Below are 72,089 nucleotides of genomic sequence, written 5' to 3' on the forward strand. Positions count from 1 at the left end.
AAAGGGAGAAGAGAATGAAAAAGATGAATAACACACTTTTGTTTTCTGTGAAAGAAACAAAGTTTGGAAACTAGAAAACTTAGAAAGCTTTTGGCAAAGGAAGAAGAAGAAGATATCAAAAGGTTATCAAAAAGTTGTGCGTAAAAGTTGTAATAATTGTTGTTGAAATGCAAGCCAAGGTCTTGCTTTGATAGATTCTTCATGTCTGGTCAAGAAAACCATTAGAAGAGTTATAACCTTTAGAAAAACCTAAAAACCATTGGAAGAGTTATATCTCTTGATTTTTATTCAAAACTTGTCATTGGTAATCGATTACCAAAACCATGTAATCGATTACACAAAACTTTTTATGAAAGGATATGACTCTTCACAATTGATTTTGAATTTCAACGTTCAGATATACTGGTAATCAATTACCAATATCTTGTAATCGATTACACCATTTTGAAATCAATTGGAACGTTGCAAATTCAGTTGAAAGCTTTTGAAATCAAACTTTGCCACTGGTAATCGATTACAGGAAAATGGTAATCGATTACCAGAGAGTAAAAACTCTGGTAACTTAGAAAATTTTGAGAATAAATCTTTTGAAAAACAAAATTGTGCTATGTTTTTTTTTTTGAAAAATCTTTTCAATACTTCCCTTGTGAAGTCTTCTTGATTTCTTCTCTTGAATCTTGAATTCATCTTCTCTTGAATCTTGAAATCAAACTTCTCTTGATTCTTGAAACTTGTTCACTCAATTTTGAAATCATTCTCTTGGGCTTTTTGTCATCATCTTTGTTATCATCAAAACTACTTGAATCAACTTGATTCATCATCATGAAGCTTGCTTCTACAGGGCTTAGTATCCAAATTCAGTTTGGACACTAACCTGGAACTTGCAACATTGGTACAGCTTCCTCCATCAACAATTAAAGAGCAAAGCTTACCATTAATAGTGCATCTAGTGTGGAAAATATTTTATCTTTGGGTGTTGTCTAATGGCTGCATCTGACTTCCTAAGAGCCTCTTCACCATTAGCATATCACCCTACATAGCTTCCTCCTCAACCTCTTCTTCCACTTCTTCTTCTTCACTAATTTCATATTCACTGGTGATTTCTTCATCTGCCTTCATGATCATGGTCCTCCTGGTTGCACACTCAGAAGCAATATGTCCTCTACCTAAGCATTTGAAGCATTTTATGTTTCTGGTACCAGTGTTGGATGATGAGGTAGAATTATGCTTGGTTCCAGCACTGGACACTGCTGACTTTCCATGCGGACTGGATGAGTTGCCTCCCTTCTTCTTGGATCTATTGATCCAGTTCTGGTTGAAATTATTGGATGAGTTCCTTTTTATTGCACTTTTCCTCTTGAGCTGTTGTTCAACTCGTACTGCTTTGTGCAGTAATTAATCCAATTCCACATACTTTTGTAATTCAACAACATCTATAATGTCAAGATTTAGACCACTTAGAAAACGAGCCATTGTGTCCTCAGTTTCCTCTTCAATATTGGCCCTCACTAGTGCCATCTCCATCTCTTTATAGTACTCCTCCATAGTCAAACTTCCCTGGGACAGCCTCTAGAGTTTTTGTCGCATGGTTCTGTTGTAGCTAGTTGGAACATACCTCTTCCGCATAACCCTTCTCATCTTAGTCCATGTATCTATCTCCTGCCCTTCCACTCTCATCATCTCTCTTTGATTTTTATTCCACCAAACAAGGGCATAGTCTGAGAATTCAGCTGCTGCTAACTTCACCCTCTGCTCTTCAGTATAATCATTACAGGAGAATACATGCTCAATCTTCATCTCCCAGTCAAGGTAGGCGTCTGGGTCACTCCTGCCTTTGAAAGGAGGTACATTGAGTTTTACTCCCTCAATTTTGTTCTGCCCCTCCATTTTGTTTTGCCTCGGTCCATCATTGCCCCTTCTGCTCCCACCATAAGGTCTTCCAGCATTCTGATTCATTTAATGCTCTAGTCCTTCTATTCATCTGTAGAGCACTTCATTGTTACGGTTCAACAAATGTTGCATTTGTATAGTCATCACATCCAGTAACAAGTGCTAAGATCTGTCCAGTTGATGATATTCACCACCACCGTCACCAGCTCCTGCCATAATTAAGGAACAAAAAAATTCTGCAACAATTTAAACAAAGGTTACCGGACCTCACCACATTATACTCACGTGTTTCTCTCTTTGATGGTAGTTCACTCGTGTTTGATGCTCTCAATATAGGCTTTTATGTGATGATTATTTTTCCACTCTTTCCTTTTACCACTCACTCCCTCTTAGGTTCCTGGATGAATCAAATTGGACGCACAAAGGTAATAGACAAGAAAGACAACTTAATTATGGAATAGCATATTGGATAACAAACTAACGGATTGGATAACAAACTTGGATAACAAACTAACAGATTGGATAACGAACTTAGATAACAAACTAACAGACTCAATAACAGATAGAAGAAACAAAGAGTCAATGAAACTAGTCAGTTACAAAGAACACGAAAAACAAAAATAGCACAAATGACCTGTAAACTTCAAATGGTCATAACTTTTGCTATGGTTGTCCGTTTGAGGACCACTATATGTCAAAACGCTCATAATTCAGAGAAGAATCCTTGGGAAAATTTCCAAAGGGGATTTGATCCATGATTTTTGCAAAAAAATTCCTAGAACTTCCTCAAATTCGCATTCAAAGATCAAACACCCACCTTTGTTTTTTTTCAAACTTTCTGCAACTTTTTTTTGTTTATATATAATGCTTTCTTTTTCAAAATTCGTCTAGGATAGCAGACTGTTCTTCAATCAATCAATCCCCCTAGTCCAAATTCAATAGGCAATCAGACAATTCGTTCAATAGGTAAATGAATTCAAGAGCCTACTAAACCCTAAACCCCTAAATTATTCCAGTAAGCCAAATAATCCCCAAACAAAATTTGGAACAGAATTTTTGACACAGAATCTGAAAGAAATAGGAACAAGAATGTAACAAGAACGCAAACAAGAACGCAAATAACGGAACAAAACAAAAACCTAAGACAAATTACTAAGAGAAAAAAAATTGGATAGGATAAAACCTGTAACAAGAGCCGAAGCTCTGATACCAGATGATGTGATCCTTACTAAGAGCGGATCGCTTGATACAGGTCACAAAGTTTGGATGACGCCACTTCCAGAGAGGGAAGATAAGTTAAGGTAGACGCCACAAGGATTACCTTGATAAGTCTAAGGTTGGTTCAGCGAGGAACCCAGAGAGAAGTTCTCACAAAATTTTATCAAATGCCAAAAACTCCTTCTATTGAAAACAAAATCGATACATATAGTGTATCTGAACAAAAAAAAAATAGAAATAGACATGGGCCTTCAAATCAGCTTGGGCCAAAATGACAACGAAACAAACAAAAATGTAAAAAGAACATATTTGGCATAGGCCTTCAAATTAGTTTGGGCCTTCATCAACAATCAAGATTCTTGGTAGTGCCTCTGGGCCTTCATCATTCTCCACTTGGGCTTTGTTAAGTATGGCTGATACCATTTGTTGGAGGGTATCCACTGACTGTTTGGTCCTACTCTTGGTCATAAGTCCATGTATTTGGGCAGTTTTAGGATTCTCATCACCTTGTCTAGGATGCATGCATGCATGATTTACCACACACATTCAAGCATTTTAAGTATAAACAAACATCTTAATAATGACTAAGGTTCCTTATTACAAATACATCAACAAAATAAACTTAAGAGTCTTCATCTTCATCTACTCTTTATGTTTACATTCTCCCCCATTTGGATGATGATCAAGCTCTATTGATGTTGTTGCTTTTATTCTTCAAATGCTTGTATAGTCCTTTATAAGTCCAGATCAAAGACATATTCTTGTTACAAAATAACATACACTTTCTCCCCCTTTTGGCATCTCAAAAATAAACCAAGCATAGTAAAATGAAAAATGTAGAATTCTAGAATAACACATAACATACTTTCATTGATATTTAAAAACATGGTACATTAATCAAGGACTTAATCAAAAGAAATTGACATTAAAAGAAATAGAGAACATGAGCAAACAACCACAAAACTCATAATAAAAATATAACAAGGCAACATAAGACTCAAGGCTAAGGTAGGCTAGGGGGATTTTAATTCTTCTCATCATTGTCATCTCCAATGTGATGCTTCCTTAACTTCTCTTCAATGTTTTCCAACCTCTCACTATGTTTTCCATGTACTCATTGTGAGCTTCATTTTGCTTGAGTTTCCAGCTATAAATCTGATCTATTTTCCTGAGCAATATGGCCTCAAAAGGAGAAAGAGGCTTCATTTCCACTTCTAGAGCTTGTGCAACAATCTCTGGCTCTGGTGCCTCCTCCTTGTAGAAACACCTTTAGTTTCTCTCAACAAGTCCCATACAAGACAGTAAGGCCTTGTCCACTTTGTTGGTGCTTGTTAAAATTTTGAATTTTTCATTTGTGAAGTCCACACCATAGTGCTCCATGACCTTTGTGAGAAACACTGTATAAGGAATTTGGTAGTCAGAGAGTCTTTAAGTCTTCAAGATGCTGTCCACCACACATGTTGCCTAATCAATCTTTACTCCAAGCTTCATAGCATGAATGAGAATCAGATCATCAGTGGTGAGAGTAGCATGATTTCCTTATCTAGCTACGAGAATCCAAGAAATAGTGTATGTGTTCGCTTTTGGCAAGTGCACCGGATCACGCAAATAGTATAAAACGGTAAGAACCGAGTATCAAACTCTCGGGGAACTTGTGTCACTTGGTAAAGCTATTTCAGTGAATAGGTGTCTAGTGCGAAAAGATATGTGTTTACTATGAACAGGTGTGTAAACTATTAGTCGGTGAATACGACTAAATTTTGTGTATAAAATGTGTGTAAATTGTATCAAACTCTTCCAATTTATGGTTATTTTGTAGTGTTATAAGTATTTTCTATTAAGTATAGGTAATAAATACTTAATAATTCTATTTTGTGTGTTTAATAATCATTTTCTCTCAATTTCAGGTTAATTAGGCAAGCTTTGAAAAGTGTTGTTTTTCACCTTCTTGCTAAGCCAATCTACTGGCTTAGCAAGCGTCCGCTAAGCACAACACTCATGGGTTAAGTGCGAGGAAGACTCTGGAAAAAGATGATTTGTACAGGTTCACTAAGCGCACCACTTCATCTCACTAAGTGCACCGCTTCAGTTCATCCGCTATGCGAGAAAGGCACGCGCTAAGCCGAAATTCACTAATGTGCGCTAAGCGGTCCATAAGTGCGCTAAGCGCACGAGCACGAACAAGGCCACCTATTTAAGCCTGAAATCAAAGTTTAGAAGGGGAGTATGGACTAGGATTCAAAACTTTGCATGTCTAGGGTTTCTAGAGAGAGAAAGGTCCAAGTTCCAGAGAGTTTTGAGTAATTTTGCTGTGTGAAGATCTGTAGAGACCAAAGCTTGAAGCAGGAGCAGGTTTGAGAGCTTGAGATGAGTTTGTGAGTGATTGTGAGATCCTAGAGGTGAAGGAGACATCCTCACCACTTGTATTTTTGCAATCCCTCATCTTGTTCATCTCTTTGTTGTAAAGAAGGCTTCCTGGTATGCAAAGCTAAATCCTCTGTTGGATCTTCCCTGTAGGTACTTGATGTAAATATATTTCTATCTATTTAATGATGTTTTGTGTGTTCTCTGTGCTATCTTCTTTTCACTCTAGTATGCCTTTACCTTGATCATGTAGATTCATGCTTTGTTAGGGTCATTCAACAGTGCAAACTGGTCTGAATCTAAAGTCCTTGATAGTGCAGGGCTAAGTTATCGTACTATCACGAGGAATCGGGGTGCGATAAGTTAGTTGTGTATGTGTGTCTTAATGCGGTCCTGGTTGAGTTTAGTCTTACAAGAGGAATCTGTGAACGATGCTTGATCAGGATTAGGCTAAACTATAATGAGGAATCAGGGTTTAGTATCTCAGGAGACACCATTAGAACACATGAGCATTGTTAGATAGAGAATATCTTTTCAGCATCAGGCACCTATTAGGAAGACCAACGTGTTTCTACTTGTTTTTACATATCATTTCTCTCACGTGATTTTCTTTCTTTTTGCACAGACAGTTTATACACCTATTCATATTCACACTTATCTTTACATACCAAACACTTAATTGTTGAAATAGCTTACCAAATAACACAAGTTCCCCAAGAGTTCGATACTCGGTTCTTACCGTTTTATACTACTTGTGCGATCCGGTGCACTTGCCGGAAGCTGAACATAAACTAACTATTAAAAGGGAAAATCACGTGAGAAAAGATGCAAAATGACAAGTAGACGACACGTTGGTCTTCCTAATAGGTGCCTGATGTTAGAAGGATATTCTCTACTTAACAATGCTCATGCGTTCTATGGTGTCTCCTGAAATGCTAAACCCCGATTCCTCATAATAGTCTAGCCTAATCCGGATCAAGCATCGTCCGCAAATTCCTCTTGTTGGACTAAACTTCGCCAAGACCGCATTAAGACAAACATGCAACAACTAGGTTACTGTACCCCGATTCCTCGTGAAAATACAACAAACTAGCCCTGTATTATCAAGTTCTAAGAATAAGACCAGTTTCCATTGTTGAATGATCCTAAAAACACATGCATCTACGTGATCAAGGAAAAAGCATGGTAGAATGAAGTTCTGATAGCATAGTGAACACACAAAACATCATTAAAGAGATAAAAAAAGATATTTACATCAAATACCTACAAGGAAGATCCAATAGAAAATTTAGCTTTCCATAACTAGGAAGCTTCCTTTACAACAAAGAGAAGAGAAAGATGAAAGATTGCAGAAATACAAGTAGTGGGGATGTCTCCTACACCTCTAGGATCTCACAATCACTCATAAACTCATCTCAAGCTCTCAGGACGGCTTCCTCTTCCAACTCTGGTCTATGCAGATCTTCACGCAACAAAATCTCTCAAACTCTCTAGAACTTCGACCTTTCACTCTCTAGAACTCTCTAGACATGTAGAAGCTTCAAGAAAAGGCCAAACAAAATCTGATTTCAGGCTTAAATAGGTGGCTTTGTTCGTGCTCGTGTGCTTAGCGTGATTCTGAACCGCTTAGCGCGCATTTGTGAATTTTGGCTTAGCGCATGGTTTTCTCACTCAGCGGATAGACTGAAGCGGTGCGCTTAGCGAGATGACCCTTCGCTCAGCGAATATGCACAGCTCATCCTTCTTCCAGATTCTTCCTCGCACTCAGCCGAGATGTGTTGCACTCAGCGGATGGCTCGCTAAGCCAGAAGATTGGCTTAACGAGAGGGTGAAAATCAGCACTTCAAAACTTGCCTAATTAACCTGAAATTGAGAGAAAAATGATTATTAAACACACAAAATGGAAGTACTAAGTATTTATTACCTATCTTTAGCAAAAAGTAATTACAACACTACAAAATACCCATAAATTGGAGGAGTTTGATACAATTTACACAAGTTTTATACACAAAAGTTAGTCGTATTCACCAACTAACAACTCCCCCAAATTTACAGTTTTGCTTGTCCTCAAGCAAATAAAGAACAGTTCACTGGTCCCCAAGTAACAATAACATGCAGTTACTATGTACAAAGGTGTATGCAACAAAAGTTACTGATTGCATGATAAGAGAATGAAGCAAAATGCCCTCATCACTTGTCTTTTACAAGGCATGCAGTTATCCAAAGAGAAGAATAAAATGTAACCTGACCAATTAGATGAAGTTAGGCATAAGACAGATATCAAGGAAAGTAGCTTAAACCACAGTCTCACGGCCACTGTTTCACTCAAGCACAAGTGTTTGAGCTATTCATTAATAACAACTAGCAAAAGCTCTAATCTTTGTACTTCATCTCATGCCATAAAGTAAAAAATGTATAAACATAATCAAAAGGACTTTCCCAGGCTTGTAGTGAGGTTTGGCTACAAAAAGTCATTGGTTTTTCTAGGATTCCAAGGATTAGATTCTAAGAGAGCACAAATCCTAGACTTATCCAAGTGATCTTTTTAATACAATTAGCTTGCTCAGTAGCTTTTCACTTTCATTTGCTTTTGACCTTATTACATCAGCACACATTTTCTTTGACTGCTTTCTTTTTCTTTTGTTTTTTTTTAACACATAACTTATTTATTTTGTGTGCTGATGCCTTATCTTTTTCTTTGCATCCCAAACAGTTTCACTCCCCCAAATTTGGGGTAAATTTTCCTTGAACCATATGCTCTCCTAGAATCTAAACAAGGTATCTAGAGATAATCATTCAGGTTCAGGGTTCAATTATTGACAAAATCATTCAGCTCAAAAAGGGTGCAAAGGGTACAGTTATCATTCAAGGTAAGCTTTTTGGTCAAAAGGCTTGTGTATGCACAATCATGGCCTTCATCATGTCCTCATTTATACATTTCATTCTAAAATTCAGAGATTGATGCAAAGATTATTACTCACAGCTAGTCGTTCACTCACAGTTTAAGTTCACACTCTCACCGGTTTTGGTTCAAGCTTTTCTTTCTCAATCAATCTGTCTATTGACTAACAATTCTAAATGCAAGTACACATTTTTGTTCTTTCTTTGTCTAGCATACACACTTGCTCGAACTCATGAAAAGAAACACAAATTCCATCACAATCATGCATTCAATCCAAAATCAAACCATACACCAATTTTCACAAAAAAAAAAAACATGTTCTACTGCCATATCATCAAAATCATGTCAAACTATTCCATATGCTTTAGAATGAGCAAACCAATTACCCATAAATAAAACTAGCAGTGTATATAAACATAAAAGAAATATTATACTGAAACCATAATTATAATAATAATAAACCAAACAGAAAACAAAAAACATCATCAGGGATCAACAATGTCAACAGTGTCTACACTGGGGAATCAGTGAGAGCAACAACTTCTCCCGATGACGAATCAGAAAGATCATCAATTCCTCCAACTGGGGAAGCAGGGGGGTCAACTGTTTCTTCAGGAGGGGTAGCAGCTTCATCTGATGATGCATCAGAGATGATAATCAGAGGTGGAGATGGGGGAACTACTTCAAGCTCAAGAGAAAGAGGTGGATTCACCACTGGAGTTCGTGGCTCGGCTGGCATTGGTTCAACCTGTGCCAGTGCAGGCCTCGAAGGAGCAGCCTCATTGGTTCTCACCAATGGAAGTTGAGCTTCAGGCCAGGCTACTTTCTCAAGAAAATACTCTAGAGGTACAATTGGCCTGTTTTGAGCCAACTCCCGCAGGCTGTGCATGATAATAAGTTGTCCTCTGAATAAGCTCTATAGCATAGGGACTAAAGTTTGCGGGTGTTGGACATCTAGCTCTATGGCGGCTGACTGAGGAGCTGGGATGGATGATGATGGGATGTCGTCGGTTCTAGCCCTCTTTCTTGATGACATCGGCAAACAAAGGAACATAACAACTAAATAGGATATAAGTTGATCGAATTCAAAAACTGAAAAATAAAACTGAAAAGGGCACTAGTGGCTTAGCGAGACATGGTCCGCTTAGCTCATCTTCACAAAATAGACACTTCCGCTTAATTGGCTTAGCTGGCAAGTGTCCGCTAAGCCTATGGTCAGCCGCAAGGATTTGCGTTAAGCTCCTCAGAGGCTGCACTTAGCGGCATCATTCAGTTCAAAAATTTCACTAAGTATTGCGAGCTTAGCTAGCGAGGCTCGCTTAGCTCGATAGATGCCACAACGAATCACGCTTGGCTCAGGTAAGCTCGGCTTAGCGTGAGGCTAGCAACAAAAAATTTGTCTAAGTTACCTAGGCTTAGCGATTCAGCCTCGCTTAGCCTCAGGTAGCTCAGCAAGAGGATGAGTGTTTATCCTCAAAAGATGAACTCGCTTAGCGTGGTAAGAGCGCTTAGCGAGTTCTTCCAAAAACTCACATATTCAATGAATACTGATGAACTCGCTTAGCACAACATGCTCGCTTAGCGAGTTCATGGCGTTTTCTAGAAGACGCAGAAAACGCAGTTCGTTTTCTTGCACTTTTCAAGCCTCTACAAGGCATATCAAACATGCAATGTTCCCAAAATAATGAATATAGTACAAATGTATATAAAATTCTAACCTTAAACTGTTTCTGAAAAAGCATTAAAACCCTAAAAATCTAAAACTAAAAGTAAGGTTTTCTACCCTAAAGTTTAGACAAGTAAAAGAGAATATAAAGCAAGGAACTTACTTGGATTATAAATGCTTTGTGATTGTAAGTAGAAAATGTGAAAAGGAAGCACAGATGCACAATGGGTGAATTTTTCGAGAGAGAGAATGCAGAGAAGAAGCTTTGAAAATTTTGGGAGTTGTGAGTGTAACTGATGTTACACTCACTTAAGCAGTTTTCGTGCTTCTTACTAAGCGAGCAACTGCGCTAAGCCGACGTTTCAGATTCAAAATCAGTTTTCTTTTTTTTTTTAACAAACAAAAGCTTGGCTTAGCGCTCAGATAAAACCGCTTAGCGAGTTATGCAAATCAAAAAACCTGCAACTCTCGCTAAGTCGGGCTCTCTACCAGCTTAGCTAAAATGATGCATTTTAAGTACAGAGGAGCATGCGCTTAGCGGAAAAGGACTCGCTATTTCTCACATTGCCGCAAGGAATTCAGCTTAGCCGCCATGACTGGCGCTTAGCTTCATGAACCCCAGTTCTGGCCGCAAAGAAATGAGCTTGACGACAACTAGTCGCGCTTCGCCAAACAGAACATGACGCTTAGCGGTTAGACCGTCACTTAGCCGAATTGAGATTGAGTTGAAATTGGCTTAGCTCAGCCTTGGCCGGCTTAGCGAACCAAATCAGCCTCATATGCAAGGGTTGATCGCTAAGCGCTTGAGACTCACGGCTTAGCGCATGAACAAAGATGCGCTTAGGGCGAGGCTTGAGCTTAGCGAAAGGACTGTTTATCAAAAAATGTTTACTAAGTCCTTTTTCAGTCCCTTCCTCAACAAATTGAAACCCTTATATCTAACAATCAAGGATAAGCTGATATACTCCAAAGTACAGATTATAAAGCAAGTTCCACATGATATAATGCATGAAAAACAAAGATAACAGAAATTAAAACTGGGTTGCCTCCCAGGAAGCACTTCTTTAACGTCATTAGCTTGACGCTTTTACCTCAATGGGTGACATCATGTTTTGGTTCTCACCTCCAGAACCTCTTGACCCACTTCCATTACCTTTAAGCAAACATTTTGTTCTGGAGCAAGCTTGTCTTCAATAAAAAAATCGAAATCAATTTTCTGATCTTCAAAACCCATCTCCAGCTTCTTTCTACCTATATCAACTATGCAGCTTGCAGTTAACATGAATGGCCTTCCCAATATTACAGGAATGTCAGTATCTTCACAAATATCCATTACCACAAATTCTGTCGGGAAGATAAAATGTTTCACTTTGACCAAAACATCTTCAATTACTCGATATGGTCTGGTAATGGAGCAGTCAGCAAGTTGTAAAGTCATCCTAGTGGGCATGATCTCCAACTCTCCCAACCTTCTACACATGGAGAGTGGCATTAAATTAATGTTGGCTCCTAGGTCACTAAGAGCCTTTCCCACGGTGACTTCTCCAATTGAACAAGGAATAGTTACACTCCCAGGGTCTTTATGCTTGGGTGGAAGGATCTTTTGAATCATAGCACTACAATTTCCTGTCACTAAGATGTTTTCCTGGTGAATATACTTATGTTTCCTTGTTAACATATCTTTCAAAAATTTGGAATAGAGTGGAATTTACTGTAAAGCTTCTCCAAAGGGCATGATTATTTCCAGTTTCCTGAAAATATTCAAATATCTCGCCCAATGACGATCCTTCTCTTTCTTGGAAGGTACCACAGGATATGGTACTTCCTTACCTTCGTTCACAGCTTTATCACTTCTACTCTTCTCTTCATTTTCATTTTTTTCATCTTTTTCAATTTTTTTATTTTCTTTTTCATTTTCTACTTCTTTTTCTTTTTCTTAGTCATTAAATTCTTTTTTCTTTACCATTATTTGTTTCTCTTTTTCTTGATTGCTTTCACCTCTAACATCTTTTCTCTTTTTCTACTTCTTATGCACAACACTCTCCTCAGCCTCAGCCTCCACAAACCTTTTACTCCTTGTCATCACAGCTTTACATTCCTCCTTGGGATTCTTTTCTATATTTTCCACAAAATTGTTGGATGATTTGTCAGCTATCTGCTTGGCCAATTGTCCCACCTGGACTTCAAGGTTCTTCAATGTTGACTCAGTACTTTTATCATTTGACATTGTTACCTGCATAAACTGAGTCAAAGTCTCCTCCAGCTTTGTAGTCCTCTGAATGATGTTAGGCCCTTGTTGGATTGGCCTGTTCGAAGGTCCACACTGGTCTTTGTTGAACTGATTACCAGGGTGCGACCTCCACTGTCCTTGTTGATTATAAGGACCCTACTAGAAGCCTGAAAATCCTCCTTGAGTTTACCCTTGTCGCTGTTGATTTCCCATATAATGAATTTCTTGTGTGTTTTCTTCAACAGGAATACATTGGCCTGTTTCATGAGCCTCACCACAAATGGTACAACCTGTAATCTGCAAAATAGAAGAATGTGAAGGTTGACCAATAGATAGTTTAGTTGGCAACTTACCAAGTGTTTCTGTTAAAATCTCAAGTTGCTTAGAAAGCAACTTATTCTTTGCCAATAAAGTGTCATGTGATGATAGTTCTAACAAGCTTTTCTTTGTGGGTTGATGGGTTTTGTCGAGTAGAATGGCGTGATCACTAGCTAACATATTCTCAATTAGCTCAGTTGCTTCTTCTGGGGTCTTCAGCTTTATTTTTCCCCCTGCAGAAGCATCTAGCAGTTGCTTGGTTTGTTGTCTCAGCCCATCTATGAACATATTCAATTGGATTGGCTTTGAAAACCCATGGGTGGGAGTTCTTCTCAATAAACCTTTGAACCTCTCCAATGCTTCACTCAGAGATTCATCAGGGAACTGATGAAATGAAGAGATTGTATCTTTCCCTTCCGTAGTCTTGGACTCTCAGAAGTATTTCTTTAGAAAATTTTCAACAACTTCTTCCTAGGTTTTTAGACTATTACCCTTAAACGAGTGAAGCCACCTCTTGGCCTCTCCTGCCAATGAGAATGAGAATAGGCTGAGTCTTATAGCTTCATTTGGCACACCAGCAATCTTAACAGTGTTGCATATTTCGATGAATGTTGCCAAATGTGCATAGAGGTCTTCATTAGGTAATCCTTGGAATAAATTCCCTTGTATTAAATGAATCAAAGAATGCGGGTAGTTGATGTTGTGAGCTTGCACTTCAGGACGTGTAATGCTAGTAAAGAATTGTGGCACTGAGCTACTTGAATAATCCTCAAGGGTGATCCTCTGGTGTTGCTCATCTGCCATGATAGCGGCTTCAGACAATATCATCAACATATATCTGAACTAGTAAGATGTCATTCTTAGTTTTCTTAATGAACAAGGTAGTGTCAACCTTGCCTCTTTCAAGCTTTTGTTCAAGTAAGAGCTAGGGGCTTGCTTAAGTCCACAAAGTGTTTTCTTTAGTGTGTATACATGATTAGGGAAGTCATAATCAATAAACCCGGGGGTTGAGAAACATAGACTTCCTCTTTTATGTAACCATTTAAAAAGACACATTTGACATCCATTTGGAAAAAGCTTAGAATCCATTAAGGAAGCAAAAGCTAGAAGAAGTCTTATGGTCTCAAGTCTTCCAATAGGGGTATAAGTTTCATCATAATTAATACCTTCTTCTTGGCTATAACCTTTGGCTACTAAATGGGCTTTATTTTTGGAGGTTCTCCATTCTTAGGGAAGCTCGTTTGTAGATTATTGACTTGTATCAACATTTTGCTTCTCCAATATCAATGGTCTTGTCTCCTCAAGGTTACTAGAATTTTTAAACTACCATAACTTAGAATCTTCCCTTTGTTGTAGTCACCATAAGTAACAAATCCTCCTTGGTTTGCCATTAGAGAGACAACTAATAATGACTAAGGTTCCTTAATACAAATACATCATCAAAATAAACTAAGAGTCTTCATCTAGACACATATATTTCTATTTATATCTCTTTAAAGTAACTAATCAACATAATCATTTTAAAAAGGAAATAACATTTTTTTAATTCTAATCTTTCTCTTTTTATTTTGGTAAACACATTAAATTTGATATCAATTGTATTAAGATAATTAATATTAGGTATTTTAGTAAATTTTATATTACTTGTGGTGACTATTATTCATGAAACGATATACAAGATAAAAAAAAAAATTATCCTATGACTTGTGTTTTTGTCCTATGTTGTTATTTTTATCCTATCTAGTATTATAATTTTAACATATCAAATGGACCCTTTGTCTCTTTTATCTATCTCCAAATTAAATTTAATACTTTTAAAAATATTAATAATTAAAAATAATCTGATATCATAATATAAATGATTTATATATTTCAAATATTCATTTATTATAAATTTCCATTAAAACACAATTATATGTAAAAAATTATTTATTATAAATTATAATAATATAAATGTTATTTATTTTTATTTATTTTCTAATAAAAAGTTTTCTCTTTTTTGCATTTTTATATCTTTAAAATTTTAATACTTCTTAAATGAAGTATTATGCTTATGTGATAAAATGTAACTATAACTATTAATTAAAAATATTAATTAAAATTATTTTACTTTATATAATAAATAACATATTAAGTTATTAAAATATGAAGTTATATTTAACTCTTCACACCCTTCACTACGAAGGAATTGGATGATTTTTTTTCTTCCGTTAACCAACTTTTCATCCACTAATTTTTATTGAAAGGTAAACATAAAAAAACAAGACGCAGGAATAGAATCCAGCAAGTGCGATTACTCGTGCGTTATAAAAAGTTAGTCTCTGTGCGAAGTGTATGGTTTCATCATCCAAATTGAGAAATTAATTAATCCTGGAAGGCATGATTCGCTGGTAGCGGTAGCATACAATTAAGGGGGACCCCAGAAGCATAGAAGAATCTCACCGTTCGTCAAACAAGGTCTTGGTAGCCACGTGTTGTTATGGCGTTCGAGGGTGACAACGTTTTTAGCTTGCGAGAATATTTTTCTATAAATAGTCAAATTTGTTTTCAAAAGTGTAATATGCCACAAATTATTCCCTAAATAATGGAAATACAAATTCAATTTCTAAATGTCTAAAAAATGAGATAAATTAATCCTATTATTAAATTTTTTGTGATTAAGTTATAATGTTCAAGAACCAATTTGATAATAAGTTATACTTTTTTAGAATCAATTTGATATTAAGTTGTAAAGTTTAAAGACCAAGTTATCATTAAATTATTTACAAAATTAGTTTGTTGTATTTTTTGTACAAGATTAAATTTAAATTTTTCATCTTTCAATGACCAATAGATCAGCACCTCACATTTTTAGGGTGAATTTAATCCATCTTTTTTCATGTTATTGATCCAGAGTATTTATGAACTTTGTCTATGACTATTGACCAGTCACCTTTAATAATATTTTTTTCCTTTCAATTATATTTTTTTATCAACAAAACTTAAATCTAAAATCTTATTTAATAGAATTGAGTTTAATACCACTCAAATGAGACTTGTTGATTGAATTTTATTTTATTTGGAAATGAGAGATACACTTTCTGTTGGAAGAAACTCGAAGTGAGGTGGGTAAGTGGGCTGGTTCGTCCCACGTAAGGTCCGCCTGCATAAGTCCCCATTGGTAGCGGACCGGACTAGCTCGCCCGTGTAAGCTCCCATTGGTAGCGGACCGGATCATCCCATCCCACACTCTTACACAGACCTAATAAATTGGTCTACTCCCGCTTCGCGGATCCTGCGGGTCAAACGAGCTGGTCCGTGAGCCTAGTTTTAAAAAAATTACAATTTCAAGAAAAATGCAATACAATCAAATTAAGTTCAACACAAATGTAAAAAAAAAAAATCAACAATTAGTCAATTACATCAATAAAATAAATAATGTTTTAACAAAAAAAAATCCAAACATTAAATCTAAAATATGAAACTTAAACATCTCCAACAACAAAATGATTTTTTAATTGAATGAAAGTAAATCTTGTATCACATACAGTGTATGAATGAGTCTTAAAGCTGCACTTGTACTACAATTAATGTGTGCTACAAAATGTTGTTGATAAATCTCTTACAGTACATGTTCTTAAGTAATGTTTGAATTATTTTTCAATTAAAATTGAAGTTGTACTTACTAATTTGTATAATAAAAATTTATATTAAAAGATTATACATATTATCAAGAAAAAACTTTATTAGTTCTAATTTGAAAAAACAACACAAATAACATTTAAAAGTTACTCTAGTAAAAAAAATTTATCTAAGTTTTTGCCTTATTTAATATGCATAACAATATCTGACACTTTCGGTTTTTAACTAAAAATGTATATTTGGGCTTAGTAAGCGGGCTTACAGGCCAACTTGAGGACCCCACGGATCAAACCCGCACAACCTGCGAATTAAGCGGGACGGACCCAAAATACTGCGTAACTATGAATTGTTTAAAAAAATTAGTTTGTTGCTCGCACAGATCGCAGGCCCGTCCATAAACCCGCTTACCCACCCTAAGTGGAACACATTTGGCCATAATCATGTCACCCGGATGAGATCAATAAGCAAGCATGTCACGCGACCCTTTGCCCATTGGCCTTGAGAGATGGCAAAATAACTATCAAGTAAAGATGTCTTAATTTGCTTTTGATTTTTTTTCCATAAATGCACTTTCTCTCTCTTACTTTTTTTCAATCTACACTACTTTTTCCCCATCTACACTACTTTGCGATTTAATTTCCAATATACACTACTTGAGACTTTCTCTCTCCTTTTTGTTTTTTTAATTTAAAATATTATAAAATATAAATATTATATTACATAATTTTTTTAATTGGTTTTAAAATTACTTATTTATTAAATTAAATTTTATAATTTTGTTTTTTATTTTTTAAAAGAAAAAATATATAGATAAAGAAAAATAAAAAATTGGATAAAATTAGAGTACAACTTTTTAGTTACTTTGTATGTACTTTTGTAGTAAAATTTATGTGTTGTTGATATTTTTTTTTGTTATGTTCGTTAATTAAAAAAAATAATAAAATTAGTTAGTAGTATTAAAATAAACTAAAAAACACAGTAAAAAAATAATTGATACATCTATCTTATACAATAGACATAAAATTTCAAAGAGTAGTAACTGCTATATTAAAAATATCTTTAAAAATATTTATTGAAAATATCTTTAAAAATATATTTATATAAAAATATATTAAAAATATCTGTAAAAATATTTATTTAGCAATTATTTTTGGCTTAAGTGATAAGAATTGATATTTTTATTATTTATGACTTGCAGATTTGAAAATAAAAGATTAAAATATCCAAAAGATATTGATAACTGCTAAATATGAGTTATTTTTTATAATAAAATTATATTGAAAATATCTTTAAAGATATTTAATTAGCAGTTATTTTTTGCTTAAATGATATGAATTGATATTTTTCTTATGTATGGCTTGCAGATATGAAAAGAAAAGCAAAACAAATCCAAAAGATATCAAAAATATAAATAAGGAAGATTTTTTGGCATCAGGCCCAAGTCCACTACAGCATCTATAAAAAGGGAGTCAAACTAAGGAGAAAAGACACTGAGTCTTAGAGCACTTTCACTATTACCTAGCCAGAGAAATTTCGACCATCATTTACCACAATGGCTCCACCTAAAGAAATTTCGACCATCATTTATCACAATGGTCACATTGCATGCGACCCAGTTTGTGAATCGGTATACACATCTGCAAACCCAATATTTATTTACGTCAATCGTTATATTACGTTTACACAATTCATCAAATAGTGCACTTAATGCATGTTAAATTACAAAACTACCCCTAATACAAAACTAGTCTAGGTGCTCTAAAATACAAGGGCTGAAAAATCCTACATTACTAGGGTACCCTCCCTACACTATGGAGCCCTAAATACAAGGCCCGAAAATAATGAAACTTTAATCTAATATGTACAAAGATAAGTGGGTTCATACTGAGCCCATGGGTCCAAAATCTATCTTAAGACTCATGAGAACCCTAGGGCCTTCTCCTGGATCTCTAACCCAATCTTCTTGGAGTCTTTTATCCAATGTCTTTGGGGGATTGCATCATTCCATCCCCCATGAAAAGGATTTGACCTCAAATCCAGAGGTTCTTGAAACTCTGGGCTTCTTCCCTCAACACCTGTAAAAAGAATAAAAACATATATATTAGTGGTGTTTGGCATGTTAGAGTAGGATAAGGTCTGAAAACCACTTTCTTGGAATCTTCTTATGAGGGAACATGGTTCCTCACCAACTCAATGAGTGGTGCTATAAGTATAGAAAAATATGTGACAAACCTTTTGTAAAAGTTTGTTAAGTCATGGAAGCCCCAAATTTTCCTTATACTTGGTGGGGTAGGCCACTCGGGAATGACCTTTATTCTCTCAGGATCCATGGGAACCCCTTGATCACTATTTAAAAAATTAAGGAAAGTAATGCAATAAAACATACCTTTTTATGTATTTTCATGTTGATTATTCCTACAAAAAAGTATAACAAACCTAAGGTGCCCATATGAGCACCTAGGTTCGTATTGAAACCAAAAATAAGAACAAACCTATCTAATGAGTCCTTATGTACACGAATCATGAAGATGTTTGGTGCATAAGTGATTTTACAAAAGAGGGTTGCATCACTCAACACATTCATCATATCACCTATTTTAGGGATTTGGTGCCTAATAATACCTATTTTGGGCACCAACAGAGCACAAGGATTTAAGCTCTTATGAACCAAACCCCTATACAACAACTCCTTTACTTGAGCAATAACCTCAAACCCAAGAGGTATGGCAGTGCTAACAAGTGTCTTTTTACAAAGGAGAAGATGTGGAGGTTGTCTAAGAGGGGAAGTTTCTTTAATGTTTGTCTTTATTGCAAAATGACTTTCCATCTTAACTAACCTCTTGGAAGAGACACTTACCTCCTTACACTCGTCCTTAACCATTAAAGGTTGTCCTTCTTCTTGGGGGTAGATTTCTTCACTAGATTCTTCCCCTTTTGCTTCTTCACTTTCACTAGAAGAAGGTGAAATAGTAGCTCTATCTTGGCTACTATAAATGTCCTGGCCCCTCATAATCATGGTTTTCTTGGTGGGGCATTGAGAAGTAATGTGTCATCTTCCAAGACATTTTAAAGCACTTTATAGAGCTAGTCTTCTCTTGCATACTAGCCTTAGGGGGTTGTTTTTCTATTGTCTTCCCCTTATCATCTTTGGGCTTAGAAGGTGCCACCCATAAGATGCCTTGACCTTGGTCTTTCTTTGGATAAGAGTGAGAGTCATAAGATTTTGAAGTAGACTTCATTTTAAGTTGTTGCTCTACCCTTATTTCCTAATCTAAGTAAGCCTCTCCATTGTCCTTCCCATGGAAGTATGGGAGGTTAATGTTAGCCTCTTGAGGCTTTCTTTCCTTTCCTCTCCTATGGGAGTGAGGTCTAAGATGTAACCTATGCCTTCCTTCATAATAGTCATGAAGTTCTTCACTTAGGCTCTTGCAAGAGTCATGACTACTATAGGAGGCATGTTTTTCTTTTCTTAACTCTTTTATTTTCCTTCTTTCTTCTTCCCTTATTTGTTCCCTCTCATCTTGATTTATTTCTACCCTCTATTTTCCTTTTTCTTTTCTTTCCATAACTTGAGGGAACTCAACTCATCTAAGATTCTAGATAGAAGGTCCTTATGACTAGTACCCTCACCATTAACACTAGATGAATGATGACTCGTGTTGGTTCCTAAGTTGTGGTTCTTTCTTGTTGGGGGTTTGTAAAAGTTAAAATCTAGGGTTCAAAAGAACTCAAGATAAGTGTGGTAAGCAAGAAGAAAGTATTATGTAATAACAAGATAAACTAGGCGTGACTACTAAAGAAAATAAGCTATGAAAGTAAGCAAGAAATTAAAGTGGAAAAATGTAAACTAGGCGGATCCTAAGAGTGTTTGGATGACCACATTTAAGGTTCCCAACAAAACACTCACTATCCTAAGGGAAAATTGCCTAAAATTATTACACACAAATGGAAGTTTGATAACCTATTGGAGGCTCCCAACACACTTCCAATGGAAGACCTTTTTATTACAAAATTTGAAAGCAATGAAGGTAAATAAATTGCCAATTTTAAAATTACAAAAAGTTCCTCAATTTTGGTGGTTGTTCTCTCTTTGGTGATTCACTCAATTTGGAGTGCTTCTTAGTCCAATTTCTCTTAAGGTGGTTGGCCCCTTGCTCCTTGACTCAAATTCTTCAAGGGATGGCACCAATCGTCCTTTCCAATCCCCTATATGAAACTCACAAACAAGGAAACAAAGAGACACGCAATAACCAAAGACCAAAAAAATGAAATGAAATCTAAACCAATAGATTTTTAACAAGAAATATTTTCAAGGATTATTCAAAAATTAAAGCAATGAAAAGCACATGAAAGCAAACTAGGACTCAAAGAGAAACCTAGAATGGCTCTAGAGTGGAGTAGAAAAACTATAAAAAAAAGACTCAAGAAACCTCTAGTTTTGGAACTTTTTTTCACACTATTTTTCAATTTAAATATCATAACTAAGATTGGTATAAAATAGGAACCAATTATAGAACAAATTTTGAGCCAAAACAACAAGTACACTTCTCTTTCACTTTTTTTTTCTGGATACTGATTTTCCTGCCAACTTGTGTGATTTTTCTTATTTTTTAATTTTACCCAAATCACTTGGTTCTTTTTTTCTAATTTTTTTCCAGATGTCTAGAAAATTCAGTAAAACTTTAAGCTCAAAATTCACAGTGACTAATTCCCACTAATTTTTACAAGTTCGTATGTTCAAGCTACTAACACCAACGATTTCAGACTTTGAATTTTTTTAAGCATGGTATATTGATTGCCTTAGGCTTACTGTTGATGCAATTCTACCCCGCAAGGGCATTGGATAGAAAAACTCCAAGTAGATTGGGCCAGAGATGCAAGAGAAGGCCCTAGGGTTCTTATGAGCCTTAGGGTAGATTTCGGACCCATGTGCTAAGTACGAGCCCGTTTATCTTTGTAAATATTAGATTAAGGTTTCATTATTTTTGGGCCTTGTATTTAGGGCTCCATAATGTAGGTAGGGTACCCTAGAAATATAGGATTTTTCAGCCCTTGTATTTTAGGGCACCTAGACTAGTTTTTGTATTAGGGGTAGTTTTGTAATTTCACATGCACTAAGTGGATATTTGATGTGTGTGGTTGGAAATAAATTTAATTGAATTGGTAGAAGCCCAATCCAATTAAATTTTAGAGGGGGAGGTGAGCATTTGCTTACTACACCCCATTGCCACATCATATAGTCACACTTTGTGCATGTCCTTCATGCTTTTCATGCCTCATGACACCTAAGCACACTTAGTGGAGAATCTTGGAATTGATCTTGGATTAGTGGGCTGAACCATAACTAAAATTCAGTAATCATAATTAGTGAAATTTTGGCTCCAAAGTTTGGCTCCACAAATTCAATTTCAAATTCAAGTGAAATTTGAATTTCCCTCCAATTTTGTGTGACACTTAGGCTATAAATAGAGGTCATGTGTGTGCATTTTTTTCAACTTTGATCATTTGAATATTAAACTTCAGATTTCAAAGCTCATTTAGAGCACAAAATTTCGTGCTCTTCTCTCCCTCTCCCTTCATTCATCTCCTTCTTCCTCCAAGCTCTTATCCATGGCCTCCTATGGTGGTGAGCTTCTTCTAGACTCATCTTCTCATTGAAGTGGAGTCTCCTCTCTCTCTTCCTTTCTCCATTCCGCTTCCATTCATCTTCCAAGAAGCAAAGGAATCCATTGATGAAGAAGATCCTAGGCCTACAAGCTCCAATGGAGCTTGCATCAACTTTCAACCTTCCTATGTATGTTGACCTCACTAGGCTTGTTTACCACACTTTTAGAAGTTAAATATTCACTTAGGATCAAAATTTAAGCCAGCAATTCAATCACCAAAACTCAAATTCACAATAGACACAAGCATAAGGGAACCTAAAAGATCAAGAAAAGGTTCACAATCAAAGACTCTCTAAGAATTTTGCATGAACATGTTAAGGACTAATTAACTTGCAAGATTTGAATCAAAATTAAAATGATAGGCTAAGAATTGCAAGAACACATGAACAAATGTATCTAGAATTCAATCAACAAAATCAACATTGAACACAAACTTAGAACATAATGTGACAATTATTATGACTAAACATGACTCTAAGACAACATGAATGAAGTGATATACACTTAGATTTTTGTGTTTTCTTTTCTAATCAATATTTTACAAGAAAATTGAGATCTAAAGGTTCAACACAAGAAGATTATGACTAAAAAATAATAGAACCTAAAATAAACAAAAAAACATGATTCAAGAGTAAATCTATAAATTTTGAACCATAGAAATGCAAGAACATGTGTAGATCTAAGATTTAATCGGTTTCTTTTTTTGAATTTACTCTAAACAGTACCAAACCACAAGATAATGGAGGAGATACATGGAGAAGAAGACGAAGAATAAGGAATTAAAGTGAATTGACCAAACAAAAAGATATAGGAAGCAAAAGAACATCACCTAGATGAAAATGCTCTTGATACCACATGATGTAGCTCCATGTGGAGCTTGTAGGCCTTGGATCTTCTTCATTAATGGAGTCATTTGCTTCTTGAAGATCAATGTTAGTGGAATGAAAAAGGAGGAAAGGTGATTGGAGATGCCACTTCAAGGAGAAGATGAGTCAAGAACAAGCTCACCACCATAGGAAGTCATGGATAAGAGCTTGAAGGTAGGAGAAGATGAGTGGAGGGAGAAGGAGAGAAGGAGCACAAAATTTTATGCCTCAAATGAGGTCTGAACTTTGAAGTGTAATTCTCAAATGATCGAAGTTCAAAAAATGCACACACAAGAACTTTATTTATAGCCTAAGTGTCACACAAAATTGGAGGGAAATTTGAATTTCTATTCAAATTTCACTTGAATTTGAATTTGAATTGGTGGAGCCAAATTTGGAGCCAAAATTTCACTAATTATGATTAGTGAATTTTAGTTACGGTTTAGCCCACTAATCCAAGATCAAGTCCAAGATTCTCCACTAAGTGTGCTTAGGTGTCATGAGGCATGTAAAACATGAAGGACATGCACAAAGTGTGACTATATGATGTTGCCATGGGGTGTAGCAAGAAAATGCTCACCTCACCATGACTTTTCACCACCAGGGTGAGCCCATTACTATTTAGGGAGGCATTGACTTAGGCCCAACCAAAATCCACCATGGCCAAGTCAGGCGCCTCATCAACACGAACCGGGTTGCGGCCTTATTCAATATTCAGCTCCATACCCACGACCCACCCTTCCCTAGCTTACCTTCCACACCCCCTTCCCTTCGTCCCCTCCTCACCAAATACTCCAACCTTTTTCAAACTCCGACAACCCTCCCTCCTCCCCGACCAACAGACCACTCCATCCACCTCGAGCCCAATTCGAAACCAGTTAACGTCCACCCCTATAGATACCCCTATTCCCAGAAGCGAGAGATTGAACGGCAAGTCGACGACATGCTTCGTCGTCAACTCATACGCCCCAGCCGTAGCCCATACTCTAGTCCGGTGCTCCTTGTCAAGAAAAAGGATGGGACGTGGCGGTTCTGCGTGGATTACCGCGCACTGAACTCAATCACAGTTAAGGATAGATTCTCACTTCCAACCATAGACGAGCTCCTTGATGAGTTGGGAAATTCTTCTTGGTTCTCGAAAATGGACCTCGCGCAGGGCTTTCATCAGATTCGCATGGAGGAGCATGACATTTCCAAGACCGCTTTCAGAACACACCAAGGCCACTACGAATATGTCGTGATGCCATTCGGCCTCTGCAATGCGCCATCCACTTTCCAGGCCACAATGAATGAGCTATTTCGCCCATTCATACGCAAATTCGTGCTCGTCTTTTTCGACGATATATTGGTTTACAATCGTGATTTCCAAGCCCACATCAATCATCTGGAATGCGTTTTCAGGACCTTGCAATAGGGGCAATTCCATTTGAAACCTTCCAAATGCATTTTCGGCCAAAGGCGCATTGAGTACCTCGACCATTTCGTCTCTTCTCAGGGAGTGGAACCAGACCCATCCAAAATTAAAGCTATGTTGCAATGGCCTCCTCCATCCACACCCAAACAGTTACGTAGGTTCCTCGATTTAACAGGGTTCTACCGGAGATTTGTCCACCGCTATGCACAAATAGCGGAGCCATTGACCCAGCTCCTGCGCAAGGATAACTTTAAATGGACACCCGAGGCCCAAGAAGTCTTCGTCAAACTCAAAGAGGCCATGACTGCCACACCCGTGTTGGCTTTGCTGGATTTCATCATTCCTTTTATTATCGAGACTGATGCCTCTGGGTCCGGTATGGGGGCTGTTTTAATGCAAAGGGGCCACCCCATTGCTTACTTTAGCAAGCAATTCTGCCCCAAGCTCCTTTGCTCTTCCACCTACATTCGTGAGCTTCACACCATTACCACTGCTGTGAAATGTTGGCGTCAATATCTCCTGGGCCATGCTTTCGTGATACTCACTGACCATAAGAGTCTTCGTGAATTGATGACTCAGCCAGTACAAACCCCAGAACAACACGTATACCTGGCCAAGCTTCTAGGCTACAATTACTCAATCCAGTATAAGGCAGGACATAATAACGTGGTGGTGGATGCTTTCTCGCGTCTTCAAGAACCAGAGCAAACAGCAGAATACTTCCAAATCTTCTCCATGCCTCACCCGAAATTCCTTGATGAGCTGAAAAAGGAATTATCGGGATCAGAGGAATTCAAAACTCTCATGCTTCAGGTCCGCAATGAACCTTCGAAAAACCCATATTTTGAAATAAGAGACAACCTATTGCTTTTTCAGGGGTGAATTTGGATTAATCAGGGCAATCTTTTCATTCCTCTTTTATTGGAAGAATACCACAAATCTCCACTTGGTGGTCACATGGGGCTAGCTAAGACTCTCGGCCGCCTCCAGCAAAGCTTTTTTTGGGAAAACATGCGCCGCGATACTCTGGACTTCATCAAACAATGTCCTGATTGCCTTCAGACTAAGTACAATACGAAGAAACCGGTAGGGCTTCTCCAGCCAATTCCACCACCATCTCGGCCATGGAAGGATTTGGCCCTCGATTTCATCACTGGTTTACCAATTTCGAACGGAGCTACGGTCATCATGACGGTGGTTGACAAATTCTCCAAGGGTGGTCACTTCGGAACTCTGCCATCCCATTTCACAGCTCACATGGCGGCCCACCTGTTTATTGACCTCGTCTGCAAGCTTCACGGTTTCCCTCAGAGTTTAATCTCCGATCGTGACCCCATTTTTCTAAGAAAATTCTAGCGGGAGCTTTTCAAATTAAGTGGGACCAAGCTGCGCATGAGCACAACTTATCATCCCCAAAGCGACGGGCAATCCAAGGTGCTCAATCGCGTCGTTGAACAATATCTCCGCAGTTTTGTTCACGACAAGCCGACGAACTAGCACAAATTCCTGAGTCTAGCAGAGTGGTGCTACAACACTTCACGCCATTCTGCTACGGGAGTAACCCCATACGAGGTCACCTATGGTAAACCCCTACCGGCAATCCCTGACTATATTCCGGGGACATCTGATGTCGAGGCTGTGGATTTCCTCCTCACTTCACGGTAGGACATGTTCACAACTCTTCGACGAAAGCTTGAACGATCACAAGCTCGAATGAAAGATCACGTTGATTGTCACCGTCGAGAGGCCGTTTTTCAGGTAGGGGACTGGGTCTATGTAAAATTACGTCCTTACCGCCAAACAAAAGTCGCCAATAAGTTCTAGAAACTCGGGAACGCTTTTACGACCCTTATCAAATTACTGAAGTGATTGGCAAGGTGGCTTATCGCCTGGCTTTACCACCAACGGCCAAGATCCACCCCGTGTTTCATATCTCGAAGCTTAAGCCCCATCACGGCCCCATCGTGAAGGAACAATCCCTTCCTCCATCCTCTTGGGCCAACAACCCCGTAGTGGCTCCACTTGCCATCCTGGACCACAAATGGACCGATCAAGATCCCCTATAACTCTCGGTTCTAGTCCAATGGGCAGGACTGCAGCCCGAAGATGCCACCTGGGAACGTTGGATTGATCTTCAAGACATCTATCACCTTGAGGACAAGGTGCTTCCGGAAGGGATAGGAGATGATAGAGGAGCAGCAACCCGACCCAAGCGTACCATGAAGAGGCCCACCAATTGGGAAGAATATATCCACTAATGAATACTGCACCAGCTTAGTTACCAGAAAGGGCAATTTTGGAAATTTACCTTCAGAGTAGTGCCTTCCTCATTGTGCTTGCTTTATCTCGCACGAATCGCAGCTTCGTGATTCTTGTCTCCCGAAGATCACAACTGAATTTTATCCTGTTTACTGTTTTCCAGCATTGTTAGCATTTGTGTTTTTTTTTGAAATATTATAAATAGATGTAATGAATCAAGAGGAAGGCAATGCGAATTTTCGATATTCTACCTCTCACTCTTTGCTTTTGGAGGTTGATTCCTGTCCTCTAATTCAGGAATATCTTTACCCTTATCAGTGACGGTGAGAGGAAACAGACGACAGAAGAGAGAAAGGAGTGGGAGAAGAAAGAAAGAAGTTTTTTTAATTTTTAAAAGTTAAGGATGCATGCTTACATTAAATTTATAAAAAGAATTTATAAAAAGAAAGCAAGTGATTGATTTTTTTTTAATTTTTGATGTTGATTAATAATGTATTCATACTAAAAAAAATGATATGAGTGTATTACCAAACCCTAATATATATAATAGATAGTAGATATAATAGATTATTATATATAAAATCTGTACAATGGTCTCCACATGTGAGAATCTGCATTTTTTTTTTACTTTCTTTTTAAACTTAAACACTTTACTTTTTTCTCTCTCTCTTTTTTTACTTCAAAGATCGTTTATTGCACAGGACTATAAAACAGGTGAAGAAAAACGTGGTGATCGGTTCTCGAAATATCCCTAAATGGTCTCCACATGTGAGAATCTGCATTTTTTTTTTACTTTCTTTTTAAACTTAAACACTTTACATTTTTTTCTCTCTCTTTTTTTACTTCAAAGATCGTTTATTGCACAGGACTATAAAACAGGTGAAGAAAAACGTGGTGATCGGTTCTCGAAATATCCCTAAAACCTTGACGTAATGTCGTATTGTTAAAAAGAAAAACTAGGCAGAAAAGAACACGCCAAACACGAGAGCAGAGTAATGATCAATTTGTCTTGATGGAAGTTGAGTAATGCATTTTTTTTAACACTTACAAAATTCAGCTTCAACACGGGGGTTAATGTAAAGTTTTAGGTATTATATTATTTAATAATCAATTGGCTACGCTTACTTGTATAAGTATTATATATAACAATATATATATATATATATATATATATATATATATATATATATATATATATATATATATATATAACCAATAAAATATAACAAAATTATTAACGTGTATAATAATTATTTCAAAAATGAATATAAAAATATTTAGAATTAGAAATATTTTTCCCCAAATCCTACAATTTAAAACCAAAGGATACAGTATTTTAAAAATATAATCACTAGTGGAAATTTTGGGAAGGTTAAATTGTTTTTTTTTCTCTAATTTAATTTTTAATTCAATTTAGTTATATTTTTTTTTGCTTTAATTAGATTCTTTAATTTTTAAATTTGATTTAATTTAATCTTAGAACTAATAGTGTCAGAAAAAACATTCATCATACTAACATTATCTCACTAATTTTTTCTAATACCGTTAATTCACTTATATTTAATGTGAATCCAAAATAAATTAAAAAAAAAACAAATCAAAACTTAAAAAATAAATCAGAAGATAGGACAAAACTAATTTAACCTTATCGGGAATGACCGAATTACCATGTCTGACGTCTCAATTATTATGCAAAAAATGCATTCTACATGTGTCGGTCAACTGTTGCATTGGCTCATAGCCATAACAGGCTCAGCCTACAAAGGAAAGAATCTCCCAGAAACCACACCAATCCAAAACTATTTAATTTCATCCAACCAATTAATACAACCATATTATATACGCTCAGATATTACGGAATCAAAAGATTCCCATGTCAACCACAAACCAATTGCTTTTTTATTTTTCAAAAGAAAACAATTGATCACAAATTGTTAACCGTCGAGCTTTATTTCGAGTCACATTATTAAACATTTACCACTAATGGGGTTACGCGACGACCCGAATGCGATCACTCAATCTTTTTTTGTCCCAAATCAGAAATTTCCTAATATATATATATATATATAAATGAATCTCTATCCCCTTCTCCTTCATTCTATGCAATGAAATAATAACGGTGTGATGCGCTTCAACAATTAGGGGGACCACAAGGTAGATTAGAGTTAGCATTTAAACAAAATTAAGAAGGGGAAGTGAATTATTCGTTCTTTTGCAAATTAGTGTGGGATCCAAAATTCTTGATATTATCTGCATAATCAACGGTGGATGCATTTTTCTTTTCCTTTTTCTTTGTTTTGATTTCAGATTCTTCCATCTAGAATTGAAAAAAAGAAGGTGGGTCTTATTTCAAATTGGCTTGTTTGCTGCAGTGGCCACTCCAAAGCAGATTAGAGAACTGATGCAGGTCGTAGGCCTCACAAATGATGAAGTGAAAAGCCATTTGCAAGTGAGAGTTTATTTAGATTGTTTAGATAAATTTCACCTTAAATATTTAGTTTTTTATATAAAAAATTTAAATAAGAAAAACAATTGAAATGAATTTAGTTTTTTTCCTTAAAGTTAGTGAATATAATGTTACCTCACCCAAACCATTCTGTCAAAACTTTGATATACAAAAATGACCCACATACCATCTAATTGGTTACACACACAATCTCTCTTCTTAGCACAATACCAGTTTTGCCACCGTAAAAGATCCTCGCATCTGATGCTTAGCCCCCTCCAACCACCCACTATTTAGCCTCTTGAATATTGTCCAAATAGTGAAGCCTTAATATATATATATATATATATTAGAACAGACAGTCTCAACCACTTCCAATAATTGGAGATCAACAATTTCAACACCCCTTATATGCACCAAACTTCTGCATATTGCATAGATCCCTTTTCATAGTATCACCCTCAACCATTTGTTGTAAAAAATATTCTATAAAAAATTAGTCATTATCAAAAAGTTAGTGAATATTTCCCCCAATAATTAAGTAAAAAAAAAAAAATTCAACTTACATACTTTATCTTTTATAGGACTCTAGAGTTTAACTTCTTGGAGAGGACCTAAATTAGCAACCCTTTATCAATTTATTGTCCAGCCATTATTATGTGTCAACGGTTGGACAGCTGTTTAATTTTTACTTTCAAAATCAAAACATTTTATTCTTTTTTTTTTCTTTTCCTTTTTTTACTTCAAAAACCGTACATTGCATGGATTCCAGTGCTAGTTTGAGTAAAAACTCTCCATTTACTGAAAAATATCCGGTAGGAGAGAGAAAGAAACATACACTCTGTGGGACCAATAAATGGAGAGAGCCCCAATCCCTTTTATTTGTAACATTTTTTTCATCCTTTATTACTTTTCTCAATTACTCATGCAAATTTGTGGTTTATTCAGAAGTACAGGCTTCATTGTAAAAGACTCCAAGGTTCTTCAGTTAGTGGCTTATGCAAGATGGTACAAGACAAATGTCGAGACAATAAATCAAAGGGAAACTTGTCACAATCTGGCTCTCCACAAGGTCCTCTCTTCCTAGGAGGGTCTGGAAAAGGTCTTTCAAGCTCCGAATGCAACAACATGGACACAGAAGAAGATAAGCAATCAGATTGCCGCAATTGGAAATGAGGGGTTCACTAGCAACTAGAACCAGAACTGAGGTTTTATGAGCTTCTAAAGTTTTCTGATACATGAGAATAAACATATATCATATGAATACACAAAATTTTACAGCACAAAAATAATAGATCTAACAAATAGAAGGGATCCAATCCAATCATGTTAGAATTATTTGAGAGACTTCTAGAGTTAGCAGTGGAGATTTTACAGGGTTTAAAAGTTCTCTCCCCCTGCTTTTAAGAGGTTTCTGCTATGTCGGTATAGATTGTTGGTAGGTGTAGTTTTAATTTAATAAAGAATCAAGATAATGGTTCACTCACATTTTGTCTACTTAGCTTCCATTAAAAAGATATAGTTAATTACAAATATAAATATAGTAATTTTATTTCATCAGCAGTTAAAAATAAATGAACACAATTATATATTATTATTCGCATATGGTTAAGAGAGATATATAGTTACGAAGTTATTATAATATTTAGGTTTAAATATATTTTTCGATCTTGGAATTTAGTATTTTTTTATTTTTTATTTTTGTAAGTTTTTTTTTTGTTTTAATCCATGTCATGTTAACACAGAGTGTCACATATTTAAGTTTCAAATTAAATATTAAAATATGTATATATTTAATAATGTGACACACTTAACATGATCATGTTTTTCTAAATTTTTATCCTGAAAAATGACTTATCATTGGGATGAAAATAAGCTAGGCTGAACAAGGCTTTGGTCAAATTGGTTAGACTTGTTCTTTTTTTTTTTTTTTGGTTGAATGGTTTGGCCTGTTTAAAAAACTCAAGACTTGAGCTTGACGTGTGAGTTATCATAGGGTTTATTTTTAGGTTTGACTTGACCTATTTAAAAGTCTAACTTATTCTATTAGTTTACTTAAAGAACTATTTCATATTAAAGCTTCTATGTAAGTCTAATTTCTCTTTACATTGGACAATAGACTCATAAGCCATTGAGAAAAACTGGGTAAATCAAACTATAATTTATAAAAATTAAAATTGTCGTTACTCAAAGCATGAGACTGTGGAAATAAGCGAACTAAGTTTTGTAAGAGTCATGTCTTATACGTTAATATGATGTAAGTTTATCGCTTTCAAGATAACTTTAGTTTAAAAAAAAAAAACCTATTTTTTAATAAGCTCTCTAATTAAAACAATTTATCACTCAATAAGCTAACGTTTTTTACTCTTTATGGTAAAACAATTATTATTTTGATATATTATACTGATTTTAATATAATAATAATACTAAATAAATGATTATAATTTATATTTATTTAAAATAGGCTGGCCTGTTAGGCTTAAAAGGCTTTTTAAATAGCATAAATCCTAACCTTTTTAATCAAATAGGCTTTTATAAAAGGTAGAGTCTGGTCTATGTTTGAAAAAAGCCTGTCAAGACCTGGGCCTAATGTAGGCGATAGGCTTCTATTGGAGGTCTGAGCATATTTCCATCCCTACTTATCACCATTGTTATTGCAACCACCACCATTACTACACTGTTGTTTGTGGCCACCACCTCCGAAGTTTCCATCACTTGTCATTGTGGCCATAACCACTATTGCCACTATCATTACTAGCAACACCATTATTTTGGCTGCTGAGACCACAACCACCACTACCTCTTTTGTCACTATACAGTATGAGTATCCAACTAGACTGAATACTTGAGAATACCCCTCATTACACCTTTAAAATATTTAAGCATAAAGCATGATCTTTCTAAGTACTCAGGTCTTCGACCAGACCGAATACTTAAGCGTTGTCCTTACCTTGTCACCATAAGGTGATCCTTATAAAAGTACTCAGATATTCTGTAACACCCTGAGATATTATAAGTTATAAATCGATGTTTAATTGTATTTATTGTGTTATTTGACTATATGATAGACTTGAATGAGTTGAAGTATGCCTTGAACTAGTCATGTGTGAATTTCTTGATGTGGAGTTTTGTTGAGCGAAGTTGAAATTATGAGATTTTAGATTTTACCAAAACCTAGTTCAGTGAAATTGCGATATTGGATTCGTCAACCGTTGGATCGTCTTCAAATTTTGTCTGGATCTCTCTAAGATATGTTTCTACAGACTGACAGTTGAGATTTTGAAAATAATAACTTTTGGTCTCCCGTTAAACAAGAATGGCGCGCTAAGCGCAATTCTAACCGAGGGGAATTGTGCTGAGCAGCCCAAAGCTGCGCTAAGCCCAATTCCAACCGAGGGGAATTACGCTGAGCAGCCCAAAGGTGCGCTAAGCGAGCCCTATTGCAGAGGGGGTTGCGCTAAGCCTAAATTCTTGCGCTAAGCACAAGAAGTGGACTTCGGCTTAGCGCGACAGGCTCGCTAAGCGAAAGTTGCAGGTTATAAATACGTCCTCAGCGTGAAAAACACGATTATCACTCTCCTATTCTCCAAAAATGCCACCCAAACCCTAATACCTCATTTTTCACCACCCAAGACCACCGGTGGCTGCCGTAAGCCGCCGTTGCTTGCCGTTGCACCCCCACACCAAGAGGAACACTTTAATTGGAGTGGAATCCTCAGAATCCTCCTCGAAGATTCGATGGAGAAAATCCCTCAATCCTCCATTTCAAAGTTTCTCTGAGGTAATCTTGACTGCTAAGCCTTCTCCTAGCTAGTTTGAGTTCCTCTTAGTGTCTCTTATGTGTTGGGTATTGTAATAGGGTGTTTTTACACTTCCTTTGAAAAACCCTAGAGAATGTGACATTGTAAAAGTTATTTTTTTATAACATTGAGGTTATTTTTTCGGCATTCACTGAACCCCGGTCACATTGGCGTGATCGAAATTTCAAAATGATGTTTCCATTTGTAGAATCCAAAACACCCCTCAGCCCTTTATGTTTTGACACGGGTATTTGACCCCGAATGTTACCTTTGACCTTGTTTTTGAAATTCATACTAAATTCCTTTCGTTTTGGTGTAATAGAGACTTGCATTGGACCGACAAGCGCGAATGAGAGAGAGACCTCTAAGTGACGCAAAGAGGAACCGACGGGGAGCTCACGATAGGTGAGGGGAGTTTATTATAAAATTTACCGTTTTGACACCATAGTTAGGGTCAGGGAACCTAGCTATGAGAATATCTGCCTGTCCCTGTTGCGTGCTGATTTTCTTTCAAGAAAACTATGTTTTTAACTAATGGGATGCGATACATTTGGTATTGATGTGAGTGTTGTTTTCAAGAAAAACTATGTTTTTAACAAATGAGATGTGATATATATATATATATATATATATATATATATATATATATATATATATATATATATATATATATATATATATATATTGTTGATAAATAACATTATTGCTTATTAAACTTGTGTTGTTTGAAGACCTGGGGAGTGTAAACCTCAGGCATGAAAAATATATTAATGCGGAATGCGACTTATTGTTGATGTTGCTATTGGTGACTTTAATTGATATGTGGTGATGTTGATATTTACGATGATATTGATTTGAGATGGCGTTGTTAATGGTTATCATGTCAACATGAATCGATGTTATTATTGATGGTTATGTCAATATGGAATGAGGTTGTTGTGGTTATTGGTGATGTCATTGAAATGGAATGTTGATGATGTTGGAAATGCATTGACAGGTGCATGTTGTGTATGTTCGTGGGGGGGGGGGGGGTGCATTGGCCTTGTCGGATGTCCCTTTTATGGAAAAATAGAGTGGTTAAAGAATCTAAGCATTTCCGAGGGGATGCTTAGGAGCTTTAATTCATCCATGGTCATTGTACTTGATGGTGCCTATGTTCATACGTCGTATGTTGTGTATGTCCATGGGGGGGTGCATTGACCTTGTCGGACGTCCCTTGTGTGGGAAACTAAAGTGGTTAAAGAATCTAAGCATTTCTGAGGGGATGCTTAGGAGCTTTAATTCATCCATGGTCATTGTACTTGATGGTGCCCATGTTTCATACCTCATATGACACGGGAAATAGTATAAACTATGGCAGTATGTACTTTGTACTAAGGGGTGTGTCACCTAGTAGGGAACTCCTTGTGGCCCCAGGTTGATCACCTGGGGGGGGGGGGGAGTTACGATGCACGACTGGGTGGCCTCGTCAAATACTACATGGTTTCCTAAGTGAGGTGTTGTGTAGGCACGCTTAGGGCTATTTCTTTGGTATTGGATACGGTACGTACCGCATTGCATCTGAGAGTTGAGGTCAGGTGCATGCATCATTCTGAGAAGTCTTGATTGGATCCATGGATGGATGATGAATAATTTTTGAATGCGTATGATGAATAATTGTTGAATGTGGGTGTTGAATAATGAATGTTGTGTAAGCTCATGATGTTTGCTTATGTTTTCTTGCCAATTGTGATTATTTGGGTTTAACATTGGTTCTTTTTATAATGAACTCACCCTTGCAATTTTGTATCGTGTGGTTGATATCTGTGATGATCGCGAACCTTGTTTATGGGAGCAGAATGACAGCAGTAGGGTGCAGGCATGAGATTCTGTTGAGGAGTTGCCAAGCCGACGTGATGACGTTGGGATTATTTTGGGGAAAGAGTTGTGTTTTGTTAATCAACTCCTCCATAGTGGTTCATGATTTCTTTTGTTGGATTAAGGATGTAAATCACAGATTTAATTATATCTACGAACTGATTTAATCTTCATTATGTGTATGATGTGTACTAAACTACTATATTAATATTCATGTATTTGGTTAAACATTGGTGCGTGTTTGGGAACATATATATATATATATATATATATATATATATATATATATATATATATATATATATATTTGTGAAATTCAAATTTTCTATGATTTTCATAAGCAAAATAATGGAGTTTTCATAAAAGAAAGGAAAAGAATTTAATTTTTCAGTTATTAGAGTGGTGATATCGTAGCGACGAGGCGGGTCATTACATTAGTTGTATCAGAGCAGGTCGAACCTTTCAGCCAGTGAGTTGTGAGCCTGCAATGTTTTTTTGTGTGTTTTCTGGTTGCCTTGTTGAATGCTTGATGTCTCTTGTTTGCAATTGGATCTTATTCGGTTGTTGTCTTTCCATGTGTTGTAGAAATTTGATTGTTGTAGTCGTAACGTGTTTGGTTTCCTGATGTCAGCTATACCATGAGTTTCAATGTCATGTCGTGAATTATCAGACTGGCCATTTGTATAATTTGTGAAGTACAATGGGATGATATGGCAAGCAATTAGGAAATACAAACGATGGGAAATGAGTGTTAATGTCTCGAGGCATCAACTCTCAAAAGTAACCAAGTAGGAACTTGTGATGGTTGTGATTTTGTGTGGTACTTGGTTGTGTGTATTCTTTCCATGTCTCACTTCCTGGTGTGTATAGGGAGTGATGGCTGGACGGAATGATCATGCTATAGCTGATGCTCTCCAAGCCTTAGCTCAAGCTATAGGATATCCAAATAGGGGAGAAGCTGGTGGAGCTATTGAGTACCAAGGGTTGGACTGCTTCCAACGAAACAATCCCCCTTCATTCAACGGTGGATACAACCCTGATGGTGCTCAGAATTAGATAAGGGAAATTGAGAAGATTTTTCGAGTGATGGCATGTTCGGAAGGGCAAAAAGTTGCTTTTGGTACATACACTCTAGTGGAAGAAGCTGAGTATTGGTGGGAGAATACTTGCCAATGCCTAGATGTTGAAGGTCAAGATGTGACCTGGGATGTCTTCAAGAGGGTATTCTTGGAGAAATACTTTCCTGAGGATGTTAGGAACAAGAAAGAGATGGAGTTCTTAGAGCTCAAGCAGGGAAACATGACTGTAGCTGAGTATGCAGCCAAGTTTGAAGAGTTGGTGTGGTACTTTCCTCATTATCAAGGGAGGGATGGTGAAAGCTCCAAATGTGTGAAGTTTCTGAATGGCTTGCGACCTGAAGTGAAGCAAGCTGTGAATTACCAGGGTGTTCGTCAGTTTCCACTCTTGGTTAACATGTGTCAGATTTGGGATGAAGACTCTCGAGATAGGGCGAACTACTATAGGAGTATAGGTCCGATGAAGAACAAAAAGAATGGACCTGAACATCGGGGAAAGCCGTACTCGAACCCTCTTAAGCAATATGGTAACCGCCCCAACAATCAGAAGATTGTTACTATGGGATTTGCGGGGGGTAGTGGTAGCAAACCTAATACTTTCCCCACTCAGATCACTTGCTACAGATGTAGAAAGCCAGGGCACATCTCCTCAAATTGTCCAGATAAAGATATAAACTATTTTAATTGTAGACAAAAGGGGCATATTCAGAGAGATTGTCCACATCCCAAAAAGGAGCATAATGGTGGAGGTCTGAATTACCAAACTGGACATCCGAGGGCCACGGGAAGAGTCTTTACCCTTAATGGTACTAAAGCTTCGAAATCCAAGGTAAGTGTTTCATAAATGGGATTCCTTTACTTGTACTATTTGATTCCGGTGAAACCCACTCTTTTATATCCCATTTGTGTGTAAGGAAATTTAAGTTACCCGTGTCTTCTTTAAATAGAAATTTGATTGTAGAAACCCCAACTAGTGGTTCTGTGTTAACTTCTAATGTGTGTTTGGACTGTCCTGTGGAAATTTCTAGTAGGACCTTCTTGATTGATCTGATTTGTTTGCCTTTGAGCCAGATTGATGTTATTCTTGGTATGGACTGGTTATCTTCCAACCATGTCTTGTTAAACTATTTTGATAAAACTGTGGCGTTTGATGATTCTGGAGTGAGTAAGGATATGATGTTTATCTCTGCCAACCAAGTTGTGACATCTTTAAAAGAAGATGGTCAAGTGTACATGATCTTGTCTAATCTAGCGACAGAGACAAAGGTTTTCATGGGTGACCTCCCTGTTGTCAAAGAGTTTCTTGAAGTGTTTCCTGAGGATATATCTGGTCTGCCACCCGAGAGAGAGATAGAGTTTTCCATAGACCTAGTACCTGGTGCTGGACCCGTATCTATAGCCCCTTATAGGATGTCTCCTATAGAGTTAACCAAGCTTAAGAAACAGTTAGAGGATTTGTTGGAGAAGCGGTTTGAGACCCAGTGTGTCTCCATGGGGAGCACCAGTGTTTTTAGTGTTGGATCAAGTGGCCTCGGAATAATTAAGAATGGGGTTTGAATTAATTATGAATGTGTCTTGACTAATTAAAAATGACCCTTCTTAATATTTCTAGATTCAATTAGGCTTTTACTACTAAGTTAAGAAAGTAAAGAACAGAAACAATAACTTAACCAAAAGTAAAAGCGGCAATTAAAAGTACACATCGAAAATTAAAGAGTGTAGGGAAGAAGAAGACAAACATAAGATTTATACTGGTTCGACCACAACCCGTGCCTACATCCAGTCCCCAAGCAACCACCAGTTCTTGAGATTTCTTTCAACCTTGTAAAATCCTTTACAAGCCAAAGATCCACAAGGGATGTACCCTCCCTTGTTCTCTTTGAACAACCAAGTGGATGTACCCTCCACTTGAACTGATCCACAAGAGATGTACCCTCTCTTGTTCTCAGTATAACAACCCAAGTAGATGTACCCTCTACTTGTGCCACAAAGGATGTACCCTCCAATGTGTTAAGACAAAGAATTCTTAGGCGGTTAGTCCCTTGAATTCTCTGTGAGGGGGATACAAAAGATATCTCAGGCGGTTAGTCCTTTGAAATCTTTTGTATAAAGGGAAAGGGAAAAAGATATCTCAAGCGGTTAGTCCTTTGAAATCTTTTGTAAGAGACAAAAGATATCTCAGGTGGTTAGTCCTTTGAAATCTTTTGTCAAGAGGGAGAAGGGAAGAAACAAAAGAATTCTCAGGCGGATAGTTCTTTGAATCTTTTGACAAGAGAAAGAAGTGAATGAAGAAAAAGAATAGCACAAGTTTTTGGTCAATGAACTTTTCTTGAAAGAGAAAGTATTGAACAAAAACTTTTAGAGAGATGGAGAGAAATAAATGAAAGAAATCAGTCTTTTTGAATGAAAGAAATCAGTCTTAGTTTTTTTTTGAAATTCATGCCATGGTCACATATTTATAATCATTTGATGACTCAAGTTAAAGTTTGTGACTCTTAGCAATTTCTTTAAAACTAGTCACTTTAAGAGATGTGACTTTTGTGAAAAGTCTTCAGAAACAAGTCACTTTAAGAATTGTGACTTTTGGAAATTTATTTTTCGAAATCAGTCACTGGTAATCGATTACCATTATAGTGTAATCAATTACACATCAAAAGATGTGACTCTTCATGTTTAAATTTGAAAATCAAAACGTTTAGAAACACTGGTAATCGATTACAAGTATTGTGTAATCGATTACACAAGTTTAAAATGATTTGAAAATGTTTTATCACTAGTTGTGACTCTTGAAATTTGAAATCTAATGTTTTAAAATATTGGTAATCGATTACATGATTATGGTAATCGATTACGGCTTTGTAAATCAGTTTTGAAAACAATGCTGGCTACTGGTAATCGATTACTACATTCTGGTAATCGATTACAAGAGAGTAAAACTCTTTGGTAAAAGATTTTGTGAAAAATTCTTGTGCTACTCAATGTTTTGAAAAACTTTTTAGTACTTATCTTGATTAAGTCTTCTCTTGATTCTTGAATCTTGAGTCTTGAATCTTGATCTTAATTGTTCTTGAATCTTGATTCTTGAAACTTGATTGAATCTTGAAACTTGATTATTCTTGAATCTTGATTCTTGAAGCTTTTTGACTCCTGATTCTTTGGAACTTGCCTAACTCTTGATTCTTTGTCATCATCAAAATAATCTTGGAAGTCATTGCTTCCACAGTTAGTGAAGAAGAAAGATGGGACCATGAGGTTGTGTGTAGACTACCGCCAGTTGAATAAGGTGACGGTTAAGAATAAGTACCCTTTTCCTAGAATAGATGACCTTATGGACCAACTGGTAGGAGCTTGTGTGTTCAGTAAGATAGACCTTAGGACAAGTTACCATCAAATTTGAGTGAAGTCTGAGGACATACCTAAGACTGCTTTTAGAACCCGTTATGGTCACTATGAGTATCTAGTCATGCCCTTTGGTGTGACTAATGCTCCAGGTGTGTTTATGGACTACATGAATAGAGTCTTTCACCCTTACCTTGATAGTTTTGTGGTGGTATTCATAGATTATATTTTGGTATACTCCAAGACTAGAGAGGAACATGAAGAATATTTGAGGATTGTGTTGCATACCCTTAGGGACCGACAACTCTATGCTAAGTTGTCCAAGTGTGAGTTTTGGTTAGAGAAAGTTAGTTTTCTAGGGCATGTGATATCTCAAGGGGGCATAGTTGTAGATCCATCTAAGATATAAGCCCTTCTTGAGTGGGAGAGTCCCAAATCTGTTTTTGAGATTAGGAGTTTTCTGGGTTTGGCAGGATACTACCGGAGATTCATAAAAGGTTTCTCCAAGTTAGCTTTACCTTTGACTAAATTGACTCGTAAGGGTCAAGCTTTTGTATGGGACACCCAGTGTGAGCATAGTTTTCAGACCCTTAAGGAAAGACTGACGACCACTCTAGTGCTAGTTTTGCCTAACCCGAGGGAACCCATTGAGGTGTATTCTGATGCATCAAAGATGGGTTTAGGAGGAGTGTTGATGCAAAATGGCCAAGTAGTGGCCTATGCTTCTAGACAACTCAAGACTCCTGAGAGGAATTATCCCACTCATGACCTGAAGTTAGCTGTTGTAGTTTTTGCCCTTAAGATGTGGAGGCATTACCTGTTTGGCTCCAAGTTTGAGGTGTTTAGTGATCATAAGAGCCTTAAGTACTTGTTTAGTCAGAAAGAGCTGAACATGCGTCAAAGGAGATGGTTAGAGTTTCTTAAAGATTATGATTTTGAGCTTAGCTACCATCCCGACAAAGCCAATGTAGTGGCTGACACCTTGAGTAGGAAATCCCTACATATATCGGCCTTGATGGTTAGAGAGATGGATCTCCTAGAACAGTTTAGAGACCTTAGCCTTGCATGTGAGGTTACTCCTAATAGTGTGAGATTTGGAACTTTGAGGATCACTAGTGAGTTACTAGGAGATATCAGGGAAGGCCAAAAGACTGATCCTTTTCTGAGGACCCAGTTAGAAGCTATAAAGTCAGGAAAAGATAGTAGTTTCAAGGTTGTATCAGATGGAGTCTTGAGACTTCAAGATAGGATTTGTGTTCCCAATGTGCCTGGACTTAGGAAGATGATCCTAGAGGAAGGACATAGGAGTAACTTGAGCATACATCTTGGTGCTACCAAGATGTATCAGGATTTGAAGATGATGTTTTAGTGGTCCAACATGAAGATAGAGGTTAGTGAGTTTATGTATGCATGTTTAGTCTGTCAGAAGGCTAAGATAGAACACTAGAGACCTTCCGGGAAGTTACAACCCTTGGAGATACCCCAGTGGAAATGGGACAATATTTCCATGGATTTTGTCGTAGGACTACCTAGAACCCCCAAAGGTTTTGATTCTATCTGGGTTATTGTTGACAGGTTGACCAAGACTGCTCACTTTATTCCCATTAATATCAGTTTTTCCTTGGAGAATTTGATCTCCTTGTATATTAGTGAGATTTTCAGGTTACATGGTATGCCATCTAGCATACTGTCTGATAGAGATCCTAGGTTTACCTCTAGATTTTGGGAGAGCCTGAACAGAGCGGTTGGAACCAAGCTTAGACTAAGTTCAGCCTACCATCCTCAGACTGATGGCCAAACTGAATGGACCATTTAGTCCCTGGAGAATCTTTTGAGGGCGTGTGTCTTAGAGCAAAAGGGAAGTTGGGAGAGTTTCCTACCATTGATAGAGTTCACTTACAACAACAGTTTTCACTCTACCATTGGCATGGCTCCCTATGAAGCTTTATATGGTAGAAGGTGTAGATCACCTCTATGTTGGCTAGAGCCTGGAGAAAACCTCACCTTAGGACTTGAAGTGGTACAGCAAACCACCGAGAAGGTGAAGTTGATCCAAGAAAGGATGAGGACTGCTCAAAGTAGACAGAAAAGTTATCAGGATAAGAGGAGGAAAGATCTAGAATTCGAGGTTGGTGATCATGTATTCTTGAGAGTCACTCTGTGGACTGGGGTTGGACGAGCATTGAAATCCTGAAAGAGTCGGTCCTGTGGCATACCAAATTGCACTACCCCCATCACTTTCTAATCTTCACAATGTCTTTCATGTGTCTCAACTCCATAAGTATATCCATGATCCATCACATGTGGTCGAATTGGATGAGGTACAAGTAAAAGAGAACTTGACATATGAAACATTGCCTTTGAGGATCGAGGATAGACGAACAAAGAACCTAAAAGGGAAGGAGATTCCATTGGTCAAGGTGATCTGGAGAGGTACATCAGGAGAAGATGCCATGTGGGAATTAGAGAGTCAGATTCAAGCCGCCTATCCATCCTTGTTTGAGTCAGGTAAATTTCAGGGATGAAATTTCTAAAAGGGTAGGAGAGTTGTAACACCCTGAGATATTATAAGTTATAAATCAATGTTTAATTGTATTTATTGTGTTATTTGACTATATGATAGACTTGAATGAGTTGAAGTATGCCTTGAACTAGTTATGTGTGAATTTCTTGATGTGGAGTTTTGTTGAGCGAAGTTGAAATTATGAGATTTTAGATTTTACCAAAACCTAGTTCAGTGAAATCACGATACTGGAATCGTTAACCGTTGGATCGTCTTCAAATTTTGTCTGGATCTCTTTAAGATATGTTTCTATAGTATGACCGTTGGGATTTTGAAAATAATAACTTTTATTCTCCCTCTAAGTGAGAATGGCGCGCTAAGCGCAATTCCAACCGAGGGGAATTGCGCTGAGCGGCCCAAAGGTGCACTAAGCGAGCCCTAGTGTAGAGGGGGCTGCACTAAGCCTAAATTCTTGCGCTAAATGCAAGAAGTTGACTTCGACTTAGCGTGACAGGCCCGCTAAGATAAAGTTGTAGGTTATAAATACGTCCTCAACGTGAAAAACATGATTTTCACTCTCCTCTTCTCCAAAAACGCCACCCAAACCCTAAAACCTCATTTTTCACCACCCAAGACCACCGGTGGCCGCCGTAAGCCGCCGTTGGACCCCCACACCAAGAGGAACACTTTAATCGGAGCAGAAACCTCAGAATCCTCCTCGAAGATTCGATGGAGAAAATCCCCGAATCCTCCATTTCAAAGTTTCTCTGTGGTAATCTTGACTTCTAAGCCTTCTCCTAGCTAGTTTGAGTTCCTCTTAGTGTCTCTTATGTGTTGGGTACTGTAATAGGGTATTTTTACACTTCCTTTGAAAATCCCTAGAGAATGACATATTGTAAAAGTTATCTTTTTATAACATTGAGGTTATTTTTGCGGCATTCACTGAACCCCGGTCACATTGGCGTGATCGGAATTTCAAAATGATGTTTCCATTTGTAGAATCCGAAACACCCCTCATCCCTTTATGTTTTGACACAGGTATTTGACCCTGAATGTTACCTTTGACCTTGTTTTTGAAATCCATACTAAATTCCTTTCGTCTGGCGTAATAGAGACTTGCGTTGGACCGACAAGCGCGAATGAGAGAGAGACTTCTAATTGACGCAAAGAGGAACCAACAGGGAGCTCACGATATTTGAGGAGAGTTTATTATAAAATTTAATGTTTTGACACCATAGTTAGGGTCAGGGAACCTAGTTATGAGAATATTTGCCTGTCCCTGTTGCATGCTGATTTTCCTTCAAGAAAACTACATTTTTAACTAATGGGATGCGATACATTTGGTATTGATGTGAATGTTGGTTTTCAAGCAAAACTATGTTTTTAATGAAAGGGATGCGATATATCTATTGTTGATGAATAACATTATTGTTTATTAAACTTGTGTTGTTTGAAGACCTGGGGAGTGTGAACCTTAGGCATGAAAAACTATGTTTTTAATCTTCATTATGTGTATGATGTGTACTTAACTACTATATTAATATTCATGTATTCGGTTAAACATTGGTGCGAGTTTGGGAACATATATATATATATATATATGTATGTATATATATTTGTGAAATTAAAATTTACTATGATTTTCATAAGCAAAATAATGGAGTTTTCATAAAAGAAAGAAAAAGAATTTAATTTTTCAGTTATTAGAGTGGTGATATCGTAGCGACGAGGTGGGTCATTACATATTCAGCTAGGCTGAATACCCGAGTACTCTCCTTTCCTTGTCACAGTAAAGTGATCGTTATAGTTGGACTTAGGTATTTAGGTTGGCCCAATACCTAAGTACTTTCCTCAGCTTGTCACCAAGGGCAATCCTTGTAGAAGTGCTCAGGTATTCGGCCACCTTGTCACCAAAATGTGATTCTCTTAAAAGTACTTAGGTATTCAAACTATCTAGATACCTGAGTGGTTCTTTGCCCCCTTGAAAAATCACTAAGATTGTCTTAATAACAACCATTAGAGGTTGTCTTAACCCCTTGATGATGATTAGAAGCACATGACCTAATTAGGTAATGATAGACAAGGGCCCATGGATCCAAGGCCCACTAAGGCATGTATAAATAGCTACGAGAATATCGATGTAAGATATTTTTCATTCTCATTTATTTCTCTCGACCAAGATCTTACTTGAGTATCGGAGTGCCTCTTGTAGGTACCCCACCCTTCAGACTGCCTAGTAGTAGATTATGAAGAAAGAAGATATCCTAAGGAAGAAAGTTACATGTCTACCCGTTGTAGGTACATTTTGGAGCCCACCATGGGGCCCAAGTAAAACTTCCCTATCCCTTAAGGAGAGCATGGTTGCTACCAGATCAATGGCAGGATGACAATGAGTAACATAACATCTAGTAGTATAGTAGCCAACAATGGAACAACCACCGCGAGTTCGAACTTCCTCTGTAACGACCCGCCTCGTCACTACGATATCACTAACTCTAAAATGTGACATTTCAATTTTAAGTGAAAGCTTCATTAATTTGATTATGAAAATAAGGGTAAATTTTTCGCAATATACATTCATCAAACAATGCATAAACACGTGAATAAATACATACATACATTAAACCACTATACATCATTCACATGTCAAAACATAATTCAATTTTTTCATGTATCTAAACCTGGGATTTACATGCCCAATCAAAAAGAGTCAAGGAACCAACTAAGGAAGAGTTGATAACAAAACATAACTCTTCCAAAATAAATTCCAACGTTATCATGTTGGCTTGGCGGCTCCAACAAAAAACTCCCCTCCAAGTCAGCTACTGCTCATTTGCTCCCACGAACGAAAGTTCAAAATCATTGTAGGCACTAACCACATGGTACAAAAATTGCAAGGGTGAGTTTATTATAAAAGATCAACAAACACCAAATGACAATGATTAGCAAGAAAACAATAACAATAACCACAATCATTCTCAATAATCCATAAGTTCAACATACACTTAACAAACTAGTCATAAAATTTTCCACATTTCAAATCAATTATGCTTAAAATGATGCATGCGCTTGACTCAACTCTAAAATTCAATGTGGTACCATTCGTCAGGAAATAGCCTAAGCATGTCCACATGACACTCTCACTTAGAAAAACTAGGCAGCAAGTGTCAAGGTCACCCTGTCGTGCACAGGCAACTTCTCCCCCCCCCCATGGTGATCAACCTAAGTCTCAAGGAAGTTCCAAATCGAGTGACAAGCCCCCAAGTACAAGTATTTTTTCTCATGAAAAACTAAGAGTACTTACTGAAAATTTTTATACTATTTCCATGTAATATGAAGTATGAACATGGACACTATCAATGCACTGACCGTGGATAGTTAAAGATTCTAAGCCATTTCCTTCTCTCTCCAAGGATGCTTAAAACTCTATAAACACTCTATTTCTCCCTCCAGGGATATCCAACATGGTCACTGCACCCCCCATGTACATACACAACATACATCATCACAATGAGTCATCAACATCAACATCATCTCATCTCAATGTCATTATCAACATCAACATCATCTTATCTCAATATCATTATTGATGGAAGCTTGCTTGAGAAGCTTCTATGGAGGCTAAATCTTTGAGCTTCAATAAGGTCCTTCAATGGTGATTTTTAGCCATGGAGTTACAGCAGAAGATAAAGAAGAAGAGGTGAGAGGAGGCGCCATCCACTAGAGAATAAGCCATGGAAGGAGAAGCTTCACCACCAAGAGAGTGTCTTGGATAAGAAGCTTAGAGAGGAAGCTTCAATGGAGGAAGAGAATGAGAGAGCGGGGGGGGGGGGGGGCGTGGGAATTGAAGGAGATTAGGGATAGAAGTAGAACTTTGAAGTGTGTCTCACAAGTTTCTCATTCATCAAAGTTATGACAAGTGTTACACATGTATCTATTTATAGCCTAGCACATGGGAAGCTTCCTTGAGAAGCAAGGAAGGTAACTTCCTTGGGAAGCTAGAGGAAAAGAGCTTCCTTGAGAAGCTAGAGGGGGGCTACTCACACCCCTTCAATAGCTAAGCTCACCCCTATGCCAAAATACATGAAAATACAAAAGAAATCCTTACTACAAAGACTACTCTAAGGTTCATGAGAATCCTAGGGCCTTCTTCAGCGGCTCTAGCTCAATCCTCTTGTAGCCTCTTGCTCGTGGCTCTGGTGACTGGTCCCTTCTTAGGGAGGATTGCATCATCCCTTCCCCTTTGAAGAGGATTTGACCTCAAATATGTTGGTTCCTCCTCCTCAGTATTAGCTCTACCTGTAAAAGGAATCAAATCCAAAATGTTAAAAATGGTGCTAAATCCATACTCTTCTAGGAGGTCCAACCTATAAGCGTTGTTATTGATCCTCTCCAAGACCTTAAAAGGTCCATCACCTCTAGGACTAAGCTTGGATTTCCTTTTAGTAGGGAATCTATCCTTCCTAAGGTGGAGCTAAACCCAGTCCCCCTAATTAAGAACTAGCTCCTTTCTTCCTCTATTGCCTTTAGTTGCATACACCTTTATTTGGTTCTCTATTTGGTTCTTAACCTTCTCATGCAACTTCTTTACAAACTCTGACCTAGATTCCCCTTCTTTATGTATAAAAGAAGTGTCAAGTGGGAGGGGAATTAGGTCTAAGGGTGTTAGAGGATTGAACCCATAGACAACCTCAAAAGGGGATTGCTTGGTGGTTCTATGAGCCCCCTTGTTGTAGGAAAATTCTACATGAGGAAGATACTCATCCCCAGACTTATGGTTGCCTTTCAAAAGAACCCTTAAAAGGGTGGATAGAGACCTATTCACTACCTTTGCTTGCCCATCAATTTGTGGATGGCAAGTGGTAGAGAAAAGAAGCTCATTTCCTAGCTTAGCCCATAAGGTTTTCCAAAAGTGGCTAAGGAACTTAGCATCTCTATCTGACACAATGGTCCTAGGCAAGCCATGAAGTCTAACAGCTTCTCCATAGAAGAGTTTTGAGATGTGTGAAGCATCATCTACCTTGTGGCATGGTATAAAGTGTGTCATCTTGCTAAACCTATCCACCATTACAAAGATAGAGTCTACACCTATTTGGGTTCTAGGAAGCCCAAGGATAAAGTTCATACTAATGTCTACCCAGGGTGCAAATGGGATGGGTAAGGGTGTGTATAGCCCATGAGGCATCGCCCTAGACTTGGCTTGTAAACAAGCCACACACCTAGTGCAATGCTTATGGACATTTTTCTTCATATGAGGCCAATAGAACTTTTCTTTTAGTAAGACAAGGGTCTTGTCTATCCCAAGGTGGCACATGAGCCCACCCTCATGGCTCTCTTTCACAAGTAATTTCTTGATGGATCCTTGGGGTATGCAAAACTTTCCCTCTTTGAAAAAATACCCCTCAGCCAGATAGAATCCATCTTGGGCCTTATAAATGGGAGAGAAATGTTCATCTGAAGCATACAATTCCCGAATGTTATTGATGTGTCATTATTTTCTCCTATTTCTTAATCCTTTTTGTCACCATTTTTATTACTGATTAGCCTTAATTGTCAAATTAATTATGTAGTTTTATCATTTGGGCCTACTTGACTAATTTTGTGTTTTTAATTTAATTTCAGGAGAATAAGCAATTGGGCTTGGATCCGGAATTGGGCTCAACCGGTTTGGACTTGAAGAGAGCAGACAATTTTATTTTATTTTGTCCAATTTTATTTTATTTCGTCCAATTTTATTTTATTTCGTTTTTGGGCTTGGACTTAAAACATATTTGTGAGCTTTGGAACTGAGGACCTATATAACAGCACCAGGGTATTAGTAGAAGGCAGACTGTTGACACAGGAGAAAAATTTTAGGGTTTTGCATTTTCAGTTTGGTGTTACTGTTCACACGCACTGTTCACATAACAATCAAATTTCGTTTTCTGCTTCAAATTGCAATTTCATTTTCTGCTTCTGCCTTTGAATTCATTTTTGTTACTGCTGATTAATGGAAGGCTAAGTCTCTAGTGTTGTTTTCTCTTAAGGATCAAGCACATCTCTCTTTGAGGTTTTGTTATTACTATTGAATTCTGATCATTTTTTCCCCTTCGCCCATTGCTCTATTTTTGTTGCTATTAATCCATGCATGCTTAATGCTTGATTAGTTGTCTCTGTGCTTAATTTACGTTCATGCTTAATAATCAGTTTCGTTTATGCTTAATGATCAGTTTCGTTCATGCTTAATGGACATGTGAGAGGGATTAATTGGTGTATGTGTTGCTTAATCACATAATGACTGCCTTATGTTAATTTTCGCTTAGTGAATTAATTTCGGGTTGGATTAAGTGGTTGAACTGATTAGGGATAAATTATCATAAACTAGGATAAGAGACTTGCTTTTGAATCAAGGGGAAACAACATGTTTTAGTTCTGTTGTTTTCTTATTCAAGTTTTCTTGCTGTTTAATTTGCAAAAACAAAGAACCCTCCCCAATTCGTTACTGTTTTATTGTTATATGTTATGAAAGTTTGGTTGATCATTGATCACTGGGAGACGACCTAGGATCACTTCCTAGATACTGCATTTTTAATGTTTATTTGATTCGGGTACGGCCTCGATCAAATTTGGTGTCGTTGCCGGGGAAAAGTGGTCCAAAGGTTCATAATAGTGTTTAGTTGTTTTGTGTGTAGCTCTGTTGTTTAGTGTTTTGAGTGTGTGTTTTTTTTGTTTTGTGTAGTGTTCTGTTTTGCATTTTAGTCGCATTCCCTGTTTAGCGCTCCCATGTTTCAGTTTTGTGTAATGCTGTGAATAGTGATTAGCGATTGAACTAGCGATTGATTTTGCAATTTAATTGGCGATTTTTGTTTTGGTAGCTAGAGTTGTTATTTTTGGCTGATTTTTTGTTTGGTAGTTTCTTTTGATCCATATTTTGTGTGAAAAATACCAGAAGCACTTGGTGTGGCTGAATTTGAGAGAGACAAAAAATTTGGGAACTTGTTTTTAGCAAAACTTAAAACGGCCATAACTTTTACTTCGGGTATCAAAATGACTATTATTATATGTGCATTTGGGGTAGAAAAAAATTTCCCATACCATCATAATTGGATTTAGCCCATTGGGGTTTCCGAAACTTGAAAAATCATCTGTTTACTAAGTTTTTTTTTTTATTTTTCAAGTATTATTGTCCTATTTTTCTAAACTTTCCTTAGGCAGTTTTCATAGTTAGACTTTGAATTTTTTTCTGAAAATTTTTGTGCTATCTTTTCATGATTTTAGGGTGTTGCTCACAAAATTTCGGCTTATTTGGATATCATTTGACTATAGTTGTAGTTTTAACCCTCCCCTGGTGCTTGTTTGAGAAACACATGATTTGCTGCATATAGTGCATGACTAAGGGCAATCCAGGTGATTTACAACCCTTTGATCCTGAAATAGATAGAACCTTTCATAGATTAGTTAGGCATAGTGTGAATCCTGATCATTATGTGCATTTTGAGTATTTTGTTGTTGGTGATTTTGAACATTCTGATTTTGAGCATTCAACTACTAATTTTCATACTGAGAACATGGCTCAACCTCTACCTCGTGAGAGGACTCTTAGGGAGATGGCTGCACCTGATTTCACTTATGAAAGCTTGTGCATTCAATATCCTGATGAGGATGTTCCATATGTTCTCAAGACTGGACTAATACATTTCCTGCCCAAGTTTCATGGTCTTGTAGGTGAAGATCCTCATAAGCATCTTAAGGAGTTCCATATTGTCTGTTCCACCATGAAACTACCTTGCTCCTAGGTCCATTAGCAGCTGGGATGACCTTAAGAGGGTGTTCTTGGAGAAATTCTTCCCTGCATCTAGGACCACTGCCATCAGAAAAGACATTTCAGGCATCAGGCAACTTAGTGGAGAGAGCTAGTATGAGTACTGGGAAAGATTCAAGAAATTGTGTGCAAGCTGTCCTGACCACTAGATTTCTAAGAAACTCCTTCTGCAATATTTATATGAGGGACTTAGCAACATGGAGAGGAGTATGATTGATGCTGCCAGTGGTGGAGCTCTTGGTGATATGACTCCTGTTGAGGATAGGAATTTGATTGAGAAGATGGCTTCCAACTCCCAACAATTCAGTGCAAGAAATGATGCTATTGTCCTTAGAAGAGTCCATGAGGTGGTCACAGATTCATCTTCATCTATTGAAAATAAAAAGCTTGAGGGAAAACTTGATGCCTTGGTCAACCTAGTAAGTCAGCTTGCCATGAATCAGAAATCTGCATCTGCACCTGTTGCAAGAGTCTGTGGTCTATGTTCTTCTGCAGATCACCGTACAGATCTCTGTCCTTCTTTGCAGCAATATGGAGTCAATGAGCAACCTGAAGCTTATGCTGCAAACATTTATAATAGACCCCCTCAGCAGCAAAACCAACAACAACAGAATAATTATGATCTTTCAAGCAACAGATACAATCCAGGTTGGAGGAATCATCCAAATCTGAGATGGGCAAGTCCTCCACAACAACAACAGCCTGTCCCTCCTTTCTAGAATGTTGCTGGTCCAAGTAGGCCATATGTTCCTCCTCCAATGCAGCAGCAACAGCAACAACAACAACAAAGACAACAAGCAACTGAGGCCCCATCTCAACCTTCCTTAGAGGAGTTAGTGAGGCAAATGACCATTCAGAATATGCAATTTCAGCAAGAGACAAGAGCCTCCATTCAGAGTCTGAAAAATTAGATGGGGCATATGGCTACTCAGTTGAACCAAGCTTAGTCCCAAAATTCTGACAAATTGCCTTCACAAACTATGCAGAATCCGAAAAATGTGAGTGTCATCACCTTGAGGTCTGGCAAGCAAATTGAAGTGCTTCCACTAGTAGCAGCACCTGAAAAAGAGGATGAGCTAGCTGCACAAAAGAAAAAGCTTCCTGATCATGAGGGAGCTAACAAAAGTTTTCATGCAGGTGGACCTTCTTCTAGTAGTTCTGACTTGCAGCAGCCTCCTATCCCTCTTCCATTTCCACCTAGAGCAATTCCAAACAAAAAGATGGAAGAAGTGGATAAGGAGATCTTGGAGACCTTCAGGAAAGTAGAGGTAAACATACCTCTGCTAGATGCCCTCAAGCAAATTCCAAGATATGCCAAGTTTCTAAAGGAGTTGTGCACCCATAAAAGGCGGCTCAAAGGCAATGAAAGGATTAGCATGGGCAAAAATGTGTCAACATTGATAGATAAATCTGTTCCTTACATTCCTGAGAAATGTAAGGACCCAGGTACTTTCTGTATACCTTGCATTATTGGGAACAACAAATTTGAGAATGCCATGCTAGATCTAGGAGCATCAATTAGTGTCATGCCTCTGTCCATTTTCAATTCGTTATCTCTTGGACCTTTGCAATCTACAGATGTGGTGATTCATTTGGAAAATAGAAGTGTTGCTTATCCCGCAGGTTTCATAGAGGATGTGTTGGTTCAGGTTGGTCAACTTATTTTTCCTGCTGATTTTTATGTTCTTGATATGGAAGAGGGATTTTCCTGTGGTTCAATTCCAATTATTTTAGGCAGGCCAACAAGAGGGATCTGAGGAAAAAGTTTAGGCTAAATTAATCTAAACTTTCGTAAGCTATTTAAGTTGAGTCGAGTCCAACAAGAGGGATCTAAGGGTGAAGCTTAGTTTAAGTTAGTCTAAACCTAGGAGGGCTATCTAAATTGAGCCTAGTCCAACAATAGGGATCTGAGGGCAAAGCTTGGATTGATTCAATCTGACTAGGGATCGAGGTTTAGTAATTTAGGCTACAGCATAGAACACAAAAGCATGATTGATTAGAGAAACATCCTTATATGCATCAACTGGTCTGTTAGAGAAACCCAACACTTCTACCTATTGTTGTCAATTTTACTTACTTTCATTTTTATTGTTTTTATCCTAGACTTAGTTTAATCCTGTTCTAAATCATCAATTATCAATGTTTCTTTCAACAATGCCTTATTTTTGAATTTAACCCTGTCTTAGACTAGTTCCCTAAGTTCGATACTCAGATTCATCCGTTTTAATTTTAAATACATGACGATCTGGTGCGCTTTCTGACAAACCGGATTTCCCTAGACCATATTTGTACGAAGAAAAAAATGGAACAAAAAGTAACTGCAGGGGAAATCCAACAAGAAACTAATCAAATCTCGTGGTTCTGTGCAGGACACTAGCAAAAAAAGTACAGGTAAACATGAATTATCTGCTAAAATTACTTGCTTCAAAAATTTCTATCATATTTGTTATCATCCAAGTCGCCCTAGAGCCACTTTTTGACAAGTAGTATTCACTCTTAGAGAAAAAATATAGAAAAACAAAGCTAATGGTAGGTCATAAACTCGAAAGGAAACACTAAATTTTCTTGATACTGCCCAAAAAACCTTCTTCTCTTCCCAAAAGCCAATTATGGTCTAAGTAAAAGTCTTCAAAAAACCTTCTTCTCATCCAATATTTTCTTCTTTTCTTCTATGGCATCGGTATCCATCTTTTCCTCCTTGTCTTCGATTTTGATGGCCACAATAGTCGTTTCTTTGTTTTTGACAGTTGCAACAACCACTTATTTCTTGGTATCGTCTATGTAAGTCGATAGTCGAGCCATAAAGCTCGAGTATACTTTTGCGGAAGTCATAACTCTTCCACCTTGGAAATTTTTTCAATGGCCTTGTTGATTAAAAGGAAACCCCTAGTCAAATCCCAACAAAAGAATTATCTTTTTCATCACCTGACTTATTGTTCACATAGAACACATCTTCAACTTCGAAAGGAGAAATTCTATCCATTGCTTAGTCACTTTCATCTGCAAAGGCAACATAGATTGCATATGATGATTGATCAGCTTCCACCACTTCAAGTTTTCCATCTTCATTCCAAAAGAAAAGCTTATGATGAACTGTTGATGGAATTACTCCTACTTCACCATGTATCCATTCTCTCTCAATAACATGTTAAAATTGGCTTGTGAGGAAATTACCAAAAACACGATAGGTCTTCTCCAGCTACCCATAGAAACATCCTTAGAATCTAAAGGCTTCTCACAAAAATTAGACAAAAATTTGACCAATGATTCCCTTGCAGGTGGGAAAACTGATTCCTCTTCCTTTTTTGAATTCTGCCAGAGCCTGATTGACCTCCTCTATAGAAAGGAGTACTCACCTTTGGCATTCCTATCGAAGCTCCCATCATCATGATCTAGATGGGTTTGATATAATTAGCCTGGACGTGGAATGGATAAGTATCCATTTTCATTGGTTTCTTTTTGAATTTCAATCTTCCTTCATCAATGGCTTTTTGGATCATATCTCTAAAACGTAAACAATTATTAGTCCAATGTCAAAAAACATTATGGAATTAACAATATCTTTTCCTTTTCTTTGTTCAAAAGAAGGAATTTTATGATCATCACTAAGGACAATTTGTTTATCTTTCAATAATACATCAAATATTTTATGTGTCATAGTAACATTGAAACTATATTTCGAATTAGGAAATTTATGCTTTTCCTGCAATTTCAACATTTGACAAGTACAAGGAGGTCTAGGTTGTAACTTTGCCATGCTTATTTTATCTTCTTCCTTATTAACATCTAAATCTTGATAATTCAAAAAATTATCATTATCTCCACATGCTTCCACATATGTTATCTTCTCCCTTATACTTTTATCAAATATTTTGTTCCTTTCTTTCTCATATTTTATTTTCTGAATTCTTCTTACCGTATTTGTTAACTGTGCCAAGTCTTTGACTTGTAGATTTATCGATTTCTTACGAATTGAAAAATCTAAACTTGCAGTAGCCATTCTAACTAATACATGTTTGGGAATTTTAGTATAACACTGAAACTTCATTTGTCAAAATCTATTTAAATAATCTTCAATTGTTTCACTACTGAAATGTTTAGTAGTTTCCAAATCTATGAGACTAACCTTAGTCTCTCCTTTGAAGAAATGTTCATGGAACAGTATTTCGAGTTGTGTCCAAGTATATATCAAATTTGGTGGTAATGTGGTGAACCAAGAACAAGTGTTCTTTGTTAAAGAACTAGGAAAATATTTCATTTTATGAAATTCATCAATGGCTAAATCACCACATTCTATTTGAAAACGGGCTACATGTTCTACAATATATTCTTCTAATTCACCTGCAATTTTTGAAAATTTAGTCACCTTATAACCCCTTGACAATTCAAATTATAAAACATAATCAGGGAAGGCAGAGACAAAATAAGGTGGTTGTGCATTTCCCGTTTCAAAACCATGCCTATTTGTCGTAACCTACCCTTCAGCGGGGGTGTGAAAAGGCCAAAGCGTTTGTCTCCAAGGGAGAAAACAAGCAGAGTCACCACCAATGTTTATTTGAGGAAAACTCTAGAAAAACCAAAACGACAAAGGTCTGTGGATTTTGAAAATGATGGTTCAGGAATTGTTTATGCACGGGGAAGGTATTAGCACCCCACGCGCCCGTCACAAGGGATGACAGCCTTTAATCGAGTGTGCAAGACATGACTTCAAAATTATGTATTTTCCCTTTTTATGTTTTTTATGTATTTTCCCTTTTTTATGTTTTTATTTTTATTTTTTGGGGTCGACAAAGGTGTTGTCCTTGCTCTTACATATCCTCGGGTGCGATGAGGAAATCAAACCTATGTAGTTCTTTAAGTCTAAAATTTTGTGTGTTACATTGATTTTATCTTTTTTGAAAGAATAACTTTAATTGCAAACAAAATTCATTTAAGGCATTGGACCTCCAAATGATTTTTTAAACTTTTGAAAAGCGGAGAGAATCGTTATGGCGTTGGACCTTGAAACGATCTCTTGATTTTTGATGAAATGAAGAAGTTTATGAGTTGGTTTTATTTTAGCTTTTTTTGTTTATTAACCTTCAATCCTTTAAAGATAAATTGCGGCACTAACAATCGGTTAAAACTTACTTTACAAAAGAAAAGCGATTATCAATAATAGGAGAAGTAGATCAAGATGCACAAAACAATAAAGAGGACCCCTAGGGGTCCATGAATCATGTTCAAATTCTTAAAATAAAAAACTAACCGGATGAAGAACGAACGAAGAACGACCAAAGAACAATGTAGAAATCGATCGTAGTCGCGATTCGGCGGTGATTTAGCTTCTTTTTCTCTTCTTCCTTCTTCTTTTCTCTTCTTTCTTCTCAATTCTGGACCTCTGAACCTTTGAATCTCCCTCTGAGCCTCTCTTCACGCTTAGTTATAGCAAAACAAAGCATTTGGGGTCATGACAGCTTGCCCAGGTGAGCTGTTACTTCATTCTAAGGCAACGTTGCTCGCCCAGGCGAGCTGAGCTTGTCCAGGTGAGCTGGTTACTTCACTATGAAGTTATTTGGTGGCCCAAGCGAGCCAGGGGTAAAAAAAAGTGTGAAAATGACCCTTTTGCCCTCTTTTTTTGAGTATTTTTCGTATTCTTTTCCGAAATGTCAAAAAACCTTTCAGATTGCACGGCAACTGGTGTCAAGCAGCTCAATTCGGCTAGTTGGAATCAAAATGTTAGCAAATGAAGGTCCCCGAATGAAATTAGGGTATGACAGTTGCCCCTCTTTACTTATCTTTTATTGGAAATAAAAAAGAAGTAAAGATAAAGACACTAATTTAGTTAGAGCGATCTTGCTACTCGACCGGGCAACTGGCAGAAACCAAGGAAGTGAAACCGAGGAAACATGAGGACATTGAAGTTTTGTGTAGAGTGGAAGATATCTGAAGTTCTTCTTTATATATATATATATATATATATATTCAAAGCATAGAAACAGAGAACGTCGAGTCCTATGAAGCACAAAGACAAAGACGTTGAGTCCTATAAAAGACAAAAGACGTTGAAGTCTTTGAAATGTAAATGAAGACATTGTATGTGAATGTATGAATACATGATTTTGTTGATGTCAAAGAATAATCAACCAAGGTTGCTTTCAATATCAATTCAACAAACATTCAAAGGTTAAGCATTGCTTCAAGATTAAGACAAGGTTGCTTCAACAAACAAGCATTGCTTCAAGATTCATTCAAGATCAGCTTTTGCCTCAAAACACATTGTTTCCAACATGTCAAGGCTCTGGTAATCAATTACCAGGCAGTATAATCGATTACCAGAAGAAAAGTTTGCAAAGCAGCTTCTTAAAAGGGCTTGAAATTTGAATTTTGAATGTGTAATCGATTACCACTGATGTGTAATCGATTACCAGCAACAAAACTTTTGAAATTCAATTTGAAAAGTCATGACCCTTCAAAATATAAATGTGTAATCGATTACCAGAAACCTATAATCGATAACCAGTGAAAATTTTTAGAAAAAACTTTTTGAAAAGACACATCTCTTCAAACCATTTTGAAAAGGCACAAAGGGCCTATATAGATGTGTGTCTGACTTCAAAAAGCATGAGAGAGATATTATAATAGAACTTCATTGTCAAATGATCTCTCAACAACTCTTGGGAAACACTTGCAAATCTATTGAGAGTTCATCCAGGAATTTCAAATTGTATTATCATCTCTAAAAGAGAGAAATTCCTCGAAGTTCTTCAACTTGTATCATTCTTCTCTAAAATGGAGAGAAACAGTCTTCTGTACTTCAAAGCAAACTATTGTTAATCAAGAGACAGTGAATCTCTTGATTTGTAAAGTTTCCTGAACACAAGGGAAGGGTATCCCTGGGAGGTTCAGAAGTTGTAAAGGGATTTACAAAGTTAGTGGAAATCTCAAGTGGGTTACTTGAGAACTGGACGTAGGCACAGGGCATGGCCGAACCAGTATAAAATTGAGTTTGCATTTCCTTTTTCCCTTATTTCAGTTATTTTACTATAGTTTACTTTGTCTTGCACAATTAAAAGAACATTGTTAAATTGATTGCTTCTTCTTCTTCTTCTTCTTCTTCTTCTTCTTTTGCATTTTAAGTCTATCATTTAAAAGGGGGGTTAAAGTTTGTTAGTGGGAAATTTTGAAACTTAATTCACCCCCCCCTCTTAAGTTATTGAGGCCACTTGTTCAACATTGTAATCTTTTGAAAGCGTAAATGACTGAAGACATTGAAGTCTTTTGAAATGTAAATGAAGACATTGTCGTCTTTTGAAAGCGTAAATGACTGAAGACATTTGAAGTCTTTTGTAATGTAAATGAAGACATTGTCGTCTTTTGAAAGCGTAAATGACTGAAGACATTGAAGTCTTTTTTAAATGTAAATGAAGACATTGTCGTCTTTTGAAAGCGTAAATGAAGACATTGTTGTTGGACAAATGGCCTCAATAACTTAAGAGGGGGGTGAATTAAGTTTCAAAATTTCCCACAAACAAACTTTTAACCCCCTTCTAAATGATAGGCTCGGAATGCAGAAGAAGAATCAGCAATCAATTTAATAATGTTCTTTAAAACATGCAAGACAAAATTGATTGCAATAACATAAATGAGATAAGGGAAGAGAGAAATGCAAACTCGATTTATACTGGTTCGGCCACTTCCCGTGCCTACATCCAGTCCTCAAGCAACCCACTTGAGATTTTCCACTATCTTTGTAAAAATCCTTTTTAAAACTTCTGAACACCCAAGGAATCCCTTTCCCTTATGTTCAGGAAACTCACAATTCAAGAGACAACCAGTCTCTTGATTACAATTGACTTTCTGAGAAGAACAGAAAGATTCCTCTCCTTTAGAGTGGATAATACAATTTGAAGTTCATGGATGAACTCTCAATAGATTTGCAAGTGTTTGTCCAAGAGTTGTTGAGAGAGCATTTTACAATGAAGTTCTCTTGGAATATCTCTCTCTTTCTTTTTGAAATCAGACACACACATATATAGGCCCTTTGTGCCTTTTCAAAATGGTTTGAAGAGATGTGGTTTTTCAAAAAAAAAAATTGAATTTTTTCACTGGTAATCGATTACAGGTTTCTGGTAATCGATTACACAGTTATATTTTGAAGGGTCATGAATTTTGAATTTGAATTTCAAGAGTTCCATTGCTAGTAATCGATTATAAACATCCGGTAATCGATTACAGGTTCAAAATTCAAATTCAAAACCTTTTTTAACAGCTATTTTTCAAACTTTTCTTCTGGTAATTGATTACACTGCTTGGTAATCGATTACCAGAGCCTTAGATGTCTTGGAAACACTTTTTTTTGAGACAAGGCTTGATCTTGAATTAATCTTGAAGCAAGGCTTTGTTTGTTGAAGCAACCTTGTATTAATCTTGAAGCAATGCTTATCCTTTGAAGCAACCTTGTTTTATTCTTCTTTGGCATCATCAAAATCATGTATTCGTATTCATACATTCCCAATTGTCGTCTTTTGAAAGAGTAAATGACTAAAGACATTGAAGTTTTTTGAAATATATAGGAGCAGATGACCTTGATTGTCTCTGCAAGACAAAAGACTATGATAATCTTTGAAAACCTTGATTGTCTCTGCAAGAAAAAAGACTATAATAGTCTTTGAAAAGTAAAGGTGGATGACATTTATAGCCTCCGCAAGACAAAAGACTATGACAGTCTTGGAAAAGTAAAGGAGCAGATGACCTTGATTGTCTCTGCAACACAACAGACTATGTTAGTCTTGGAAATGTAAAGGCAGAGGACTTTGAGTCAACTAAAAGATAAAGTGAGTACTTTGAGTCCTTTAAAAGATAAAGCGAGGACTTTGAGTCCTGTGAAGGATAAAAACGAGTACTTTGAGTCCTGTGAAAGATAAAGGCGAGGACTTCGAGTCCTACGAAAGATAAAGGTGAGGACTTTGAGTTCTATGAAAGATAAAGTGAGGACTTGGAGTCCTATGCAACAAGCCAATAGGTACTAGTACCAAAGGGCTTAACCTTATGAGAAAGAGAGAAGTTGACTCTTTGAGAGAGCCTCTCATCCCAAACTCAAAAGATTAGATATGGGAAATCAGTATATAAAGAAAAAACTAAGCACTTATAGCTTAATATGAACATTTTTTGGGATGCAGATGCATGCAACCTTTATCTTGAAAAGCAATAAATGCAGGCTTTGTATGCAACAATGCAATGCAATGGAAAATTGTACAATGTTCATAACATTCTTTCCTATTTTTGTGATTTGATTTTGACTTGATTTTTTTTTGCTTCTTTTGTTTTGTTTGTGGAAAACACAGGTTCACTGTCTCCTTTTTGAAAGATGTGATAACTCATGCAACCCCATCCTATCCTTTTGCAAATCTCTTCGTGAACTCCCTTAGAGTGTATGTTCTGTTTGATTTAGTCACTTGACAATTTTGGAGTGATGGCAACGAAGTCATTTTTCCATTTAATCAATCTACTGAAATATTGATCCTAAGGTTTTCCCCCCTTCGATTATTCTACACAACAAGAAAACACAAGGCTTTGGGATCGATCGTGCGCCCCATTGAAGGATGGCAATGGATTGTCACACTTTGGTATATGACCAAGTGAAACTTTCCTGATTTAAGGTCATAGAGCGATGTCGTGGATCTGTTGATCCCATTGAAATTCAATGACATGGGGTGATCCTGAAAGCATCATATAGTGAAGGCTACCCTTGGATTCAAAAGGAATCCTAAGGAGTTTTGCATGAGCGACTAACATTAGATGTACCCTACTATCACAATTGGCTTTGGGCATCTTCCACGAGCTCCTAGTCAAATGAGTTTTCTTCTCAAACATGCAAGTGCATACCTCAAGGGTTTTTCTTTCTTTATATATTTTTTTCAACAATCACAAGCGTGTGCGGGTTCCATTCCTGAATCCCAACTTTAAAAGCAAAATTAGTCATTCCTTGATCCACATGGGCTTTATTGGGCTTGTAATGTGGTCAGGGGGTAAGAGGGCTATGAAAGAAAGGATTAAAGAGGCTCAAAGAGTGTTTGAGGGTTATATTGAGTAAGATCCTCAAGAGCATTGGTTGTACCTTTTGGGTTGGGCTTTACTCCTATTGTTTTATACATTAATCTTTCGTGGCACTTTTGTGCCTTTCTTGTAAAATCTGGAGATCTTTGTTTCTCTTTTTTCTTCACTCGCCTTTGGTGGATTTTACTTTCTTTTTTCTTTTCATTGTTGTCCAACTTCATGCATGTGTTGTTTGCATTGCTCTTCCTGCTGGTTTAGCGGTGGTTCCTACTTAGGGTTCCTATTTTGCTTTTGCTGTTTTTTTGTTGTTTTTAGAAAACAAATATGCTTTGGCTCAAAAGGGGTAGCAAAGGATAAACTAGTGTTTAGGATGTTGAAACATGGCCATGTGTCATTTCAAAATCTTGACTTAGATCCTTTCGTAGTTTGGATTTCGGGACAAAACCTTAATAACACGCCCCTGATTGTTTTTTTCATTTTATTTTTATATCACCCTAATTTTTGCCTATGTCGCCCTTTCTAGTTTTCAACCTATCGAGTGAGAAATTTTGATCCGCCCCTAGGTTCACTTGAGGCTCATGCACGATGCCTCTCATTGCCCCAATTGACAGATTAAGTCAAACGACTCTTGTTCTTGATAACTTTCTTTTCTCTCTAAAAGACAACTTTTAGGAATGATAAAATAAGGTCACATGAATGTTTGTACTTCTTATTTGAAACACAGTTAATCAAACATTTTTCTTTTTTACTTTTTACTTTTCTCGTCGTTTACGGCACCTTCACCAAACATGGAGAACGAGCAATTTCTGATTGAATAGACTTGGAGATCAACTCAAGAGCACATGTCACTCGAGCAAACAAACCAACAACTTACACTCACATTCCAGTGGAAGTTAAATAAGCAAAAATGTAACTATGAGAGAATGAAAGACATCAAATTCATCCAAATTATTAGCATTGTGACTATTGTTTACAGTAATGGCATAAACTTGAAAATCCTAATAAGTCATTGGAGACATCTAACAACAACCTTCACATTGCCCCATGCATAGTGTCGCTTGCCAATGTCAGAATTCACAAGCGATCATCCTCCTCAAATTTGAGCCATCCTACATCTTATGCTTCAGGGTCATGCAATGCTCAATGGAATGCCCCGAAACTCCTCCATGATAAGCACATGTTGCATTCGAGCCGTATCCTTAGAAAATTGGAGGTTGAGGAACATTTGCTGGGGTTATGGCTACCATTGCATTATCGAGTAGATATGGGAGTAAGTTAGCATACGACACCGGAATTGGGGTGAATTCTATAGGCTTCTTTGCTGGAAAATTCCTTCCTCGGTTGGTGTTTTGGTTTGTGTTAAGGATTGTGTTGGTATTGGATGTGCGGCAGGCAAGCTTTGTAGCTGATTTAGGGGTGGCCTTTATGGATGATTGAGTGTTCTTGGTTGATAGGGTGGTGGGTAATGAGAAGGGCTAATATTGGTCAAGTATTGATATTGTTGAGCTGGTGGGAAATTTGGCCATGTAGGAATGCCAGTCACAGCATGGGTTCCTCCCTCCTCCTTATTCTCTCCATTTTCCCCAGGCTCCCCATTCATCAAAGCAGGACGATCAAATTTTCCTCTTCTCAAACCCACTTTGATCCTTTCGCCGGTGAAAACTAAATCGGCAAAGCTTGAAGGCGTGTAACCCACCAACTTCTCATAGTAGAACACTAGTAACGTGTCCACTATCATTGTTATCATCTCCTTCTCCGTCATTAGGGACGCTACTTGAGCTGGTAGATCCCTCCACCTTTAGGTGTATTCTCTGAAAGATTCATGCTTTTTCTTGCACAAGTTCTATAGTTGCATCCTATCCGGAGCCATATCATAATTGTACTAATATTGCCTAATGAAGGCAACCATTAGGTCCTTCCATGAATGGACTCGGGAGGGTTCTAGATTAGTATACCAGGTGACGGCTGCCCCAATAAGACTTTCCTGGAAGAAATGCATCAACAATTTTTCATTTTCGGAGTATGCCCCCATTTTCCTGCTGTACATTTTCAGGTGATTCTTGGGGCAAGTAGTCCTCTTGTACTTATCGAAGTCTGACACCTTGAACTTTGGAGGGATGACAACATCGGGAACTAGGCATAGTTCTGCCATGTCAACAAAAGCATAATCTCCACCTCCTTCAATGGCCCTCAGCCTTTCCTCTATATGATTAAATTTTTCCCATTCTATCATAGCAGGAGGCAGTCTTGTTGGACCAGCGACCTCAATAACTTAAGAGGGATAGGCTCAAAATGAAGAAGAAGCAACAATCAATTTAATAATGTTCTTTAAACATGCAAGACAAAATTGATTGCAACAAAATAAATGAGACAAGGGAAGAGAGAATGCAAACACAGTTTTATACTAGTTCGGCAAAGTCCGTGCCTACGTCCAATACTCAAGCAACCCACTTGAGATTTTCCTTTCTCTTTGTAAATTCCTTTACAACTTTTGAACCACACAGGGATAACCCATCCCTTGTGTTCATGAATTCTTACAACTTAAGAGACCCTCGGTCCTTTAATCAATCTCTTTGTGTAAGAAGAAAGAAGAGGAATTCTCTCTTGAGGAGAAGGATATTACAATTGAAGTCCATGGATGAACTCTTAATGTATTTGCAAGTGTTTGCCCAAGAGTTTCTTTTGAGAGAGCATTTGGCAATGAAGTTCTCTTGGAATCTCTCTCTCATTGTCTTTTGAGAGGATAAGACATTTTGGACCAGCAAAACTCTCTTCAAAATTCGTGCCCAAGTCACCTATTTATAGGCCTTTGATGGCCATTCACAAATCCAATCAAAAGATGTGACCGTTGGTAGATTTTCTGAAAACTCTCCACTGGTAATCGATTACAATGTTTGTGTAATTGATTACACAGTTACAATTTGAAGGGTTATGACTTTTGAATTTGAATTTCCAATGTCCCCTTCTTGAAACAAGACTTTTTTTTGTTGAAGCATTCATGAATTAATCTTGAAGCAAATGCTTACCCTTTGAAGTGACCTTGTTTGATTCTTCTTTGGCATCATCAAAATTCATGTATTCATACATTCACAAGTCTTTCCAACATAAAATGCAAGGGTTGTGGTTGTGTGCAAAATTGAGGGCCCTCCAAACTATTTGGTAGGGGTACACCACCAATTGTTTGCCCTTCAACGACATATCCAAGGCGAGGCTCGAAGTCGGATAGATTGTGGTGGGGTACTTCATGTGTCTCCCCCATGGGTTGAGAGACATGTACATGATCAGATTAAGGTTGTTGGCTCTCAATGAGTATGGGAGTGGAGTTATTGACATTCTCATCAGGAGTGTATGCAACATTGGGTGGTGTATAGTTGGAAGGCAAGTCGTATGGTGGGAAGGCATGCTTGTTCTAAACTTGCACAAAATGGGGGCCGCCCACACTTCCCAATTCTTTGCCTCCCTGACCTACCATATCCAAGGTTGGATGATATATTTGGTTGAGGCCAGGTGGGGGAGTCGGGTCCATCTCAGCAACGGTGCTAGTAGCGGCCACTCTAGCTGCATTGACCTCCATTATCTTCTTCATGTTATTATGGCCTCCATCATTGTGGCCATTTGCTCTTTCAAGGCCTCCATGTCGGCCTTCATCCGCTCTTGCACCTCCTCTATTTCACCCATTACTCTAGCTCTAGCACACGCTCGGTAAGGGCGTCGTGAAGCGCGTTCTTTCCTTTTGATAACAATGATCACAATTCTGATTTCAAGGAAAGAATGCTATGAGCAATGTAACCAATGAAAAGCATGGATGTATGTGAATGATGCATTGTTGAAGTATTGCAAATTTTTAACAGGACATAGGATTGAATCAATTTAGATTTTCATTAAAACATGGTCCATCACATCTTGTCAAAGTGAAACTAGAAATAAAACATGGACGTCAATAGTGCTTATTTTTCTTTAAATCATGTGTTGGCAGTAGACAAAAAGGCGATGTAACCCGATCCATCTTCTACCCCAACTTTTGCAAGCTGGTTACTTCCATACTTGACCTTGACTTGATGAACCTTTCTTTAAAAGCATGTGCTTGGTTCAACCCCATAATCCAAGGAATAGAAATTTTGATCGCCAATACTTTGACAACATATCATAGAGATGAATGACTTGGGCATACTTATGCTATGCATGACACATGTAATTATGAGATTGACATGAGATGCCTGAAGAACCACCATTTCCTATTTAACCATGCATTAGGTACCATGTTCACATGATTTTCAATCATTTTTTTTAGAGAAATGAGTGTATGATCCCAACATGGTGGGCCCATAGCCATCATCATGGTACCTAACACATGTAACTAAGAATGTGGCATAAACTTTCATGCTTCATTGTGACTTTCTTTTGTATTTTTTGTTTTGTTTTTTTTTTGTTTTTGCAGAGAAAAATGCAAGGATCATGCATGAGTAAGCATGACATGCGAACAATGGAAATGGAATATATGTAGTTGGCAAAACAAAAGCATGCTAAATGAAGGGGTATGATAATGTAGTGATTTATGCAAATGCAATGCAAGAATATGATAAAGGATGAATGCAGGAATGATATGTCCATTATGATGCGATGAAGAGATGCATGATGCAATCAAGGAACATGCCAAAGTTAGTTTGCTATGTGCCCCTAATTCAGGAATCCAATGGAAAGGATCCAAAAGTCCCCTTCTAGTGACAACTCCAAAGGGTGGTTTCAAGTAACTTTATTGGCTTCTAGAGATACCATCCTCTTAGGTAATACATCATGGCAATAGGGAGTATTAGCAACAATGCATCACTAAAAGAGGAAAACTCTAGATGAGGCTTCACTGTGATCAAGCGAGTCGGAGACTTAGCATGACCACAGATCGACCTCCACTTCTTATGGCTCACATAGACCTGGGTATAGGGCCTAATATCTCAACATATGTGTGAGCTGTAGGTGCCATGTGTGCATAGAAAAAAATATTTCTAACTATGAATGTAATCAATAGACAAACACACACCAAACGCAACAACATAGCAAACGTTATATACAACTATGGACAAAACAATAGATAGAAGGGAAAAGGGAACATAAATAACGAAGAAGTCATGATAAAAAAACATTGCACACTAACTGAATGGACTAACTCTCTAACAGTCCCCAATGGAGTAGCCAATTGTCGCAACCTACCCTTCAGCGGGGGTTCGAAAAGACCAAGCATAATAGACCAAAGCATTTTCCTTTTAATCGAGCGTGCAAGACATGACTTCAAAATTATGTATTTTCCCTTTTTATGTGTTTTATGTATTTTCCCTTTCTATGTTTTTTTTTTTTTATTTTTTGGGGTCGATAAGGGTGTTGCCCTTGCTCCTACGTATCCTCAGGTGCGATGAGGAAATCAAACCTACGTAGTTCTTTAAGTCTGAAATTTTGTGTGTTACATTGATTTTATCTTTTTTGAAAGATTGATTTTAATTGCGAACAAAAGTCATTTAAGGCGTTGGACCTCGAAACGATGTTTTAAACTTTTGAAAAATGGAGAGAATCGTTAAGGTGTTGGACCTTGAAACGATCTTCTCAAATTTGGAAAGCGAAGAGAATCGTTAAGGCGTTGGACCTTGAAACAATCTCTTGATTTTTTATGAGATGAAGAAGTTTATGAGTTGGTTTTATTTTGACTTTTTTTTGTTTATTAAATTTCAATCCCTTAAAGATAAATTGTGGCATTAACGATCGGTTAAAACTTACTTTACAAAAGGAAAGCGATTAACGATAATAGGAGAAGTAGATGAAGATGCACAAAACAATAAAGAGGACCCCTATGGGTCCATGAATCATGTTCAAATTCTTTAAAGCAAAAACTAACTGGACGAAGAGCGAAGAACAAATGAAGAACGACCGAAGAACGATGTAGAAATCAATTGCAGTTGGGATTCGACGACAATTTAGCTTCTTTTTCTCTTCTTTCTTCTCAATTCTAGACCTCTAGACCTTAGAACCTCCCTCTCAGCCCCTCTTCACGCTTATTTATAGCAAAACAAAGCATTTGGGGTATTGACAGCTCACCTAGGTGAGCTGGTTACTTCACCATGAAGTTATTTGGTGGCCCAGGCGAGCCAGAGGCTAGCCTGGGCGAGCCAAGGGTCAGAAAAAGTGTGAAAATGACCCTTTTGCCCTCCCTTTTGTATTTTTCGTATTCTTTTTTGAAATGTCGAAAAACCTTTTGGATTGCGCAGCAACTGGTGTCAAGCAGCTCAATTCAACTAGCAAGAATCAAAATGTTAGCAAATGAAGGTCCCTGGATGAAATTAGGGTATGACACTATTCAAGGCATGTTCGATCATTTGATTAATCTAAGGATTGTGAATTGCCTCAAGGCCTAAACCTCTGTTTAGGCCACTTTGTTATCTAAGTATCTGATTTCATTGCATATTAATCAAAACTTGATCTACATTATGATTTCTATTCAACAAAACAGGGTTTGGTTGTTCTCCATCATTCATTGACTGTACTTGGACATTAACTTCATTTTCAAGATTACTATTATTATTATTATTAATTGGTCTTTCTTGTACTAGTATTTCCTAAATTATATGTCTATTCCCAGGCTAGTTTCTAGGAATGGCCAAAGCATCTCCTATTCAAGTTAGGATACCATTCATCTATTAATAACTTTCATTGGTAGTTCTCAACAAAGGATTTAAAATCCATGCATGTGATTTGTCAAAGTATTGACCATTTCATGATTACTATGATCTATTTGTTGTCTAAAAACTATTAATGTTTCATTAGAAACACCTCTAGAGACCATGCTACTATCTCCTGTTATCATATCTTCAATAGGAACTCTCATATTTCTTAACTGGTCAGCATCATAAAAATGGTTATTGCCCCCAAATTCTAGAAGCCTATTGGTTCGCCTACTAACTACAATAGGTGGTATACTATTTTGATTTTGAGGCACAGGTAAACTCAATTGTGGTATGTTCACTTCATTAGACAATGGTGGCATACCCCATGGTCTTGTTGTAGAAAATGGTGGGGTGTTTGTAGTTGACACTACATTATTTTGTGGCAAAGAAGTTTTGACAACAGCTATCTAGACTTGTGAAAGCATCGCTTCTTCACCACTTACATTTATAGGTTCATTGTTGGATTGACTAGCACCTATAACTATTTCATTATTTACCCCAAAGGATGGGTTTGTTTGATTTTGTTCATTGTTACCATTGTTATTAGTAGAAGTATGTCTAGCATTATTGTTGTTTTTGTTGTTGTTGTTATTGCTATCATTTCTTTGACTATTTGTTGTCATTCTACCACTTCTTAATAACATACAATTCCCCTTAATACTTGCTCTTTAAGATCAAGTTTTTCTTGTAGACTGTCCCACCGAACGTGCCAATTTGTTAATCATGAAAATTGTACTTATTCTTTGAAAATAATATATTATTATAATAATTGTGTAATTTTCACTAAATAATTATATTAACAAATAAATATTTAAAGATGAGACATAAAATTCATTCTCAATTGTAAGCTCTTTTTAATCAAACAAGCAAGTTAATGGTTTTTAACTTATCAGAGAATTGTCTAACACTAAATACATATAATAATAGTAATTGTGATAAAGATATCCATAGATAATTATGGTAATATTGTATAATGGTTTGTAAGATTATTTATAAGTAAATTTTATAATAAGTTAATTTCAATAATGATTATCCTTTGATAGTAATTTTAATAGTCACTAGAAGTAGAGATTGGAAAAGTAAAGGTTTCGAGAAGAAATGGAGATTGGAAAAAGTAAAGGATTTAGAAAGATGTAGTAAAACAAATAAACATGAATTCATAAAGAGTGGGAATGAATACATGCACGATGACCTTTTGAACCATTAGCCAATTTCAATGTGCAACGTTGTTGGTGTTTGAGGAGTTAAGTGATAATGATTCAATCCACCGAAAGTTGACAGTCATAGGTCTTATTTATAAACTTCTAATACTAACGGATGAATTCTAAGATTTTGACATTGTACAACAATATTTCCATGAAAGAAAACATCCCTATATCCATGACAAAAAAAATCAGTTATAAATGTAAAATGATTTACCTATATTGTCACATTTACCGCTTTCCATTGTGCTTTCTTTTTAGAACCATCGGCAAATTATTGAGTCATGTTGGTGGGCTTTAGGTTAAGGCGACCAATCTTCTCTAAGAAAGAATGAGGCATGAGGTTGCAACTCACGCCTAAGTCAAGTAGTGCATGGTCGATAGAGAGATTTCTCAATGTGATGGGGATGGTAAAACATCCCTTGTCCTCCAAATGTCTTGTGGGACTTACTTTATGTAGCACATCCCATGTGATTTTTCCAATAGGTGGTTCCTCTTTCTTCCCTTATAGCATCTCCATGTATTTCTCAAATTTGGCCATTCTCTCATTGTCTCCTTGCTTATGGATGCTTAGCTTGCTAAAATCAAACAATGGAGGATTAAGTGAGGATTGCATACCTTGGGTTGAAGGGTTGGCTTGTGCTTTCATCTCTTCTTCTAGCATGGTGCTTTCTTCTACCTCTTCTTCTTCACCTCCCACGTCACATTCTAAGGTGGAGATAATAGCCTTGCAATGGCCCTTTGGGTTCTCCTTGATGGTTGCAGAAAAGCCACTTAAAGAGGTTTGAAATTGTTTGGCCAATTGCCCTATTTGAGTCTCCATGCTTTTGATTATGGCTTCTCTGTTTTTGTGGTTAGTGATGATCACTTCGGTGAGTTTGGTCAAGGATTCTTCCAACTTTGCAATGTGATCCCACAAATTTTGTCTTTGTTGTGGTTTATTGTCTCCCGCTTGGTTGTAGTTTCCATGTATGTTTTGGAAACCTTTTTGTTGGAAGTTATCATAAGGTCGTTGTTGTCCTCCCATGTAGTTAGTGAATGATGTGGTTGCGAGTTGAGCCAATCAGTTGCCCTTCCCCACAAAGAGAAGGGAAAAAGTAAGAGTTTAATATGTTCATCATTAATACCTAGCAGCCTTGTCGATACGCAAAATTATAGAAATCTTATGAGATGAGCATGGGAGTCCTTGGTACTTACTCCCATGAATTGGTTGTGGTTGAGGTTTTTGTGGACCCATGAGGGGAAATTGATTGGGTTGGCTCACGATGGTTCCTTGGCCGGTTACTAATTCTGCCATGGTTTGGGCTACTTTTGTCATTCCTTCTTTGTCTATTTTGGTTGCTTCAGTTGATGAGCTTGAAGAGGATTCTTCTTCGAACAGTTGCTTCTTGGCATCCGAAGTTTCTTCCTTTAACTTTTGAAAAAAAAAATCAATTACAAGATCAACAAGAGTTAGAACAGTCATTTTGCTTCTTCTACCCTGCATGTAAGCATAAAATAGAAGTTTGGAATAGGTGTGAGTAGAGTAGTCAGTTTAATTAGTTTATAGAAAATAAAAGATATAAAAAGATTATTAAATTTTTGTAAAATTAACTAAAAAAATATTAAAATCAGAAAAAATATCCTAAGTACTAAAAAATAAAAATCAAAAAATAAAAGATATATTTTAATTAAACACACACACACACACACACACACACAAATTAAATGTTAAAAATATTTACAAGATAGTTAGATAAGATAATTGAAAAAAAATATCTTAGTAAATACAAAAAAAAAATCTGAAAATTAAATTCAATTAGATAACCTATTTACAAGATAAAATTGAAATTAAAATTTCAAATAGGAGTGAGATATCGATCAAATCTTAAAAGACATAATAGATATTATTTGAATTTTTAATTTCAGAATTTTTACTAATGACCTAGAAGATAAAAGATATTTAGAATCTAATAAAATCTAATCTATAACTAACTACCTAAATCTAATCTAAAAGATATATACACCTACTTTATTCACTCCAATTATTATCTACTAATCTATCTACACCTAATAAAATTTATCTACAATTATCTGTAACTATTTACAATTATTTACTAGTCTATTTAAAAATATTTACAAGTTCTTAATCAAATAAAAATGAAAATTCATTTATTCTCCGACAACGGCGCCAAAAACTTATTAAGATTTTATTTCATGCTAGATTCAACTTACAGACCAAGTGTAACCCAATCATGATTTAACTAAGAACTATGTTTTTGTATTTTTTTGTGATTGTCACAAAATAAATAACATAAAATAAATTGCAATAGAAATTAAATGATGATAAAATAATTAAGTAAAGATAGAAATACTTGACTTGAATGGTGACGTCGATCTTAATAAATGAATGTCTAGGTTTGAACTTGAAATTCGCTCGATCCATTGTAACTTTACAATTTTCTACTAATCTTTCTTGCCCCAATTCACTAATGTATTCAACTCCAGCTCTCGTATGGTCGCAGATTCTTAACTACTTGTTTGATACCTAATCCCTTGGACAAAATGACACAAGCAATTAACATTAATGGTCGAAAATTAGCTAGGCTTAACCAAAATTATTATGTCCCTAGAGATAGTCCCAATTAAGTACTTGATTCATGTTCAGGTTTCAATAAGACTCACGAAAGCGCAAGTCAATTCCTGAATTCATCTATAAGATAGTCAATCAAATAAAAGAAAGCATTAAGTACAGAAACAAATGAAGAACTCAAGATGAAGTATTGAATTGATAGGATTAAAGCGAAACAAGGTTCATCCTTTCCTCTCCTAGGTGGAATGAATTACACCCATAAAAATAATATAATGAAACCTAAAGTGTCTAATGAAATAATGGAGGCGTCTAATAGGTGGAAGTCTAAAATATAATTTTAAGAATTGCTTGGGACTTCTACACCATAACAATGAATGTCTAGCCTCATATTTATAGAATTGTAGTTAGGTTTAATTAAGGAGATAATTACAAGAAATTATAAAAAAAATGATATCTCTAATGAATTCAAATAATTATCTTCTTCTTCTTCAGTTGATTTATCCTTGAAAAATATCTTGCTCTTGATTTTCCTAGCTTTTATCTTTAATTTTTGCAACTTCTCCTCCCAGAACTTTCTTCTTATTTTAGGCATCTAGAGCTCTGGCCAGAATGACCTGTTTTTGCTTTAAAACTATAAAACAATTCATTAAAAATAACTAAAACATAAAATTATAAGTAAGACAAAGTAAAAATTGAATTTAAAGCTAATTTGATTCAAAATAGGACTTAAAGTTAACTAAAATGACAAATAAACGTCACAAAATGCATATGAAAATCTGGTAATTTTGACATTTATCATTTATCAAAATAAATTCCTTTGACGATGCATTCAACTTCTCGAATTTTATTTCATGCATTGATCACTTTCAAATGCACTCTTCTATTTCTCTCAAAACAAGTTCATTGAAAATATATATAAGTTCCATAACTTAGACAAAATTTACATAACAGAAGTAACACATGTGCATATAAAATTATTGGTCGTGTACAAAATTACAGTAGTGCAAAATTACCGTATGTACAAAATTCATCATGTTTGTGATTCTTCAGCCTTTGCTTGTATTGAGTTCATTTTCCTTAAAACACTCTTTGATCACTTGTCTAACATGACTAACAGTAAACCTTGAGTTCTGCCAAAAACATATATGATAAATGCATGTAATAAGGGCCTAGAACTACACATAAAAAGCTAATCAAAATCTGGTTCATCACCTCGGCCTCACTCAAGTTTTCATCTATCACAAACCATTAGGTCAATACACCACAGACTTGAGGGTTCTCACACGAAGAACTACGACAACCTCTATCTCACTATAAGTTTCTAATAATGCAAACTGGTTAAGGATCATAGTGAGATCACACAAGTATACTCATTGACTACAATTATTCTCTCCTGGGAATAATTGCACTCAACACACAACAAATACCATACCACTGATCTCCTTAGAGAATCAACTAAATATGGTTCAACAAGCAACAATCATTATTTCACAAAAAAAATTTCACAACACACAACAAAAAAGACTGATGTAGCTCCATGTGGAGATTGTAGGCCTTGGATCTTCTTCATCAATCCTTTGCTTCTTGAAGATCAATGGCAGCGGAATGGAGAAGGAGAAAATGTGATTGGAGATGCCACGTCAAGGAGAAGATGAGTCAAGAACAACCACACCACCATAGGAAGCCATGGATAAGAGCTTGAAGGTAGGAGAAGATGAGTGGAGGGAGAAGGAGACAAGGAGCACGAAATTTTATGCCTCAAAAGAGGTCTAAACTTTGTAGTGTAATTCTCAAATGATCAAAATTGAAAAAACGCACACACAAGGTCTCTATTTATAGCCTAAGTATCACTCAAAATTGGAGGGAAATTTGAATTTCTATTCAAATTTCACTTGAATTTGAATTTAAATTGGTGGATCCAAATTTGGAGCCAAAATTTCACTAATTATAATTAGTGAATTTTAGTTATGGTTCAGCCCACTAATCCAAGATCAAGTCCAAGATTCTCCACTAAGTGTGCTTAGATGTCATGAGACAAGTAAAGCATGAAGGACATGCACATAGTGTGACTATAAGATATGGCCATGGGGTGTAGCAAGCAAATGCTTACCTCCCCCTTAAGATGGTCCAAAATTTAATTGGATTGGGCTTCTCCCAATTCAATTAAATTTATCTCCCAGCACACACACATCAAAAAGTGCACTTAATACATGTGAAATCACAAAACTACCCCTAATACAAAAACTAGTCTAGGTGCCCTAAAATACAAGGGCTGAAAAATCCTACATTACTACGGTACCCTCCCTACACTATGGAGCCCTAAATACAAGGCCC

The 72,089-nt window shown here is 36.8% G+C and overlaps 1 protein-coding gene and 1 pseudogene across 1 annotated transcript; both read left to right on the top strand.

Annotated features, from left to right (window-relative positions):
* The first annotated feature begins 28,534 nt into the window (after positions 1-28,534).
* On the top strand, positions 28,535-30,348 carry LOC114411178 (annotated as a pseudogene).
* Positions 30,349-35,603: 5,255 nt separating this feature from the next.
* On the top strand, positions 35,604-37,215 carry LOC114411179. Its single transcript, XM_028374936.1, has 3 exons — positions 35,604-36,422; positions 36,764-37,062; positions 37,206-37,215. Exons 1-3 carry the CDS (start codon positions 35,604-35,606, stop codon positions 37,213-37,215), a joined length of 1,128 nt encoding a protein of 375 aa, XP_028230737.1.
* Positions 37,216-72,089: the final 34,874 nt, after the last annotated feature.

This window comes from Glycine soja, chromosome 5, assembly GCF_004193775.1.
Source record: "Glycine soja cultivar W05 chromosome 5, ASM419377v2, whole genome shotgun sequence".
In the NCBI taxonomy this organism is placed as follows: domain Eukaryota; kingdom Viridiplantae; phylum Streptophyta; class Magnoliopsida; order Fabales; family Fabaceae; genus Glycine; species Glycine soja.

Bases quoted from the DNA above. Each gene is read 5' to 3' on its own strand.
- LOC114411179 (XM_028374936.1), top strand. From the start codon at position 35,604: ATGGCATGTTCGGAAGGGCAAAAAGTTGCTTTTGGTACATACACTCTA. The intron at 36,423-36,763 runs GTAAGTGTTTCA...GGAGTGAGTAAG, and splicing joins CTAAAGCTTCGAAATCCAAG to GATATGATGTTTATCTCTGC.